Below are 72089 nucleotides of genomic sequence, written 5' to 3'. Positions count from 1 at the left end.
TGCTTTGCAGACACCAGCAATGTTTGAATTAGTCATAGTCTACACTGGGAGACAGTCTGGTCGCATGACATGTTTCTGCTGTGAATTCTCATACCTGTGTTCAAATCACTTTCTCTCCCCCTATCTCTGCAACTTCCTCCAGTCCTCCTAAAACTGGGTAGTCCTCCAAGCCTGACGTCTTAAGCAACCCCAATTCCTCCACTCCACCATTTTTTGGCCATACCTACATCTCAGGTCCAAAGTTTCAAGAATCCCTCACTAAAACTTTTCCACATCTCTCTTTCTCCCCCTTTAGTATGATACTTAAAGCTTTCCTTTCTCACCTGTCCTCATGACTCTTCTTTCACTTTCTGTGTTGTTTCTCTAATTATGCTTCTCCTCATGGGTGGCACAGTAGCACACTGGTTAACACTTTGCCTCACAGCGCCAGGGACCAGGTTCAACTCCCAGCTTGAGTGATGCCCGTGTCCAGTGAATAATAAAAATAACAGAGAGAGCAAGAGCTCACAAATAGCTTCAGGCTTTAAACCAACAGATTTCACATTAACTCGCATCTCAATAGCAGCTTTTAACTACTATGACATTGCAAATACTTCAGTTGTTATCAATTTATTTGTTAGTGTCACAAGCCGGCTTACATTAGCACTGCAATGAAGTTACTGTGGAAATCTGCTAGTCGCCACTCTGGTACCTGTTCGGGTACATTGAGGGAGAATTTAGCATGGCAATGCACCTAACCAGCAGCATGTCTGTCAGACTGTGGGAGGGAACCAAAGCACCCAGAGAAAACCCACACAGACACGGGGAGAACATGTGGACACCACACAGACAGTGACTCAAGCTGGGAATCGAACCTGGGTCCCTGGCACTGTGAGGAGGAAGTGCTGACCATTGTGCCACCATCTGCTATTGTGGGATTATATGAAGATTCATTGGCTCCTTACTCTAGAGGAGATCTTGCTGAAGGCAGTGGTCTTTTGTTCAAAAACATTTTGTTACATGCTAACAATTTCCAAAGGTTAAATACCTTCAAGACATAGCCAGAGCAACTCTCGCTCAGTAAGTAACATCATGGTGACATAGCTTCATATGCACATGTTCAAAAGTTATCATGAGAGTTAACCCGTTTGCTCGACCGTGCCAGCAGGATTGTAATGGATTGGAGAGGCCAGGGCACAACCTATTAGCGAGTCTGTTTGTTGGCAGCATGTTGGTTGCTTGCCCTGATGTGCATTCCTTTGTGAGGAGTGTGTTTGTGTTTTGGGAGGCCAGACTTTAAGAAGTTTCAGGCAGAGACTATTTTGGGGACTGTGTGGGATCTGGCATCCCTCCCAATTAACTCCCTGCAACTTCAGCTAGAGGGAGTCAAATTCAAGCACATATAACCAGGTTCACTCAATCTGAACAGCCTCCACCCAAAGGAAAAGAAATCATTCGAGATCATTGCCTTCTTCCTGATAGCCTAATTTTCAATGCGTTTTTAGCTAGATTATAATTTTCCCAGATCTTATAAGGGATTGAATGAAACCCCTCAGTAAACATACCCCCACCAAAAGGGAACAGGAATTGGGTTTACTAAATGTTTGATACAGAACAACTAACTGAGACGATTTAAATTTTAAAATGCACAATAGTTTTCTTTTATAATGAGAAAACATGCAATTCAGTGGTTGCGTCAATTGCAAAACAAATCCTAAAAAAGAAAATATTGTTGGTTCTTACTTTTGGAGTCTGACATTTACACTTTACACATTACAGATGTAATTAAAAAGAATACACTGAAAATTAAAATAAAATAACCTCAATCCCCAATTGTGTGTCAGACTTATTAGCTTCAAAACAAATATAACATAAACCGAATCTTATTTGATTACTTCAAATATATTTGGTAAATTTTTGGCATTGTATAATTAATGGTTACACAGAAACTGTTTATTCAGTTCATTGCAGACCACCCATTGTTAATTCCCCACATTCAGTGAAAGGTGCTAGTGTAGGAGAAAGAACTTTAGAATATTGCCTGTTTTCGGTGAGTGCATTTTCTTATCAGCGAATTTGTATTGTTGTGAAGGGAGTTAACCATTGTGTGTTTGAAAGCTAGTTTTAACTTTTATAAATTATGTCTTTCTGTGACATTACCCAGTGTAAGTTTGAACCAAATATTCCTGTATTAATTGCACATTATTTGATCTTTGTTCCTTCACAGCCAAACATCATTCATATCAAACAATGTCCCATAGATGTATAAATTGCATATATGTTATGCCAGATCTCATCAGGTGCAATGGTAAATAAATGATCGTGCACCCGGGCTGGAATTCTCTGACCTTGCCCGTGGTTGGGATTCTCCAGTCCCGCTGCAGTGAATGGAATATTGGTGAGTGCCAAATTGTTCGTTCTCGTTGGCAGTGGCAGCAGGGTGAGTGAGATCAGAGAATCCCGGTCCTAGTGTTGAGAGCTGTGCTAGGGTGCCCTCAAACATGCAGAATGACTAAATAAAGGCACTCAGGACTGCTAGGCCTTCAATTCATCAAAAGTCTCTTGTGCAAAGTGCAGCAGTGTATGATATGGCCAGACCATTTGTACAGATTGTGCAGAATTCGTGAAACACAAAAACATAGAAAGCAGGAGTAGGCCATTTGGTGCTTTGATTACACTCTGCCATTCATTTTGATCATGGCTGATCATCAAATTCAACATCCTGATCCTGCCTGCTCCCGCTATCCCTTGATCCCTTTAGTCCCAAGAGTTAAATCTAATTTATTCTTGAAATCATACATAGTTTTGGCCTCAACTACTTTCTTTGGCAACTTGTATACTCGTAACTCGGACAAAGATTGTAAGATTGCACTTGTACAGCACTTTTCAACAGCTCAGAACACCTCAAAATATTTTACAGTCAATAAGTACTGATTTGAAGTGTAGTCACTTTTGCCATACAGGAAATGCAACTGTCTATTTCACCTCAGCAACTCCCATAAACAACAATGTAATGCCATTTAGATCATCTGCTTTCAAAAGTTTATTTATTAGTGTTATAAGTAGGCTTACATGAACACTGCAATAAAATTGCTGGGAAGATCTCCGAGTTGCCACTGTTCGGGTACACTGAGGGAGAATTTAGCCTGGCCAATGCACCTAACCAGCACATCTTTCAGACTGTGGGAGGAAACCGGAGCACCCAAAGGAAACCCACACAGACATGGGGAGAATGCGCAGACTCCGCACTTGCCCAAGCCAAGAATTGAACCCAGGTCCCTGGTTCTGTGAGGCAGCAGTGCTAACCACTGTGCTGCCTACACGGTATTGCTGATTGGGGAATAGATGCTGACAAGGTCACCTAAGAGAACCTCCTGTTCTCTGGAGCAGGAATTGAGCCCACAATCCTCTGCCTCAGAGGCAAGGATACATAGAAACATAAAAAAATAAATGTAGCAATGGGCTATTTGGCCCTTCGAGCCTGCACAACAATTCAATACGATCATTATTGACCGTGCACCTTCAGCATCTCATACCCGCTTTTGTATTCCTTGACCCCTTTTGCTGCAAGGGCCACATCCAGCCCCCCTCTTGAACATATCTAACGAACTGGCCCCAACAGCTTTCTGATGTAGAGAATTCTACAGGTTCACAACTCTCTGAGTGAAGAAGTTCTTCCTCATCTCAGTGAAAACAGATGCAAGATATTCATTTAAACTTCACCTACATCTTTCAGCTCCACACAGAATTACCACTTTGCTCCCTAATGGGCCTACTGTTTCCCTGGTTACCCTTTTGCCCTTACTTATAAAACACCTTGGGATTTTCCATTATTTTGCCCACCAGTGTTGTTTCATGCCCTGCACTTCCTATACTCCTGGGGGGTCCACTGCTTTGAACCCCCAGAAACTGCCACAAGCCTTCTTTTTTTGCTTCATCCAATCTCTTGACATCCAGGAGTCTCTGAACTTGCTGGTCCCAATATGGGATTGTCTCTACATCCTTTTTTGAATGACTCCCACTGCTCTGATGTGTATTTTCTGACAAGTAGCCACTCCCAGTCCAATTTGTCCAGTTTTTGCCTTGTCAGGTGAAAATTGGCCCTTCCCAAGATCAGAAACATTATTTTCACACTATCTTCATTCATTTCCATTGCTACCTTAAATCTTACTGAGTTATGGTCACTATCACCAAACTGCTCCCCGTCTACCAAATGCCTGATTTCCTTCCCTAAAATGAGATCAAGTTGCCAAATTCTCCATTCTCGCTGGCAGCAGGAGGGTAACATATGAGTCCTCAAAATTCCAGCCGTCTTCTCACTGCAGTAATTGACTCCTTGATCAATATTACAACAACATTTCCTCTTTCACTTGTAGTAATATCATACTCCATGTGTTAACCAATTCTCTCAGTTCATCAGCCTTACCTGTAAGATGTGTGACATTAAATTAGTGCCATCCCGTCCTTTTCCCCTGTTATGAAAGAAAATTTATGGCATGAACTTAAAGGGCAGGATTTTATGGCCATGCTCATCCTGAAGCCATAAAATCCTGCCTGAGGCCAAAGGACCTTTCCATGGTCCGCCCCTCGCCCACTCTGATTCCCGTGGTGGGCAGAACTCTAAAATTCCAGCCTATATGTGGAAAGAAATTATGCCAATTGAAGGATACAGTAGAAAACTGGATTGAATAATATCAATACACTCCCATGACATAGGGTTTAAGGCAGTTCTACCAATGGAATCAACGCTTTTTCTGTATCTGTTAGCCTTAAGTTCTAATTGAACATTCAACATGGTTCCCAGTGGATCCAAATTCACAACACAAAACAACCAATAATTTAGCACTAATTGCATCTAAATTGAGTAGCACAAGGATGGTTGATGTAGAAATGGTTCTGTCACACTGTGTAGCCTGGGGAGTCTTGCTGAGATGGTAGTTAAAGTATTTTACTGGAACAGAACAGCCATAGTTTGCTTTTATCCTGTCTAAGTCTTGTGCTGTGGTGGTCTGGGACTAGGTCATTGATCTCAACAATGGGTAAAAAATATACAGGATACCATATAGCTGACTCCAGGGCCAGAATTCTGCTGTTGTTCACTCCCCATCGCCACTGCAAGTGAGGACAGAGAATCTGGTACTCAGCCAAATCTCTGTTCACTGCAGCGAGGCCGAAGAATCCCACTGGTGTTAACGGCTGGAAAGTTCCAGTCCATATGTCTGTTGGTGTCAGCCCAACACAAAGACTTGAGCGTGTCTTCCTTTTTATTCATTTGCGGGACATGGGCATCACTGGCTGGCCAGCATTTATTGTAGACCCTTAGTTGCTCGAGGGCACTTAAGGGTCAAGCACAATGCTGTGACTCTGGTGTCACATTTAGGCCAGATCAGGTAAGGAGGGCAGATTTCCTTCCCTAAATGACTTCAGAGAGCCAGATGGGTTTTTTCCTGACAATCAACAATCATTTCATGGTCAGCAGCAGATTCTCAAATTCCACCATCTATCAAGGTGGGATTTGAACCCAAGTCCCCAGACCTTCAGCTGAATTTCTGGATTAATAGCCTTGCGATAGTACCACGAGACCATTGCCTCCCCAGGTTCTCACTTGTACTGGTGGAAACATTAAATTGAAGTCTCACCTAAGAGGACTTTCAAAGCCCACGGGCCCTTCATAATGAAGACTGAGCAGTTTTCCTCACTGCACTCATCTTTGTTTCCTAACGTAAAGGGGGCCGGCTAAGAGTCAGCCTCTGTCTTGTTGCCTCCCCACCTCTGCTCCCCACCCTTTCCCTCCCCATCCCTCTCCTCCTCTCCCCTCCCCATCCCTTCCCACAATTTTCCCTTCCCCTCCCCACCCTCCAACCACACCTACTCCCACCCCCCTCTTCGCCCTTCCCCTCCCCACTCCCCGCTACACCAATCTTCCCTCCCCCTCCTCTTCCCCACCTCTCCTTACCACTCTCCCCTCCCCACACCCAGTGACCTGGGACAAGCTGATGATCTCGGCCTCCTGTAGGAGTTGTACCAGCAGCAGCCTCCCCAGTGGCATGTCTGTTCATGACAGCGGCCGGCTTCTGATCAGCATCTCTCAGCTGTTGGGACTAAACTTGACCCCAGGGAAAAGGCCTACTGCTGGCCCGTCATGTGCCTGAGTAGAATAGGATGTGACAGGCCTTTGCCAGAAGGAGGCGATGCAGGGCTCTTGCTGGCTCTTCAGTCAGCAGCCGAGACCGCCCCTCCTCCCCCCAACAAACCCCTCATCGCCTCCACAAAATTCCTTGATTCGATTCAATTCCTTTTGATTTATTGTCATATGTATTAGTATACAGTGAAAAGTATTGTTTCTTGGGAGGGGGGTTGATAGGGGCAGGGGTGTGTTGTTTTTGCAACAGATTTTTGGTTTGCATCAAAAATTCGGCACGACTAATTGTTATTAAACAATAAGAAACTTATTCCATGCAGTAAATACCAATCATAAGAGTACAAAATACAGATCAACCCCTTAAAACTGCCCTGCCGTTTCAATAAGATCATGGCTACAGTTCTGCTCAGTGCTACTTTGATTTAATTTGACTTGATTTATTATTGTCACATGTATTAGTATTCGGTGAAACGTACTCTTTTTTGCATGCTATACAGACAAAGCACATCATTCATAGAGAAGGAAAGGAGAGAGTGCAGAATGTAACATTACAGTCATAGCTTGGGTGTAGAGAAAGATCAACTCAGTGCGTGGGAGATCCATTCAAATGTCCAATGGCAGCAGGGGAGAAGCTGTTCTTGAGTTGGTTGCTTTGTAACCTCAGACTTTTCTATCTTTTTCCCAATGGAGGAAGGTGGAAGGGGGAATGTCCAGGGTACATGGAGTCCTTAATCATGCCAGTTGTTTCTCTGAGGCAGCAGAAAGTGTAGACAGAGTCAATGAATGGGAGGCTGGTTTGTGTGATGGGTTGGGCTCCATTCACAACCCTTTGTAGTTTCTTACAGTCTTGGGCAGAGCGGGAGCTACATCACTCATTGTGCGCAAGCTTCAAAATATTATTTCTGTTCAGAGGCCATGTAAACACAGTGACTTGTATTTTTACTCGTGCTCATGTTATTTGCATATTGTGTCTTTTTAACTGGGTTAACATTCTAATCATTGCCATCAAAATAATTTATCTCCGTCTGATTGATGTATCTCAGAACTACCTGGTATCAATTCAGAATAGAATATTGATCAATGCCTAAGGCATTACTGATGCCAATTTCACAAGCTGAAACTCAAAACACCTACTGCCAGTCTATTGCAGACTTTTTTTTATTTATTTGATTTTTATTAAAGTTTAAATATACGAGATGTGTACATATGAAATATTTCTGCAAAGATATGTAAAAGATGCAAGGGAATACTTCAAAGTAAATGCACGGTGATTAAAGTTTGAAGGATATGCTTTCACAATATTGATAAAGCAAAGTTTATAGTTCAAGGTTAAGCTCAGTCGAAGCATCAAGCGGCAGGCTTTTAATAAAAAAAACAGAAAATTTGAGATAAACTGAGCTGGTATCTGCAGTATCTGTGGAGAGAGTCCAAAGATGTGAAGGTTGAGGGATTGGCCATGATGAATGCACGGGGGTTATGTGGCTCGGGTGGGGGCGGAGGAGGAGTGGAGGTGTTGGAACCAAGAGCATGGGTTTGAGGCTGGGTAGGATGCTCTTTTGGAAATTTGCTGCAGATGTGATGGGGCTAATGGCCTCCTTTGGCACGATAATCTATGGATTATGTGGAGAAACAGAGTTCACATTTCAAGTCCGTATGACTCTTCAAAGCTGAAGAGGGGTAGGGATGTGATTGATTGGATAGTTGGTGATAGGGTTTGGAGAAGGTGGAGCAGAATAGAAGGTCAGGGATAGGTTGAAGCTGAGGCAAAATTGAAAAACATGTCATGGAAAGAAGGGAATGCTAATGGTAGCACTACGGACAGAAGAATGTGGTGATACTGGAATGAAGGTAAGATAGCAGGATGTGTTAAAAAGAAAACAAAGCATTATTTATCAATGATTCGAGTTTATTTCCATATTTGTTCCTTAAAAAAAAACAATTTTCCCAAACAAGAGTTACCATGTCCTGTCCAGTCTTGGAAAAGTATTTTTTTTTACTTATTTTTTACTCCATCCTTGAAGTTACAAAGCCATTGCTCAGAGTGAGCCAGACAAACCCAAATCCATTCCTTGCTTGCACCAAAAACCAAATTCAAAATCCAATTGAATTCAATTCATAGTCCCCCACAAGAGAGACAAACAAGACCCAAGTTGACAAGACGAGGCATTGTTCCCCATCCTGGGCTTCATCTGATTCTTGATTTTAGCCAAAAGGCTGAGAAGTCTCCTTGGGTGGGATTTTATAGCTTTGCTCATCCCGAAACCGTAAAACCCAACCTGAGGTCAATGGACTTTTCCATGTTCCGCTGCTCACCTGCTCCGATTCCTGTGGCAGGTGGGGCGGTAAAATTCTGGCATTTGTCCCCAAGTAAATTGTGACAGTCCCTCTTATAATTTATTTCTTTTTCAATATAGGTATTGAATAATTTAATGTTCATTGCACCTTGCTGTAGACAAAGCAGCCAGCTTTTGTCTGCGTGTTGACTGTGCTTCCTGAGAATGCAAGAGGTGCTACATAATGCAAGTTCTGTCACACTGAATACAGAGGACCAAAGAATATTAGAAAATGATTTACCATCTGTTGCCATCCAAGAAGATACAAGCTGTTTGTTGTGACACTTTACACCAATATTGTAAATCCCTATGCATGGGTCCTGCCAGATAGTATAAATCATAAAGACACTGTGATTATTGAACCGCCTACACGTAAGTGCATTGTGGAAAAAGATAAAGGACACATATCTTACAATAATACTTCAGCAATAACATTGCCATGATCCCAAAAAATAATGTTGAAAGAAATGTTCCCTTTACAGCTTTTAAATAGCCCAAAAAGTGTGGCAACTGTAAAACAATTGCAAAATAATCATGTCTTTTTCCAATGTTTGACATAACAACAGTTTTGGCATGTAATTTATATCGGAACAGAAAGGGGTGATTGGGTCCAGCTTTTTGTTTGCGCATCAATTGCGCATCTCTGCTTTCACATGTTCTTCAGTCCCTTCTCTCAAGAAATGACACAAGTTGCTGCTTGAACCCATTGATTCCGCCTTCTCTTATTCTTTCAGTCAGGAAAATGATACAAATGTCTGAGGTGGCATACCAGCTGACTCAAGGACAGCTTCCTTCCTGTCATTATCAGACTTTTGAATGGAACTACATTGTATTAAATTGATCTTTCTCTGCATCCTAGCTATGACTGTAACACTACATTCTGCACTGTCTCCTTTCCTGCTCAAGGAATGATATGCTTTGTCTGTATAGCGCACAAGAAACAATACTTTTCACTGTATACTAATACATGTGACAATAATAAATCAAATCAAATCAAATGGGGAGAAGACCTTGGGGTAGAGTTTTCACTTTGGGCACAATTGATCATTGTTTTGAAAACGTTGTCTTCTCTCAACATGGAATTACGGAGATAGGGCCTGGGTGGGATAGTTGTTGGTGCAGTCTTGATGGGCTGAATGGCCACCTTCTGCACTGTAGGGATTCTATGTTTCCATGATGCTATTATCTCCGATGTGGCTCAGCATCATATTATGTTTTATAATGCGCAAATTCCTTGGGTTGTTTAATTAATGTGACAACCAAATGTTCAGCTTCTTTTGAACTCCCTTATGGGTCTTCGACCATGTGAGGCATCTTCCTCATTGTTGCACACACCTACCTTGAAACTGTCTATTAGAAGATCCCCTTTTTAACCTTTACAGTCCTCTCATTGACATTTTTGCAATTCAATATTTTAGACCAAAGAATTAAAATTGTTTTTGAAGGAACACTTTACTTTCCCCACTCTACCTCTTCCCTTAGTCTATGGAATCAATCCTGAATAAACACCTCCCCCTGTCTGTTCAGCCTCAGTGGTTGGTCGCAAAACAAGTTTTAAAACTTATTTTCCCTGTAGATGTCTTTTGCAAATCCAAATGTGTTTTTAATATCTCTGCAGAGAACAATCAGGAGCCAATTAATGAGGTTTTCTTGAGTTAAGGATAGACCATGAGCCACTAAACCCAAGCAAGAATAAGTAAAGATGTACGACGGAATTCTATCACCCCCTCCCCACCACCACCACCACCCCCCCCCCCCCCCCCCCCACAAACCCCACCGCCGTAGGAATCGGTGTGGGCACGGTGTGGACAATGGAAAGGTCTGTTGACCTTGGGCTGCATTTTCCAGTCTTGGTTTGAGCGAGGCCTTAAAATCCCACCTGTAGAGTCACATACACAGATATCGTAAGTAAGGAAAGTTAAAGTCCAAATAAAAGCTTAAAGAAGATATGGTTAGAAATCCTTTGCTTCTCTTTAGTGGTCTAGACTGTTAAACACTGCATCCATTTGAAGTTAAGTGGCTTTTTTAAACTCCCAGAGTTGAATTGAGGTCCATGTAAGTGCACTTGCTGGAGACAGTTTCCTGTTTTTAATCTGCAAGTCGCCTTCTACAGAAGTCGAAGAGTTTCTCCTGAGGCTCTTTCTAATGGAAACACTTTGCCTCAGTGAATGTATTTTGGAGTGTGAAGAGATAGAGCTTTCCTCCATTAGCAACTTCTCCAGATACCCCTACTTCTACTGGGAAAACCCAGTTCTTGAATATTCTAAAGGAATTCCAAAGGATTACCATGCCCACTGAAGGCATCATGTTGAAGACGTAATCACATTTGATGCTTTGTGTCAGCACATTCCAAGCTAGTAAAAACCAATAGGAGATGGGTTCTTTTATCCTCTGCACGGGTTTGAGTGTCTGTTCGTTGTATATTCTGGCTGGCTTGCACTTATTCATTGTATCGATGGCCTCTTGGTCCTACTGGAGAGGTAAACTTGGAAAGATGTAAATAACGTGTTCATTCCTTTCAATTATCCTGTTTGAAAAAGACTGTGACACCCCAAGGTGTGACATTCTATCAGCATCGACAGATCAGCCATGATCTTATTGAATGGTGGGGCAGGCTCGAAGGGCTAGATGGTCTACTCCTGCTCCTATTTCTTATGTTCTTATGTTCTATGTTCAATCATGTCTGCAGAGCAATTTATTTCGTAACATCATGGTCAACTGACATTTCCAGATATCAGATGACTTGTAGCGGCTATCTTTAATCAGTGCTTTTACTTGTCTTTAAAAATAGTCCCTTTGAAATGGTTGTTTTTGGTTAGCTGGTGAAAGGGCAATCAACAAATATAAGACGTAATTTTTGTAATTTAATATAATCTGTAACAATGACATCATCTATTGTTACTTGATGAAATATTGCAAGTGTTTTAGAAACCATAGAAACCCTACAGTGCAGAAAAAGGCCATTTGGCCCATCGAGTCTGCACCAGCCATGATCCCACCCAGGCCCTACCCCCACATCTCGACATATTTACCCGCTAATCCTTCTAAACTACACACCTCAGGACACTAAGGGGCAATTTTAACATGGCCAATCAACCTTACCCGCACATCTTTGGACTGTGGGAGGAAACCGGAGCACCCGGAGGAAACTCACGCAGACACGAGGAGAATATGCAAACTCCACACAGACAGTGACCCAAGCCAGGAATCGAACCCAGGTCCCTGGAGCTGTGAAGCAGCAGTGCTAACCACTGTGCTACCGTGGCACCCATTTATTTATTTTCATTGAAAAGTTGTTCATACAATTTGTTGTGAACTTTGGTACCATAACACCTTTGTGCTGAGCCATTTAATATGTACTTCATGGTATAGCAGAGGGTGGGGGGTGGTGAGTGGAGAGGGGTAGGTGGAAACGACCAACTCATTTGTGGATGCCAACCATGAATTATGATGAGAGCCTCTAGCCTCCTAGCCACATGTTTCCCAATGGCGGGAGGTAGTTTGCTGTTTGCCAGCGGCGGGATTCTCTGGTCCCGCCACTGTCAATGGGAATTCCCATTGGGAAAGCCATGGATAGGAGTGCGCAGAGAATCCCACCGGTGTGAACGACCAGAGATATCCGGCCGGTATGTTCCATTTGTTTGCGAGGTGAATTGTTCTTCATTCGCGCCTTCACCCTCGCTTGCTTATCATTTTGATCCTTTCCACAGTAACTTCATTGTGATGTTCATGTCGACCAACTTGTGACATGGAGAAATAAACTTTAAACTGAAAACAAAAACCTCTTAGTCACAATTACAGTGACTACACCGAAAATATTTCCGCAGGAGCCCACATGCATCAGAGGGATGATTGTGGAAGGCATTAGGATCAAGATTCCAACTCTCACTTTCTGCTTCATTTAGGCTGCTTAGAATCAATGTCATTCTTTTAACTATTTCCAGTTGAAGAAACACTTGGAAGCACATCTAACAGTCAGGCTAAAATTTACAATAATAATGGGCTTCAATTAGTAGTTCCAACTCCCTGGTGGGTTCAACTCAATTGTCTCCAATTTGAAGAGTGCATGGAGATGGATGTGACACTACCTATGGGGAAGCCAAAGAATAGAGCCTTATTGTTTTTGGATTAAAGGTGGTGTTAACTCCTAGGGTGGCATTCTTTCTAATTAGTTAAGATGAATTATGCTCTTAACATAAATATTATTTGGGTCATTTGTTTCTGTTTATTTTTAAATGCTTTTGACGGACTGGTTCAGTGCCGATGACATCACTGAGGAACATGACTGGAAGCACTTACTGAAGCAATCAAGGTGAGGGAGATGAATTAACACCAGTGGAAAAATAGTCATTAACCTTGATGTGCATCACCTATCACACCATTCCAATTGTACGTTAAATATAACTCTCTCCACTTGACCCAGTAACTCCTTAGCATTTCAGATTTAAACAAAATAGATTCAAATGACAATAGCACAAATATAATCCTTATTTAACAGTGATCAGAAGAGCGGTTCTCCTTACAAAAGAAATGAAGACTTATATAACACTAAGACTTATAACACATGGAATGCTAAGACTCATAACACATGGAATGGCCACAGGATATCCCAGAGTAGCTTGGAAATTAAAGTTAAAATCTAGTCACTGTTATAATGCAGGTACCAAAGCAACCAACTTGCATACAACTTGATCCTACAATAACAATGTGATAATAATCAGTCAATCTATTTTTTAATGGTTGAGGGATTGTTTTTGGTTGGAATGATGGAGAGAACTCCCCTCCTCTTCTTTTTGATTTGATTTGATTTATTATTGTCACATGTATTAATATCCAGTGAAAAGTATTGTTTCCTGCGCACTATATGGACAAAGCATACCATTCGTAGAGAAGGAAACAAGAGTGCAGAATACAGTGTTACAGTCATGGCTAGGATGTAGAGAAATATCATCTTAATGCAAGGTAGGTCCATTCAAAAATCTGATGGCAGCAGGGAAGCAGCTGAGTCAGTTCGTACGTGACCTCAGACTTTTGTATCTTTTTCCCGATGTAAAAAGGTGGAAGAGAACACGTCCGGGGTGCGTGGGGTCCCTAATTATGTTGGCTGCTCTGCCGAGGCAGCGGGAGGTGTCAGTAGAGTCAATGGATGGGAGGCTGGTTTGTGCAATGGATTGGCCTAGATTCACGACCTTTTGAAAAGTGCTGTGGAATCCCTGACATCCCGAGGGGCAGACTCCACATCTGTCGTCTAGCAGTTTCTCAGTATTGCACTGGAAGATGAAGAGGAAGATGTACTCGATGGAATTTGGAAGGGTGAAGGTTGGGGGGGGTGGTGTGTGGAGGAGGGGGAGAATCTCATTGAAACATACAGAATCCTGAAAGGCTTGCAGAGTGGATGTGGAGAAGGTGTTTCCATTCATAGGAGAGACTAGGATAGAAGGGCACAGCCTCAGAGTAAAGAACCGAGATGTGGAGAAATTTCTTCATCCAGGGAGTGGTAATCTATGGAATTAATTGCCACAGAAGGCTGTGGAGACCAGGTCACTGAGTGCATTTAAGGCAGAGATAGGTAGGTTCTTGATTGCTAAATGGGGAAAAGGCGGGTGACTAGGGTTGAGAAATTTACACAGGCTGGGATTTTCCATCCACACAACCCACGCCCCCCCCCAACCCCAACACCATCACCACCAGCACCATCACCACCACCCCCACAACCGGTTTCTCAGCAGCAGAGACAGCTCACCCTTGGCTGCCATTCAGATCTTCACGTCCTGTCAAAGTCAATGGCCATTTGCCTTGCTTCACTGGCCACAGCAGGGTTACCTTCAGAGGGACTGGGAAATCCCGCCAGCAGGAAGGGCCAGAAAATCCCAGCCAAAGTATAACATCGTCGCTTGACCCTACTCTGTGCAAATTGGCTACCACCTTTCTTACATTCCAACAGTGCAAAAAATACTTCCTTCGCTGTAAAGTGTTTTGGGACAATGTGGTCATAAAAGAGGCTACATCAATGAAAATCTTTGTTTTATCGCATCACCCCAGTGCAGATACATCCACCCGAATTCTACCATTCCACCCGCCATGGGAATCGGAATGGGCGAGAGGCAGACAATGGGGAGGCCCGTTGACCTTGGGTGGAATTTTATGGTCTCGGGTTGAGCGATGCCATAAAATCCCACCCATCATGTCCTTTTCCTCCAATACCAATAAGCAGATCTCAAAACAATACCATATCAATTGACATCAGTGGCATGTCCGACTGATCTGCCATGTAAACTTTCCTTCTTTTGTCTTGTAATTCTTTCGTGTAGTGTAGAGAAATTGGTGATCCTCAGTGGTCTACTGGTTAGGATTTGGTGCTTCCAGTGCCGGTCAGAGAAATGCTTTTTGTGGGTGGCATGGTAGCAGAGTGGTGCCTCACAGCATGAGGGACCCGGATTCGATTCCCAGCTTGGATCACCGTCTGTGCGGAGTCTGCGCACTCTCCCTGTGTCTGTGTGAATTTCCTCTGCGTGCTCCGGTTTCCTCCCACGGTCTGTAAGTCGTGCTGGTTAGGTGCATTGGCCATGCTAAATTCTCCCTCAGTGTACCCGATCAGGTGCCTGAGTGTGGCGACTAGGGGATTTTCACAGTAACTTCATTGCAACGTTAATGTAAGCCAACTTGTGAGAATAATAAATATAAATAATTGGTGTTCATTAATTCTCCACAGCCCTCTGCCTCCCCCTTATCTCTCGTAATGATGGGCACAGTGAATATGCAAATATCTGTTTAGTTCCGAGCTACAGTCTCTTCGCTCAGTTGGAGATAGGAAATGAAATGCTGGGTGTGGATGCACATCAGCAATAGTTTGCACATGGACTCTCATCCTTGCTCCCAATTCACACCATAGAATCCTTCTGAATGCAGGTCTTGAGGCAAACTGCAAAATTAGCAGGATTGTTGTCTCTTGTATTTTGCTGCAACAGTTCTCAAAGGATTAATTAAACTAATTCAAGGTAAAGTCCATTACAATCACAAATTAATACAGCATGCACCTTGGGTTCATTACTGCTATTGTACGATGCCCCAAAGCATCTAATGTTAGCTTATTAAGTTGACATTTTACATATTAAGTACTAAGGGTTCCGACAATCGAAAATTAAGATTCTTCACGATAAATATCGTTTGGAATTCAGTTAGTCACCTGAATGTTAAAGAAAGGATTTACAGGCTGATGCATTGTACTCTTGGCAGGTATTGGCATTTCTGGCCATTACTAGACATGGTTTCCTGGCCATTTAAATTCTAAATCTGCAACTCAACACCTACATTTTCAGTTTATGCTTCCGATGGGCCAGGTTCTCTGAATGCAAAATCAAAAACCTCCCACTTTGGGATGTTATATATTCCATTTGTGCCACTGCTATGTTTAACACATCAAAATTTGTTATTTCAAATAGAATAGCAATTGTATTAAAGAGAAAAGCCATCTTACCCCTCCTCAACAATAGCTACATGGCCCATTCTTTGCATTGCATTTCTCTAATTTATCATTAACTTGAACCCTGAAGATGTGGAACTGTGATGCACTCTGAATGATTTGATTTGATTTATTATTGTCACATGTATTAATATACAATGAAAAAATATTGTTTCTGCGCAGTATACAGACAAAACATACTGTTCATACAGAAGGAAACGAGAGATTGCAGAATGTAGTGTTACGGTCATAGCTAGGGTACAGAGAAAGATCAACTTAATGCAAAGGACATCCATCCAAATGTCTGATGGCAGCAGGGAAGAAGCTGTTCTTGAAATCAGTTGGTACGTGACCTTCGACTTTTGTATCTTTTTTCCTGAAGGAAGAAAGTGGAAGAGAGAATGTCCTGTGTGTGTGGCACCCCCACAAGAGAACCATCTGGCCTCCCTTGTCCCACCAGCCCCACCAGAGAATGATCAGGTCTCTCTCCTTCCCCTGCAACCACGGATACATCTGGCCCTGCTCCTCCCCTCCAGCAGAGGACCATCTGACCTGCTTCCTCCTCCTCCCCCCCTCCCCCCCCACCCCCCCCACCCCCTGTCTCCAGAGAATGATCTGATCCATCTACCTCTCCGATCCCCCACCACTGATCTGAGTTGAAGAGCTCTTCAGAAGCGAGAGCGCCCGAAACAGACCTTTGCCGAGTATGTCTGCTTTGCACTGAATCTGGATGGACGAACACAATGATAAAAGTGGATATGCTAGTAAGATTGGCCGTCCATCTCATCCAGTCAATTTAAATGCATGCAAATGCATTTAAATGGACGTCGCACCCATTTCGAATGCGGTTCGGATTGCGGCCATTTTCAGGCCTTGGTAAAGTTGGCATCTGCGCAGACACGGATCGCACTAATCGCCTCACGCCCAACATCACCAAGTTTTTGCGCCCATTTGGGGGCGCGACACAATGGTAAAATTGGGCTCTTCATGTGTAACATTAAAACATTCCTGGCAGGTGCCTTAAGCAGGCTTTCGACCCACCGCATATCCTAACAAAGGGCCAATCTGTTTACGGACCTCTTCAGCATCTCCCTTGTTAATGCACAGAAAACTAACTTAAAATATAAGTTGGTAAAAACATCAAGAAGATGCAAATAGCAATGGGATGACACTTATGTATTGTTATGTACGCTGCTACTTGAAAGGCATTTTACAGTGACAACACTATAGCTTTGAAATAAATCAGTTACTGTACACACCATCTCATTCCAGACAGAACTATAGGATAACTTCAGTACAATCCACATTTCACAAGCCTGAAAATGAATATGTAACAAATACCTGCAACACAGAGATCAAATTCAAACAGAATTACAACAAGGACATGAATATTTGACAGAGGAGGAGCATTTCAAATAATGCTGCAGCTATGACTTAACTAGAGAGACAATGGGGTAATTTTAACACTTGGTGAAAAAGTGAACTATGCTGTACCATACAAAGAGCAGCCGATTCAATGTTGTCCATTTTACGCTCTAGTCGAATGTCAAAATTACCCAGAATGCATTCCCCAGTATTTTGGCAATTCTTTTGAATGATCCCAGTGTTAGTCTCTGTTAATACATGGCAAGTCTCCACTCTTAAGGAAATTTGGCTGTGCCTCTCAACAACTTGTACAAATGCACCACAGGAAGCACTCTTCCTTGTTGCATCGCAGCTTGGTATGGCTCCTGCATTGTCCAAGACCGCAAGAAACTACAAAGGGTTGTGAACGCAGCCCAGTCCATCGCGCAAACCAGCCTCCTGTTCATTGACTTGAGTACCGTTCCTGTTGCCTCGGAAAAGCAGCCAGCATAATCAAGGCCCCCATGCACCCCAGGCATATTGTCTTCCATCTTCTTCCGATGAGAAAAAAGATACAGAAGTCTGAGACCACCTACCAACTGATTCAAGAACAGCTTCTTCCCTGCTGCCCTTGGACTCTTAAATGGACCTACCTTGCATTAAGTTATTCTTTCTCTGCACCCTAGCTATGACTGTAACACTGCGCTCTCTCGTTTCCTTCTCTATGAACGGTCTGCTTCATCTCTATAGCTCGCAAGAAACAATACTTCTCATTGTATGCCAATACATGTGACAATAGTAAATCAAATCTAAATAAAACCTTGTTAAACAAACCTTGTCATCTCTCTGGTGGACCTTCAGTTACACATTGTCCCATAAAGGACACATAGCAGACAGCAATGGTTTGTGAAAAACATTCCATTGATGAAATCAGATCACAAATAACCAGCAGTTAATCTCACAGAAGTTGCAAAATTTCCAGCATCACCATCCTTTGTTTGGTGATGTACCCCATACTCTAGCGATGCTTTCTAAAATATATGTACATTTTCATCCATATTATTTTACAAGAAAAAAAGATTTAATTTAATATATTTCAAATATTGGCATTTTGTCACAAGCATTTAATTAATTGTATCAGATAAGCAAAATACTGCGGATGCTGAAATCTGAAACAAGGACAGAGGATGCTGGAATAACTCAGAACAATTAATCAATTAATTATTCTGTTTTTAGAGTTGAGACTTGCCATATATTAAAATAAGCTAACGGTAAGATCAATCAACAGGGTTGCATGTTGTTCCAAGAACTGTGGAGGAACACATTGTAGGTAATTTTAACATTGGGAGATAGTGTCAAGTGGACAACACTGGATTAGCTCATAACCACTGGAATGAAGCATTTGAATGAAAATGTACACAGCTGGTTTGGTCTTTGGAAACAGCCACAAGAATATTTCCAGTATTATCAAAACCTACTTATTTCACTGATCTCAGATGTACACTGTGTACGTCACTCAGTACAAGGGCAGCTAGGGATAGGCAATAAATGCTGGCCAGCTCGTGACGCACATGTCCCACGAATGAATGAAAAAAGAGGAGTGAATTTAACTCTTCAGATAGCAGGCGGAGGGCACAGTGCTACCTTTAGAGGTCAGGTAGCTGTAAGCCTGCAACTGCAGCACAAAGTGTGAGTTACATCCTCGCGATGATAAATGGTACCACAGGGGAACATGCATTGAGCCACGTGTCAAATTATTCTGTTACACGCGGCTCACTTCTCTGGAAATAAAATGATGGAAAGTGTATTCCACCTGGGGCTGGATTTTGCACTGGAGTCACGAAGAACTGTGTTTTATTTTTATTTTCACAGCCTGGTACAGCTCTAAACTAAGAGCAAATTAAAGGTGCAATGCCTTTTATTTATTAATTTGTGGGATGTAAGCATCACTAGCGGGCCAGCATTTATTGCCCATTCCCGTGGGGGGACTCACGTTGCCGTTTATCTCGAGCCACGTGTAGGCCAGAAGACCAGGATAAGGATGACAAACTTCTTTCCCGAAATGACCTTTGTGAGCCAGATGGGTTTTTATGAGAGTCAACAATGGTTTTGTAGTCATCATCAGACTTTTCATTCCAGATTTCTTTTTTGAATTCAAATTTCACCATGTGCCATGGTAAAATTCGAACCCAGGTCCCCAGAGCATTTACCACTATCTCTGGATTACTCGAATCATAGAATTCCTACAGTGCAGAAGGAGGCCATTCAGCCCGTCAAGTCTGCACCAACCACAATCCCACCCTGGCCCCATTCCTGCAGCCCCTCATAGTTACCCTACTAAACCTCCTGACACTAAGGGTCAATTTATCATTCTCACCAGCACACTTCTGGACCGTGGGAGGAAACTGGAGCACCTGGAGGAAACCCATGCAGACATGGGGAGAATGTGTGAATTCCGAGCAGCCAGTGATCCAAGGCCGGAATTGAACCCGGTTTACCTGGCGCTGTGAGGCAGCAGTGCTAACCACTGTGTCACCATGCCGCCCTCAAATTGTAACCTGTTGAATCAGTCTGCACCCTTTGGAGGGTTATTTAGCATCATGTTGCACTTTGCGAATGCTGACAAGAGGGCCAGTAAAGAGAAAATGGAGATAGAAATCTGTTGTAACTGTTCACATCCGTGTTACAGTGCTGAGGGATTTCTATGGTTTCCCCAGGCTTATCCAACTTGAATGATAAGCCCAGCAGAAGCAGGCAGTTAAGGTAGGAAGGCATGTTCCTGGCCATTTCATCTCACACTTCACTTTGTCTGGCATTAGATCATGCAGTAAGAAGTCTCACAACACCAGGTTAAAGTCCAACAGGTTTATTTGGTCGCACAAGCCAACCTGGCTTTTGCTCCCAGGTACACCTGTTAGACGTTAACTTGCTGTTGTGAGTCTTCTTAGCATGTTTACCCCAGTCCAACGCCAGCATCTCCACATCATTAGATTGTGCAAGCAGAGGGATGTCCCAAGTAACCTGACTGTGATTCTGACCAGAGAACTGGAATAGACAGTAAGGGCGCAGTTTTCCCAAAAAAAATGACTGTCAGTATGAGAAGTGTCATTTTGGGTGAGAAAACCAATATATGCCGATGCAAATCAGGTTGCAATTTTTCCACACTTTGTCATTTTTTGGGAGAGGGGCGAATTTTGCACTGGTTCTGAGCAGGGTGGGGTCTAAACACACAGAAAGCCCCCTTCACAGGGATTGGGTACAGTTTTAATGAGCACCCTGATCTCAAATTGAAAACACTCCCTCCCTACCCCCCTCACTGGATGCATGTTCCCCACACCGCAAACATAGATTGCTGACATCGGGGCAATGGGGCCCTCCCAATGGGACCCTATTCGTGTTCCCTTTCGTGCCTTCCCCCTTCATGCCCCTACTTCATGTCTCACTGCCCCCCGCCACCATCAGGCCATGCCTCCTTGGCACTGTCCCCAGCACCCGACACTTCCAGAGTGCCAGGTGGGAGTGTTAAGTGGGCACTGCCCAGCCATATCCCTGGGTACTGCAGAAACTTCAATGGCCTTCGTACGCCCTGGCATGGCCAGCACGCCTGGTCTCTCTTTGCGAAGACGAGTAGTGATTTGGGCCCGGTTCTCACTGTACCCGAGGGTCAGAGAATCCCGGGAGCAGGGACAATCTGGCCTTGAAACAGACTAGCATATTTAAATGAACATCAAAATGTGTTAATGTAGTTCTTGCCCTCACTGAGTGTGAACTAGATTACATACAGGCGCTGGGGCTGGGAGAATCGCGAAAGGGCCCACATGTGTGCTAAACATGCTAAACCAAGTTCAATCAGCGATGGTAAAAAGTTGTTTCCCTTCGTGCTCTACACATATCGCCCCAACCCTCCCTCTTAGTGCCAATCTGGCTCAGTGGGGAAAGCTCTTCATTCTTCAGGCATAAGGTCAAGGTTTTAAGACCCACTCCACAGGCTTGAGCAGCAAATCTACGCTAATGCTTATTTTATCCTTTCACCAATGTCACTAGTTAGATCAGCATTTTATATTGCCCATCCCCAATTGTCCTTAAGAAGGTCTTAAGTCAGGATGATGTGTGGTTGGGAGGGGAATTTGCAGGTGATGGTGTTCCCAGGAATCCGCTGCCATAGTCCTTTTAGGTGATAGAGGTCACAAGTGTAAATGTTATTGCCTATTGGTGAGTTGCTGCTGTGCAACTTGTAGATGGGTGACGCTGCTGCCACTGTGTGTCAGTGGTGCATGGTTTGGATGGTTAAGGTGGTGGATGGTGTGCCAGACAAGGAGACCACTTCTGTCCTGGATGATGTTAAGCTTTTCTCATGTCCACCTGGTGAATGCCAAGCAAGTGGAGAGTTTTCCATCACACTCCTGACTTGTGCCTTGCAGAAGGTGGACAGGCTTTGGGGAAGTCAGGGAGTGAGTTACCCTCTGCAGAATTTGTTCAGTATTGAGGGAGTGCTGCAACGTGGGAGGTGGCAGCTTTCTGGTGGGACATTAAATTGCTGCTCCATCTATCATTTTCCATCTACAAAAAAGATTCCTTTCAAGTGCAGCCAAGGTGTCCCTGGTGTGCTGGCCAATATTTATTCCTCACCACTGAAGCAAATTATCTGATTATTATCACGTTGCAGCGTGTGGCATGTTGCTGTGCATCAACTATCTACCTTGTGACCTACCTTACGACAGTGACTGGGACTTCATAAGAAACCAATTAGCGTTAAAGTGATGTCCTGAGATTACGAGAGGTGCTATATAAATGCAAGCTCTTTGTATCTTCCAACCCCAGTCCCAGGCTTCTTCAGACTTTGACACCATCTGGTTGCTCCTCCTGACTCTGCCTACACCTCCCCACGTCATTATGGGACACTCCAAGAATAGGAGTGGATGAAAAGTGCCCATAGGTCTAAGGAAATTGTGGGCACTATATCCTCATTGTGGCAGCACACCTCTTTGGTTGAAGGATAAACGTTGAGCAAGGCACAAATGAGAACTCCCTTGCTTTTCTTTGTGATAGTACAATTGGATCTTTTATATCCACCCAAAAGGGCAGTCAGGGCATTCTGAGGCAAACTAAGGAAAACACCCCCAACTCTCATCAAATCTTGTCTTGCCACCTGAAACTGAAGGCTGTGATGAGGTGCAGAACCAACTAGAAGGTTCCTGACAGAATTGAAACCGAGCAGGCCTGGAATTTCTTCATAGCTGGCCTCGCTCTTCCTCTGCGATATCCTTCTCGAGGGAGTTATGATGGTGAGTCCAGCCAGCAACAATAATATGAAGGGCAAGTGCAAAGCATACTGATATGGATCAAGTGTCCAGTAGAAGCCTCCTCCAAATGAACGTACAGTAGTATGAGAATTTGTAATGTACCTGGCGTTAAGGCATTCAGTACCATAAAGGTTTTTCAAACTTGCAATTGTGCAGGCCCAATCAGAGGGCTAGAAGCTTTGGAACTTCAGTATTCTCAAAGGGAGAGGTGGGCACTGCCAAGGCAGGTCAGGGCTCACGAGTGTATCTTAATATCAAGGCACCCTTGCTAGCCCAAAAGCCAAACAAAATCTAGAGCAGCAAAGTGATGGAGGGAAGTCCCTCCATTGCATTCAGCGTGGCCACAAATGTGATGCATAGAGCCTCTGGTTCCAATGACTCCCAACCTGCTGCAGGAAGGCCACCGCCATTGGGCTAACAACCTTGGCAGACAGAATGGGGCCACCCCATCTGTGGCAAGATGCTGGCAAGCCCACAAAATTGCCCTTAATTCCCTTCGAGGAGTGAGCAGCTAATCCAAATTGCAATCCGCCCTCGGGAACATTTCCCATTTGGCAGGGAAGCGTTAGAGAGCTGTCTTGAAGCTGTTCTTTCGAAGAAAGTACTTGTGTGAGGATCACAAGAAGAATTTACGTCCCTCTTATCGTCTCAGCCTCCTGGCTCCATCATGGGGCCAGAAAAACTCATGCCTCAGTGGTGATGATCAGATAGGCATTACTGCTGTGTGAACCATGCAATTTTAATTGTTCCATGGGTAATGCTTGTGAATTGCTGTTGCAGAGCATTGGAATGTTTGATGACAAGCTGCTCTTGAGATGAACTTGGCTAAGTTGCCATACTAATCTTTACTGCTGTCTCTCTGACTAACGACACTCATAAATCACCAAGTTTGCAACAATTGAAGTAAGCTTGAGAGGTAAGATCTTAGGGAGACAGTGACAGAGGTGATATATTACAGTGGAATCAAAACGATGGAATATAATAGAGACTGTGTTCAGTCGAAGATAAGTGCTCTGTGGAGTTTGACTATTTTAGGCAGTTTAGCTGAAAAGCCATGTTCCATGAATCAAGTCATTTAGTAACTGGATTGTGCGTTAAATTTCAGATTAAAAGGATTATTATTCACTGCAGGAATCTGTACTTCTTTGCAGTGAAGTTGCTGTCCCCACAGTGGGGATTATGTTGAATTTATACTTGCAGAATATTCATATGCAACAACAATAACTTGCATTTTTATAGTAGGTAAAATATTGTAAAACATGCTGAGGAAGTATTAGTTTAGTTTAGTTTTTAGTTTAGTTTATTTATTAGTGTCACAAGTAGGCTTATGTTAACACTGCAATGAAGTTACTGTGAAAATCCCCTAGTTGCCGCACTCCGGCACCTGTTCAGGTACACCGAGGGAGAACTTAGCATGGTCAATTAACTTAACCAGCACTGTGGGAGAAAACCGGAGCACCGAGAGGAAATCCATGCAGACATGGGAAGAATGTGCAGACTCCACACAGACTGTGACCCAAGCCGGGAATCAAATGGGTCCCTGGATTTGTGAGGCAGTGGTGCTAACCACTGTGTCACCATGATAAAATTTGACACTGAGCCACAATGAAGGACAGGTGGACAAATGTTTGGTCAGAGATCATTTATAGAGCATCTTAAAAAAGGAATGAGAGGTACACTGGAGAGGGAATTGCACAGTTTATGAATGCCTGCCCGCAAATAGTGATGCAAAGAAAATCAGAATCATAGAATTCTTACAGAACAGAAGGAGGCCATTCAGCCCATTAAGTCTGCATGGACTCTCTGACCGAGCATCTTACTGATGCCCTATCCCTGTAACCTCATATTTTTACCCCATTATTTCCCCTAACTTATACATCTTTGGACACTAAGGGGCGATTTTGCGCCGTCAGTCCACCCAAACTGCACATGTTTGGACGGTGGGAGGAAACCCACACAGAGACGGGGAGGGGGAGGTGGTGGGGGGGGAAACATGCAAACTCCACACAAGCAGTGACCCAAGGTTGGAATTGAACCTGGGTCCTTGGTGTTGTGAGGCAGCAGTGCTAACCACTGTGCCACATGTCACCAAGCCTAAAGGAGAATGTGAAGCACTTGTATATATATCTCAGCAAATATTTCAGAACTTAATTTTCTATTCAATCCTTGTTAAAGTGACTGAATTTATTGAAAAAAAAAGTTTTATAATGTAGGAATAAAAGGTGGGAATAAAAAGATCAGGAAATTGAAGGACAGAGAAAAATCCAATTAAATTTACTGGTGAGTAAAACAGATGACCTACTCAGTTGTCGCCGTTGGTTGGTTAATAGGCTTCTTCTGTAGCCAGATTTCAAACAGTTAGATGTTCTTGAAACCAATCTAAATTGATCATTGTTGCATGAGTATGATTGATAGGTTTAAAGTTGTGTTGTCTATCTCTAATGCCCACTGCAACCCCTACAAATTTGCCCCCAGACTGGAACTGTGTGAGAAACTGCAGAGCAACGCAAACTGGACATTCTTAATTCGCTTTCCTAATTTTATTTGTTTATTTATTTATTAGTCACAATTAAGGCTGACATTAACACTGCAATGAAGTTACTGTGAAATTCCCCGAGTCGCCACACTCCGGCGCCTTTTTCAGATCAACACACCTAACCAGCATGTCTTTTAGATTGTGGGAGGAAACTGGGACACCAGCATAAAACCCATGCAGCCACAGGGAGAATGTGCAAACTCCGCACAGACAGTGATCCAAGCCAGGAATCAAACCCAGGTTCCTGGTGCTGTGAGGCAGCAGTGCTAACCACTGTGCCCTCGTGCCACCCATCAATTACTTTTCAATTAGTTCCCTTTTGTGATTCATGCACTTGGGCAATGAGATGCCTCTGCATTTCAGAGCTCTGCAATCTCTCACCACTGAACTCAAGCAAATGCGCACAGTAGACCCAAAGATTATAATAATAATTATAACCAAATAAACAGCAGCTATTATCTCCCAGACTTATCTCTTTGCCACCTTTGCAAGCTTTTTTTTGGTGCATTTACTTTATCGCACAATTTTACAAAGGGCTTCATTCCTGTAGACACACAAGGTGTATTGATGTCACATCTCAAGTATCTGTGCATGTCCCCGCATTTGCAAATAGCAGTGAATGTCAGACAACAATACTGCTTTAATGTTTTCGCTCAGTTGTGCAAAAATGTCACTGCATTTCTGTTTTATTTTGATTGAGGATATCAAGGAGAAAGAGCTCTTATAGTGGGGTTTTGTTGTCAGCCGTCGCAAACTCCTATTAATGGTGTCCATGGTAACATTCAGGGTCTAGATCTACCTTTCAAACTGAAGGATGGAGGTTAATGAAGGAAACCCACAGTGGGATCTAAAGAACAAATATTGATAGGTCTTAATTCTTATCTTCACAAGGCACCAAAGCGGAAGTGTTTTATTTCCTTGATCCAGTTGAGGTACCCAAGCACAAAATATTTCACCCTGTAATTTTTTCATCATCTGGCGTTGAAGTGTCCCAAAGTAACTGACTGCTGTAAATAATTATAGCTTTTATTCGGTAATGCCGTCGAGCGTTTTCATTGCATTCATGTAAAGTGCTTTGAAATTTCCAACGAGAAAGAAAAACTTACCTTGCACACTCTCTGGAAATTCTGAGGTGCCTTGAAGTGCAGTTGCTGTACAGGTGCATGAAACACACCATGCTGAGGACCCGGACAGGACCACCAGCTCAGCATGGTCAGAGAGCACTGGCATCCAAGATAATAGAATTCCTACAGTGCAGGAAGAAGCCATCTGGCCCATTGAGTCTGCACAGACCACAATCCCACCCAGGCCCTTTCCCTGTAACCCCACACATTTACCCTGCTTGTTTCCCTGACACTAATGGGCAATTTAGCATGACCACTCCACCCAACCTGCACATCTTTGGACTGTAGGAGGAAACCGGGGCACCTGAAGGAAACCCACACAGACACGGGAAGAATGTGCAAACTCCACACAAACAGTCACCCAAAGCCAGAATTGAACCCAGGTCCCTGGCACTGTGAAGCAGCAGTGCTAACCACTCTGCCACCATGTGCTGATTACTCTGCATATGCTGTTAATAGAGACAAACATATCTAGCTTATATCATAATTCTCCAATAGCAAACTGCAAGGCAGGTTTGTGTAACTTCTTCAAAAATCTCTCCGCAGTTAAGAAAGTTTTTCATTCTCAGCCAATTAAGTTTTCACTTCACTGAAACACAGAATGGCTAGAGTGCAGGAAGAGGCCATTTGGCCCATCATGTCTGCACTGTCTGGGGGAAGAAGTAATTTACCTAATGCTACTTCTACCTTTTGCCCGAAGATGGAAGAGAGCATGTCCAGGGTGCGGGGTCCTTAATTAAGCTGGCTGCTTTTCTGAAGCAGTGGAAAGTGGAGACAGAGTCAATGGATGAGAAGCTAGTTTGGACTGGACGACGTTCACAACTCTTTGTAGCTGTGGACAGTTCCTTTCTGTCTACTCTGTCCAGACATCACATGATACTGTATCATTCCATCAAATCTCCTCTCAACCTTTACGTCTCCAAGAAAAAAGCTGTCCCACCTCTCCAATCTATCGAGGTATCTTCCCAGATTATGGAAGTTAAATCTTGATTTGGAACGTTTTGTGTGTGGAACAGGACATCACCATTCCTTGAGACCCACTTTAACAAAATCACTGCGCGTACTGCGGAGCCCAGAACGTCCATGGCAAACATCACTGCACTTCAGATGAGTTTCTTTTTGTTCCCATTGCGAAGACAGAAAGTTGGAGCCTGGGCTGCACTTGTTTAAAATTCCAATTCTTTCACGTAAATGGAGTAAACTTCACTAATTATCCACTGCACTGGCAGAGATACTTAGTGCCTCATTTGTGTGCGTTTTGAAAGTTCATAAAAATGAGGCCTGAGCTTCCCAGCGCAAGCAGGAACTGAGGATACTGGGGAGAGAAATTTAATTCCACATGTTCAGAGAGATTTTTTAGTGTGACGTGCACTGCGGGAGGTCTTTGAATGTTTGGCAATGCATCAGCACTTTGAGCTTTGAAAGTCTTTCCCTGCAGCAGAAATTGTATCAAAAGCCAAGGATTATATTCCCTGCAAGGTAAAAGTATCCTATTGAAGATTTGTAGCACTGTTTATTTATTCATCACAGTTTTTTTTCTTTCAGAACCTATCATCGGCCCTGATGATAATGTGTAAAAGAGATAAAAATTATTGAAAGCCTACTTTTATGTCCTCACTCTTTCTGTTGCTGTGCTCTTGCTTTATTGTGACGTCCCTTTCCTCTAATTGTTTACTCTGCTAAACTCAACTTGTCAATTTAGTGCAGCAAAGTCTAAGATCTGAGGAAAGGTTGGGAGGAAAAAGGCATGACTGTCGAAATCACTTGTGCCTCGTCTTACAAGGAGGCAACGCGAGGGCTCTGTGAGCTGGAAAGTCATGGGTCCAAGACTTGAGTGCACCGTCCAGGCTGATACACGCGCACAGACGGATGTTAGGTGGGATTTTCCGTCTGCTCTTGCTCCAAAATCGGAAGATTCTGCCCAAGGTCAACGGATCTTTGCATGATCTGCGCCCCCACCCCCCCATTTGCTACAATTCCTGTGGCAGGCAGGAGGGGAAACCATCCCCCAATGTACATTTGGAGATGCTTGGGGAGGGTCATTTTTATTGCGTTAGTCAGTATACCATCTCTACAACTTTAGCCTTGCCTATTCAGTGCAAACTTTGAAGGTAGGCAGCTTAAAAACACCTGGAATACAAACAAAACACGTTGGATAAACTCAGTGGATCTGGCAACGTTTGTGGAAGAGAACTGAGTTCACATCGCCCCCAAGAAACTCTGGGCTAAATCTTACTAAAAAAATGGCGGAGTGTTGTTTCCGGAGGGCGTGTCGGTTTTCTCTCCAGATCTTACCACACTCTGCCAAACAAAAATCAAGGTGGTGTGTTTTATGGTGGCGCAGCCTGGCTGTACAAAGATCCAGGTCCCCTTTAAAGGTTATAACTCCATAAACCACCTCCCCCCCTCCCCACCAAGCCTATCATGGAGGCCTGAAGGGCTCTTCTCCTCACCACCAATCGGACGTCTCTATCCTCCACCCTCCAATCATTGGCCCCTTCCCCACCCCACCCCCTGATCATTGGCTCCTTCTCCTCCACTCTCCCAATTATTGGCCTCTTCTCCCACTTCCACCCTCCTCCCCAAATCAGTTCGACCTGCTCCACCTACCCACACCCCAACAGCCATCATTGGAATCCCAAGTGCCTCCGTCCGTTCCCTGCCATCACCACATCTAAAGGAATCTCCCCTTACCCCCACCCATGAGGCTCTCATCGGAGCCCGCCGCTCGGCGCAGGTTGGCACACCCTGGTTGCCAGCTGTGTTTGCAGCTTGCCTTGCGACCCACCTGTGAAAAAATGCTCTTAGAGATACAATCGGGGGGTTGGGTGGGTGAGAGGCGGCGGGGTGGGGAGCGAGGTATGTTGGGGGTGGGTTGCCTCGTGCCTAGTCTGATAAAAATTAGAGAGCCGGGATGGAGTGGCACTAAACAACAGGAATTTGCCAGCCAATACCTCCAGCGATACCATCATTAACAGGGTTTAATCTCATCAATGTAGAAAAAGAAAATATTTTTTAAAATCAGCATGCCAGGCAGCCTCTGTGGAGAAAGAAAGAGCAAATGTTCCTGGTCATGTCCTTTCGATAGAACTGGAACAACAGCTTGGATGCAAATGCAAAGGCAGATAAAGCGAGGAGGAGAAAAGAACAAAAGAGAAGTTCTGTGATAGGGTGACAGCGAGGGACAATGTTGTACAGGAAAAGGAGGCTGTAATGGGACAAGTCAACGAAACCAAAGGTGGATCCAATGGATGGGGTAATTGGGCATTGCAGAGTTATCGGCAACAGTTCTGTCAAAGTGGGAGCAGAGGTAATGATCTGAAAATGTTGAACTCAGTTCTAAGTCCAGAGACCTCTAATCAAAAATTGAGGTGCTGTTCTTCACATTTTGATGTGAAGATGCCAGCATTGGACTGGGGTAAACACAGTAAGAAGTTTCACAATACCAGGTTAAAGTCCAACAGGTTTATTTGGTAGCAAATGCCACTAGCTTTTCGAGCGCTGCTCCTTCGTCCGGTGAGTCACTGGAAGGTGCAGGTGAGCGCTGCCCTTTCATCACTCATCTGACGAAGGGGCAGCACTCCGAAAGCTAGTGGCATTTGTTACCAAAAAAACCTGTTGGACTTTAACCCCTGGTGTTGTGAGACTTCTTACTGTCTTCACATTTTGAACAGTGTCGGAGGACGGAGAGGTCAGCATGAGAGCAAGGGGGAGAATAAAAAGGAAAGGCAGCCCAAAGCTGAGAATCATGCTTGCGGACTGAGGAAAGGTGTTCTGTAAAGCAGTCATCCAGTCTGCTTTTTGTATCCCCAGATTCAAGACAATTGCATTGCAAACAGCATATACAGTATTTAAAATTGTTCACTCACAGAGCTGGCGCAGATACGATGGGATGAAAGACCCCCTTCTGCACTGCAACAATTCTGTGAAGTTGAAGGAACTATAATTAGATCGCTGTTTGATCTGTAAAGAGCATTCAAAGTTCTGGACAGGCATGCAGAAGATTATGAGAGGCATGGACAGGATGGATAAGGAGCAACTGTTCCCCTGAATTGAAGAGTTGGTTACCAAGGGACAGAAGTTCAAGGTGAGGGGTAGGAGGTTTAGGGGGATGTGAGGAAAAGCTTTTTTACCCAGAGGGTGGTGATGGTCTGGAATGCGCTACCTGGGAGGGTGGTAGAGACAGGTTGCCCATATCCCTTACAAAGTACCTAGATGAGCACTTGGCACATCATAACATTCAAGGCTATGGGTCAGGTGTTAGATGGGATTAGGTGGGAGGTCACGTGTTTCTTGTGTGTTGGTGCAGGCTCGATGGGCCAAGAGCCTGTTTTGCACTTTATGATTCTATGAAGGGAGGAGGGAAAAGGGCAGATGTTGTATTTCCTCCATTCACCGCATCAGTATTCGGGCCACAGTGTTCACAATACACATGAACTGGAACGTAAGAACCATATTTGCAAATTTAATACCAAACCAGGTTGGGAAGCAAGTTATGAGGAGGATGCAAGGAGGCTTCAAGCGCGTTGACCGGGCTCAGTGAGAGGGCAAGAACATGGCAGATGGAATATCATGTAATTCAGTGGAAACTTATCCGCTTTGCTCAAAAACAAACAGAATGGTAGAGTTTTCCTTAAGTGGTGAGAGGATGGGAAGTGTTGATGGACAGCAAGTAATTCAGAAAACTAATGGAATGTTATCATTTATTGTGAGGAGAATTGATTCCAGAAGTAGGGAGGTTACTGTACAGGGCACTTGTGAAACCACATCTGGAGTACTGTGAACAGTACTGGTCTTATTTAAGGAAATATTGAAAGCAGTTCAAAGAAGATTTGCTAAACTAATACTCGGAATGGATCTCTTGAGGAAAGGTTGGAGAGGTTAGGTTTCCATCCACTACAGGTTAGAAGAATGAAAGACAACCTTTAAGATCCTGAGGGGTGTTGACAGGGTGGATATGGAGATTCCCATGGTTGGAGAATCTTGAGCAAGGGATCACTTTTTAAAAGTAAGGGGTTACCCATTTAAAACAGCAATGAGGAGAAATGTTTTCCTCTCAAGAGGTTCATGAGTCTCTGGAATTCTCTTCCTCAAAGGGCAGTGGGAACATTTTTAATGGAGAGATGGATTATTGGTAAAAAAGGTTATTGGGGGTAGGTAGGAATGTGGAGTTAAAGTTACAATCAGATCAGCTGTGATCCTATTGAATGGCAGAGCAGGCTGGAGGAACTGAGTGAGCTAATTTGTATGTTCATATGGTCAATGGGACCTGGGTGTTCTTGTTCATGAGTCACTAAAAGTTAGCATGCAGGTGCAGCTAGCAATTAGGAAGACAACTGGTATGTTGACCATCATTGCAAGAGGATTTGAGTTCAGGAGTAAAAATGCCTTGCTACAATTTTATAGTCACTTGGTGAGACGACACCTGGATGATTGTGTACATTTGCTAAAGAAGAATATACTTGCCATAGAGAGAGAGCAATGGAGGTTCACCAGCCTGCTCACTGGGATGGCAGGGTTGTCTTATGAGGAGAGATTGAGGAAATTGTGCCTGTATATTCCAGAGTTACAAAGAATGAGAGGTGACCTATTGAAACGTGGAAAGTTTTTATAGGGCTTGAGAGGGTAGACATAGATAGGATATTTCCTCTGGCTGGTGAGTTCAGAACAAGAGGACACAGATTCAGAATAGCAGCTGGGCCATTCAAGACTGAGATGAGGACAAATGTTTTCATTGCAAGTGCAGTGAATCTATTGCCCTATTGAAGAGGGCTGAGCACTTTCAAGGCAGAAATCGCTGCATTTCTGGATACGAATGGGGTATGAGGAAATTGGGGAAAATGAAATAGATGTATGTGATAGGCCATGGTTGGTTTGAAAGGCGGAGCAGACTCGATGGGCTGAGTGGGCTACACTTCCTCCCATGTTTCTTAGCACTGATTAATGTGTGGGAAGGAAGAAGTTGCTGTGGGGTAACTGAAGAGTGGTCAGGGTGGTTGCAGAGGGAACACTTCCTTTGGAATGCTGAAAGGGGAAGGAAATAGAATGTGTGGAGGTGGCGTCATGCTAAAGATAACAGAAGTAGTGGAGAATCACCTGTTGAATATGGCAACATGGAGGACGAGCAAATCATATCGTAGTTCTCTGAGGAAGGAGAGGGATGAGAGAAGATTTGCAGGATATGGATCAAAGACTGTTGGGGCCTTGTCAAACAGGTGGGGGCGAGGGTTGGGGCAGGAGAAAATATATTGAAAGTTTCACTGTGGAAGGTTACATCTTCAGAGCAGATCAAACTGCAAAGAGAAATTGGAAAACGATGTAAAGTCTTCATAGGAATCAAACGGAAGGTGAGGAAAAAGAAGGAAGAATAATCAAGGTAGCTGTGAAAGTTCATGGTCTTAAAGTGAAATTGGTCCACAGATTATCGCCAGTGTAGGGAAGTGAAAAGTCAGAAATGGACCCGACAAAGCTGAGGGAATGCTGGGAATTGAAAGCAAGGTTGATGGCATTCTACAGTTCAAAGTGAGAGCAGGAATCAGCAGCAATGTCACGGATTAAAGATAATGAGGAGGTGCCAGCGTTGGACTGGGACTGGGCACAGTTAAAAGTCTCCCAACACCAGGTTAAAATCCAGCAGGTTTATTTGAAATCACGAGCTTTTGAAGCAGTGACTGAAGGAGCAGCGCTCTGAAAGCTCGTGATTCCAAATAAATCTTTTAACCTGGTGTGATGAGACTTCTAACTGGATTAAAGAGGTGAACAAGCATCGCTGAGCAGGACTGGAACAAAGAATAGTGCACACGTTCCACTAGAAAGGCAAACATCGTGAGGATCAGTGCTGGTTCCCATAGCAACATCTTTAATTTAGAGGAAGTTAATGGAGGCAGGAAGAAGTTCAACTTGAGAATGAGTTTAGCTGGGTGGAGGAACGTGATGATGACTGGTTAACTCTCTCTTAAAGAGAAGAAGCAGAAAGGCTTTTTGCAGTCCTGGTGAGGGGACCATGTGTGGAGTGTTGGGTGTCCATGATGGAAAGAAGACATTTAGGGCTAGGAACTGTTGAAGTAGCAGAAGGCATAAGAAGATTCATGGATGGTCATGGGAGACTAAATGAGAGGTGAAGAAATAAAGCCAAAATAGGGCAAATTGGGAGTGTGGGACAACTGCAGGCTGAACCTATATGCCAATAAGAGCAGTTTTATTTGGGATTGAAGGAAAAGCAAGCTGCATGGTGTTGTGGATCAATGAGGTTGGAGACCATAGAGGCAAGATCTTCAGGGGAGATACAGTCTTGGAAATGATATCTTGATGTGCAGTGCTTGCGCTGTGGTCCAGGGGGTCGGAGGAGACACCGAGCACTGGCATCCAACCTCCACTCAGTTCAAATTACTGCTTGCATCATAAACGTTACATCGCTAATTTGTTCCAGTCCTAACCCAAAGCCATTGACATGAAATATTAACTTTCACCTCCCTCTCCTCAGAAGCTGCCAGAGAGGGTGAGCATTTCCAGAACTTTCTGTTTTTGTTTCAATTGCCAGCCTCTCTGGAGCTGGTCATGTCCCTCACCTAGTTACTGCAGTACAGGTACAACACTGGACTCTACCCGTCCATGAATGTGAAGATTTGCTTGGATATGGGCAGTATGGTGGTTAGCACTGCTGCCTCACAGTGCCAGGGACCCGGATTCAATTCCTGGCTTGGGTCACTATGCGGAGTTTACATGTTTTCCCCACGTCAGCGTGGATTTCCTTTAGGTGCTCTGGTTTCCTCCCACAGTCCAAAAGACGTGCTAGTTAAGTGGATTGGCCGTGCTAAATTACCCCGTAGTGTTAGAGGGGTTTTGATTCGATTTGATTTATTATTGTATTAACATACAGTGAAAAGTACATTCATAGAGAAAGAATTGAGAAAGTGCGAAATGTAGTGTTACAGTCATAGCTAGGGTGTAGAGAAAGACCAACTTAATGCGAGGTTAAGTCCATTCAAAACTCTAACAGCAGCAGGAAACAAGCTGTTCTTGAGTCAGTTGGTATGTGACCTCAGGCTTTTGTATTTTTTCCCGAAGGAAGAATGTGGAAGAGAGAATGTCCGGGGTGCGTGGGGACTAGCTAGGATAAATGCATGGGATAGGGCTGGATGGGATTGTGGTTGGTGCAGACTCAATCGGCTGAATGGCCTCCTTCTGCACTGGAACCTTCTATGTCCTGTACACAGAAAGCAGAACAAATCCAATTAATGTCCCATCGGCCTACTCCCAAACCTCAGCAAAGTGATGGAAGGAATTATTAGCAGTGCTATTAAGTGATTCATCATTAGCAATAATATGGTCACCAGTGAACACTTTAATTTCCACCAGAACCATTCAATTCCAGATCTCATTACAGCCTCAATACAATTGTGGGCATGACCTGAATTTCAAAGGAGAGGTGAGAGCAGGCTCCCTTCATATCAAGGCAGCATTTGAACAAATGTGTTGTAAAAGAGCCACAGTTAAACTGGAGTGAGAGCAGAACTCTCCACTGGCTGGAGCCATACCTGGCACAAAGTGGAAGATAGTTGTGGTTGTTGAAAGCCAATCATCTCAGCCCCAGGAAATCACTGCAGGAGTTCCTCAGAACAGAAGCCTAGACCCAATTATCTTCAGTTGCTTCATCAATGACTTTCCCTCTGTCATAAGATCAAAAAGGAGACTGTTTGCTGATGATTGTACAGTGTTCAGCTCTGTTCTCAATTCTCCAGATCATAAAATAGCCCATGCCCGCATTCAAGAAGACGGGGCTGAGAGTAGCAAGCAACATTTACGCTACACAAGTCCCAGACAATTACCAAAAACAAGAGAGAAACTAATCCACCACCCCCCCACCCCGCCTTGACATTCAATTGCATTACCACCATCAATGCCCTGTGTCTCACTATTAACCGGAATCTCAACTGAACCAGCCATAACTTCTACAGTTACTATCGCAGGGTGAAAGTCTGGGTATTCTGCAGGAAGTGATTGATTCCCTTCAGCTTCTGTGTCATATAAAGACCAACAAAGAACAAAAAAAATTACAGCGCAGGAACAGGCCCTTCGGCACTCCAAACCTTCACCAACCATGCTGCCTGACTTAACTAAAACCCCCTACCCTTCCGGGGACCATATCCCCCTATTCTCATCCTGTTCATGTATTTGTCAAGATGCACCTTAAAAGTCACTACCTTATTCGTTTCCACGATCTCCCCTGGCAACAAGTTCCAGGCACCCACTACTCTCTGATAGAAAATCTGCCTCGTTCATCTCCTTTAAACCTTGCCCCTCACACCTTAAACCTGTGCCCCCTAGTAATTGACTCTTCCATCCTGGGAAAAAGCTTCTGACTATCCATGCCTGTCATAATCTTGTAGACCTCTATCAGGTCACCCCTCAACCTCCGTCGCTCCAGTGAGAACAAATCAAGTTTTTCCAAACTCTCCACATAGCTAATGCCCTCCATACCAGGCAACATCCTGGCAAATCTTTTCTGTAGCCTCTCCAAAGCCTTCACATCCTTCTGGTAGTGTGGTGACCAGAATTGAACACTATATTCCAAGTGCAGCCTAACTAAGGTCCGATAAAACTGCAACATGACTTGCCAATTTTTAAACTCAATGCCGGAGCCGATCAAGGCAAGCATGCTGTATGCCTTCTTGACTACCTTCTCCACCTGCATTGCCACTTTCAGTGACCTGTGTACTTGTACACCCAAATCCCTTTGCCTATCAATATTCTTAAGGGTTCTGCCATTTACTGTATACGAGACATAAACCAAGAGCGTCATAGTAGACTCTCTACTTGCCTAGTTGGGTGCACTTGCAACAATAATCTGAAAGTTCAACACATCTAGAGCAAAGTGGTCAACTTAACTGGCAGCTGATCCACCAGTCTAAACTTTCACACCCCCAACCTGTGTATCATGATTGATACACATCTACAGGATGTGTATCTAGCTACAGGATGTAATGCAGCCAAGTGTGCAGTTTTGGGCGCCGTACTTACGCAAGGATATTTTGGCCTTGGAGGGAGTGCAGAGGAGGTTTACTAGGCTGATGCTGGAGTTGAGGGGGTTGAGCTATGAGGAGAGGCTGAATAAATTAGGCTTGTACTCGTTAGAATTTAGAAGAATGAGGGGAGATCTCATTGAGATGTATAAGATGATGAATGGGATGGATAGGATAGAGGTGGAGAGACTCTTCCCGCTCAGAAAGGATAGCAGGACTAGGGGGCACAGCCTTAAGATAAAGGGGGGGCGGTTTAGAACGGAGTTGAGGAGGAACTTCTTCACTCAAAGGGTGGTGAATCTCTGGAATTCTCTGCCCGTTGAAGTGGTGGAGGCTACCTTGCTAAATATTTTTAAGACGCGGGTTGATGGGTTTTTGATAAGAGAGGGGATTAAGGGTTATGGGGAGAGGGCAGGAATGTGGAACTGAGCCACGACAGATCAGCCATGATCTTATTGAATGGCGGGGCAGGCTCGAAGGGCTAGTTGGCCTACTCCTGCTCCTATTTCTTATGTTCTTATGTTCTTTTTCGATAGCAGTCATTGAAGTATCATAGAAATCCTACAATGCAGAAGGGGGCCATTCATCCCATTGAGTCTGCATCAAAAGCAATCCCACCAAGGCCCTATCCCTATGATCCCACAAATTTTCATACTATTCCCTCTAACCTAAGCATCCCAGCACACTGAAGGGGAAATTTAGAATGGCAATCAACCCAACCACACATGTTTGGACTGCAGGAGGAAACCAGAGCACTTGGAAGAAACCCAAGCAGACATGGGGAAAACATGCAAACTCCACACAGCCAGTGACCTGAGTCAGGAATCAAACCCAGGTCCTTGGAGCTGTGAGGCAGCAGTGCTAACCAGTGTGCCACCGTGCCGCCCACTGAATGCGTGACCTCTATAAGGACAACAGCTGCATGGGGAACACCATCCCTGCAGTTTCCCTGCAAGCCACTCACCATGTGGAACTACATCATCATTCTTTTACTGTTGCTGGGTCACAATGCTGGTACTAATAGCATTGCGGGCGTACCTGCACCATATAGAATGCAGCAGTTCAAGAAGGCATTGCGGCACCAATTTCACAACGGTGATTTGGGAAGGGCAGAAAATGCAGCCACATTCACATCCCATGTATAAATTTAAATAAAATTACAATTCCTAATCTGTTGCTGGATAAAGAAGTATTTCCTTCCATTGCCTTTGGTTCTTTTGCCAATCACCTTAAACCTGTGTCCTCTTATTCTCAAACCTTATTCTCAAATCTTCCTATTTCATGGAATCATAGAATCATACAGTGCAAAACAGTCCATCGAGTCCGCACCAAAACATTAGAAACACCTGAACTCCCACCTAATCCCATCTGCCAGCACTTGGCCCATGGCCCTGAATGTTATGATGTGCCAAGTGCTCATCCAGATACTTTTTAAAAGATGTGAGACAACCCGCCTCCACCACCCTCCCAGGCAGTGCATTCCAGACTATCACCACCCTCAGGGTAAAAAAGCCTTTCCTCATATCCCCACTAAACCTTCTGCCCCTCGCCCTCAACCTATGTCCCCTCTTGACTGACCCTTCAACTAAGGGGAACAGCTGCTCCTTCTCCACTTTGTCCATGTCCCTCATAATCTTGTACGCCTCGATCAGTCTTCACTGGTCCCATGAAAGCAACCCAAGCCAATTCAAACTCTCTTCATAACTTAAATGTTCCATTCCAGGCAGCACCCTGGTAAACCTCCTCTGCACCCCGCCCAGTGCAATCACATCCTTACGATAATGTGGCGACCAGAACAGCACGCATTACTCCAGCTGTGGCCTCACCAAAGTTCTATACACCTCCAACATGACTTCCCTGCTATTGTAATCTATGCCTGAGTGATAAAGGCAAGTGTCCCTTATGCCTTTTACACCACCCTACTAACATGCCCTGCCACTTTCAAAGATCTGTGGACAAATGGGCCAAGATCCCTTTGTTTCACAGAACTTCCGTGTATCCCACCATTCAGTGAGCACTTTCTTGTCAAATTACTCCATCCAAAGTGTATGACTTCACACTTTTCAGGGTTAAATTCCACCTGCCACTTATCTGCGCATTTGACCATTCTGTCTATATCTTCTTATAGCCCAACACATTCCCACCTCACTGTTAACCACCCAGTCAATTTTTGTCTCATCTAGTGGGAACAGTTTCTCCACTCTGTCCATACCATCTTGATTTTGAACACCTCTGTCAAATCTCCTTTCAACCTTGGAACCATAGGTAAGATACAGCACAGAAGGGGGTATTTGGCAATCTGGTCCATACTGACCCAAAGACACCCAGGTGCTCTTTCTAATTCCATCTTCCTGCACATCACCCATAGCCCTGCAACTTCTAGCACTTAAGGTGCAGATCCAGGTACTTTTTAAATGTGTTCCGGGTCTCTGCCTCCAACACCAACTCAGGCAGTGAATTTCAAGCACCCACCACCCTCTGAGTAAAAGAAATTTTCCTCATTTCTTCTCTAATGTTTCTGCCACTTAACTTGAAACTGTGACCTTTGGTTTCTTAATTCTCTGCCAAGGGGAACAGGCTCCTCCAGTCCACTCTTTCCCTATCACTTACAATTTTGTATACCCCAATTGTATCACCCCTCAGTCTTCTCTGTTCCACGGGAAAGAACTCCAACCTCTCCAATCTCTCCTCGTAGCTACAATTCTCCAGTCCTGTCATCATTCTAGTAAATCAGAGGTGGCAGAGCTGAGCAGACTGGACTTGAAACGTCAGGTCTTTTCTCTCCTTACAGATGCTGCCAGACCTGCTGAGATTTTCTGGCGTTTTCTCTTTTGATTATCATAAATCTTCTCTGCACTCCTTCCAGACAAATCACGTCCTTTCCGTAAGCCTTCGCTTCTCCAGAGAGAACAGCCCCCAACTTTTCCAATCAATTCACATGATTGAAGTCCCACGTTCCTGGAACCGTACTCGTAAATCTCTTCCGCACCCTCGTTTAATACCTTCACATCCTTCACTGGATCAAAAATCCTTGAGCTTCCTACCTGAGTGTCTACTCAGGGCAACGACGACGGCCATTAAATACCAGCCTTGCTAATGATGCCACATCCTGAGAATGAATTTTTAACAACCACTTCAAAGTAATTCCCTGCATGCGAAATGCTCTGAGACATCCTTGCGAGACATGATAAGGTGCTATATAATGCAAGACTTTCTTTCCATTAGTTTCTTTTCACTTCAAGAAAATTGCCTGGAATTTACATTCTGCAAATTCTAGCTGTGAATACATTTCCTGTAAGAAGAGAATGATTAGTGTTCTTACTGTGCAGGGAAAGTATGCACAACTCTTCGATGAAGTGAAAAACTTTTATTTTTTTTCATGCATCTCGGTTGTCGCCATTTCACCTCACCGTGATACACCGAGTGGCAACTTTCTTACCTGTGGGGCTAAATGGGCGACATAGTGCTTAGCATTGCTGCCTCACAGCGCCAGGGATCCGGGTTCAATTCCAACCTCGGGTGCCTGATTTTGCGGCGTCTGAACGTTCTCCCCATGTCTGCCTGGTTTCTTCTGGATGCCCAAATTTCCTCCCACAGTCCGAAAGACACGCATTGTCCATGCCGAATCCTCCCTCAGTGTACCCGAACAGGCGCTGGAGTGTGGGGACGAGGGGATTTTCATACAAGTTTCATTGCAGTATGAATGTAAGTCTACTCATGACACTAATAAATAAAGTAAAATGCATATCACTGTTCTTTCACTGTCACTGGGTCAAAATCCTGGAAATCCTTGTCTGTGGATATACTTACACCACATGGACAACAGCAGTTCAAGAGGCAGAATGTGAGCCGACTTGTGACACTAATAAAAACAAAAGAATGAATGGAAATGCATCTGATATGTCCACATATTGTACATGTGGCGAGATTAATATAGAGTGTCTCTTCAGGACTACAGAGAGCAGATGGAGCATGTTACTTTAAATCAAATCAGTTCAGGTCAGATTTGTTTTTGCATCCGCAGCTCACAGTTCTTCTTTACTGCAACTGCCTGCTTTTGATTCCTCTGATGTTATCTGCAAGATGCTGAAGTGGGCTGATCGCCTTTGCTTGGAGTAGCAGCGCTAACAGTCAGTGGTCTGTGACCAAAGGTTTGATTGACAGCCACCATCTGCTGACTTATTGATGTTTTGCATCGCTTGGCTTTAAACGTTGACTGCGGCACCCAAATCGGAGCTGGGGAGCTGCCTTCTCTCTCTAATAATGAAGAAAATAATTTTCTATTGGGAGATGAGCATTTGAATTGTCTTTGATGTCTTCCAGTCTACTTCCTCTCACCTCAAACAATGCCACGACTGGATTGGAACAGTCCGTAACTGTTCTTTCTTTCTATTCATTTGTGGGACGCACGTGTCGCTGGCTGGCCAGCATTTATTGCCCATCCCTAGTTGCCCTTGAGAAGGAGTGTCTCGTTCAGCCGTTTTAGAGGGCAGTTGAGAATCAACCACAATTGCCACGGCTCCGGAGTTATATGTAGGCCAGATCAGGTAAGGCTGGCAGATTTCCTTCGCTAAGGACGTTAGTGAACCAGATGGGTTTTTTTCTGACAATCGACGGTAATTTCTTGGTCGTTAGTAGATTCTTAATTCCAGTTTTTATTTTAAATTCCACCATCTTCCATGGCAGGAATCGAACCCGGGTCCCCAGAACATTAGCTGAGTTTCTGGATGAATAGCCTTGCGATCATACTGCTAGGCCATGCCTCCCCATTATTGTACCAGAAATCTCGCTATTTTTACCACTTTGAACATGGGAAAAGGATGTTCCTTGGTTTCATACTGAAAGAAGATTAGTAATTTGAATTATTTTGTGCCTTGAGTGTCGTAAAATGTCCCAGGGACATTCACTGGAGTGTGATCAAGAAAATTTGATACTGAGTCACAGTTCATCAGGGTGGGTCAGGTGACCAGCATTGACGAAAGAGATGGGCTTTAAGGAATTTGTTCAGGGAGAAAGGAGCAGTGAAGTTCTTGATGGAGGGAATTAAGCAGGACCTGATACAGCCACTGATGATGGACCTATTAAAATTGGGGGAGATCCACTGGGGGAGAGCAAGTGACCTTAATCAGGGGAGCACAGATAATCTTGGAGGGCTGTGGGTCCTGAAGAGATTATAAAGACAGGGATGAGCCAGGCCGTGAAAGGATTTGATGTCAAGAATGAAAACAAATCAACAAATTAGAGTGTATTCACCAAAATATTTGATTTCTTTTCTGCATTATTTGATTTGATTTGATTTATTATTGTCACATGCATTGGTATACAGTGAAAAGTATTACTTCTTGCACGCTATATAAAGCATAATGTTCATAGAGAAGGAAAGGAGAGAGTGCTGAATGAAGTGTTACAGTCATAGCTAAGGTGTAGAGAAAGGTGGGTCCATTCAAGAGTCTGACAGCGGCAGGGAAGAAGCTGTTCTTGAGTCGGTTGGTATGTGACCTCAGACTTTTGTATATTTTTCACGACAGAAGAAGGTGGAAGAGAGAATGTCCTGGGTGTGTGGGATCCTTAACTATGCTAGTTGAAATGCCGAAGCAATGGGAAGTGTAGACGTTGTCAATGGATGTAAGGCTGGTTTACGTGATGGATTAGCCTGTGTTCACAACCTTTTGTAGTTCCTTGCAGTCTTGGGCAGAGCAGGAGCCATACCAAGCTGTGACACAACCGAAAAGAATGCTTACTATGGTGCACCTGTAAAAGTTGATGAGAGTCGTAGCTGACATACCAAATTTCCTTGGTCTTCTGCGAAAGTAGAAGCGTTGGGGAGCTTTCTTAATTAAAGTGTCAGCATGGGGGGACCAGAGCAGGTTGTTGGCGAAATGCGTCACACATGGTGTCCTGAGTAAGTACATGGTAAACTCTAGGGACTAGCTATTTGCTTGTGATGACTCAGTATTCTAGTCTGCATGAATCTCTGACAATCCACCTCCTTTTGAACTATAGTAGCTAGGTATGAGTAATTATCTCCACAAGCTATCTCAGCAAGTACCCATTTTAGCAACAATATTGAAAATGACGAACACAAGTGATTCGCCTATAAGGTTTGTTGCAAGATCATGGCAGGGATTTTCTGGCTGTTCACGACCCGCCACTGCTGCAAGCGAGGGTGGAGAATTTGGCACTCAGCCAAATCTCTGGTCACTGCAGTGGGAGTAGTGGGAGCAGGGAACTCTGCGAATGACCGGGAAATTGCCTCCATATCTATAACTGAACACCAGTAAGCCTGTGTGATTTGTTTAGAATAATATCAATTGATTTTCTTCGAGACACAGGAACAGCCATGCAAATTGCCAACTTTATTCTTTATTTACATTGCTGCTAATATAATTATTTCTATGCAGCCTTGCGGTGTATTGGCCACTTGACTGTTTATATGCGTCATGACGCAATATTTTAAAATAGCTTTATTTAACCCAGAGGGATCATAGAATCACGCAGCACTGGAGGAGGCCATTCAGTCTGTCATGCCTGTGCCAGCCCTTTGAAATATTTTCTAATTTGTCCCACGGCGTTCGCTTCCCCCATATAGCCCTGCAACTGCTTTTCCTTTTGGAGTATTTATGCCTTTCGTAGAATCCCAACAGTGCAGAAGGAGGCCATTCGACCTATCGAGCTTGCACCGACCATAATCCCACCCAGTCCCTATTCGGGTAACCCCACACATTTACCCTGCTAATCCCCTGACACTAGGGTTAATGTAGCACGGACAATCAACCTAACCAGCACATCTTTAGACTGTGGAAGGAAACCCACGCAGACGTGGGGAGAATGTGCAAACTCCACACAGACAGTGACCCAAGGCCCGAATTGAACTCGGGTCCCTGACGCTGCGGGGCAGCAGTAGTAACCACTGTGCCACCATCCCGTCCTTCTATTGTGAACTTATTATTGAACTTGAATAAGCCATCCTTTATACAGTGGATTCGTGATCGTAACCATTTGCTGCATAAAGAATAAAAATTGTCATGTTGCATCTGGTTCTTTTGCTGATGATTTGGACTTCTGTCTGGATTTTGTTCACAATGCCACTGTAATACAATCTATTCCCACCCCACCTATTTTTATTTTATTTTGTTTACTTTGCTTCTATTGGTTTTCCAATATCTCTTTATTGTTCATTCATGCATGGTTTGTGCATGTCACTGCCTGGACCAGCATTTATTGCCTCTTACTTGTCTCCCCTGAGAAGGCATTGGTGAGCTGCTTTATTGAACAGCTGTACGAAAACATACGAGAGGAAGTTGAAGGATTTGACCCAGAGACTGTGAAGGTGCAGCGATATATTTGCAAGTCAAGGTGGTGTGATTTAGTGGGAAGCTTGGAAGTGGCGATGTTCTCATCCACCTGCAGCCCCTGTCCTCCTAGGTTGTAGGCGTCACACTTTGTGAAGGAGTCTTGGTGCATTGCTGCAATGCATCTGGAAAATGATACACTGTGCATGCGTGTGCTGGAGGAAGTGGGAACATTTCAGGCGTCAGATGGGGTGGGTGAGTGCTGATCAGTCCGACTGCGTTTCCCTGAATGAAGTCAACTTCTCATGTGTTGATGGAACTGCATTGAGTCAGGGAATATGCCATCATATTCCTGACTTTGAGCCTTGTAAATGGTGGACAGGCTGCGTGGAGTTTGCACATTCTCTCCTCATGCCTACGTGGGTTTCCTCTGGGTGCTCCAGCTTCCTCCCACCATCCAAAGGTGTGTGGATCCGGTGGATTGGCCATGCTAAATTGCCTCTGAGTGTCAGGGGACTACCTTGGGTCAATGTGTGGGGATAGGGCCTGGGTGGGATTGTGGTTGGTGCAGATTCAATGGGCTGAATGGTTTCGAGTAAGATTCTATGATTTGAAGGCAATGGGAGTAGATTGGAAGCAGAGGCCCGATTTTTCAACCTTCTGGCTGTTAAGTGGCTCAGGTTGTTTGAGGCACATTACTAATGCCGTGAAACCTAATCTCATTTCATTTCTTGAAAGCAATTGATCCGTTTCTGGGAGCCTTGTAGGTTGTGACTGTAAATATGCCACGAATCATTCAAACTCCTGCTGTTAATTCATCCGCACCGTGTGCCTTTAGCTCTGTCTCATCCCACGCAGTAATCTGATTGTTTGGATTGACAAATATTTGATCAATTTTGAATGCAGTCAATTGGCATGTAATTTGTCATTTTCAAACCATGCTGCATTTTGATTTTCATTGTCTCCTTGAATTGAGTGTAAGAGTCAAACGGACAAAAAAGGTAGAGCTGGAAATGGGACAAGGCAATGTACTTTCCATCTTGAGACACGTTTGACAATTGACCACACAATAGGACATAATAAAGCAGTCTGAACCATTTACAATTGTATAAGTCCCAAACTGAAGACTCTGCTCAGCGATATTGGAGTAGGCAGTGCTGATTACTGAAACGGACAAAGCACAAAGGCAAGTTTCACATGAGATATATTGCCATTTGTCTTTGTTTTTCCCTGAAAGTGAGCAGAATTTCACCAATTTGAACGGCCCAAGGAAAATTAACTAGAGAGAACTTCAGGTTCTGACCATCTCAAGAGCCTTGTGACAGGCACAGAAAGGCAGGAGGGAACCTATCCACAAGAAACTCTGACAACTCACCTTTGTGGAGCTTTCAAAAAGTTCCACTGTGGCACAAAAATCCAAACACTGCGATTGCTGGAAATTTGAAATAAAAATAAGAAGTGATGAGAAAACTCAGGTCTGATATTTTCTGTGGCGAGAAGAAACGGAATTAATGCTTCAGGGCGATGGCCTGTCATCAGAGTGCAACAATTCTGTTGTGTGTAATTTAATTTGGGCAGTACTGTCATTAATTCTTTGCAACCACCCACCTTTGCGTGCAGAAACGTGCAGGATGACACTCATAGCCATGCCTATTCAAAGTATCAGCATTCTTCAAAAGCTTTGAAGGCAACTTTGACAAAATTTGAACTATTAAATCAGGGCAGGCTTCCTTGGACACCTTGTTAATTAGGTCTTTTGCCTCAATTTTCAGTTTGGAAAATGAATGACTTTTCAGTTGCTGGAAGGGTGACGTGATTATGGGTATGTGGAGCCTTGGTGAACCAACAATCTGGACTGGGTGGCACGGTGACACAGTGGTTAGGCTCACATCATCTGAGCCAACATTTTGAGTTTACATGACGCTTCATCAGAGCAGCTCCAACGATATCCACATTCCATAAAGTAATTGAAAAAAACCTCCTGGCAACTCTATGCCAACTCATCCGCCTGGTCTTTTAGTACCTCCAAACTAACTGCATAGCTGCACACCCAGTATGCATCATTTGAAAATTTCAGGGCCACATGGAGATGAATAAATAAATTTCTAACAATCTAACACAGCTCTCACTCATACACACTTGAGAGTGAAATAAATTGTCATTCATAAATCAAAGCATTTAAATTTCCTCTGAAGGCTAATCTCTTATAAAAAAAAACTTCAGTTCCGACCCCACATCAAAGTTAGATATTGTTTAAATCATTTAGACTGTTTAAACTGTCAATGAAACTGTCAAGTCAAAACCCTTGCTGAGATCCTTGTAGCATCTGAAGCTCAGCCAAGCATTCATATTACTCTGGGGGAAATGTGTTGAAATTTCTCAAACAGGATTTGCTTCTATTTTAACCTATGCTTGTCAATCAAGGAAGGCAAGCAAAAGGTTTTTGTTAAACTTGCGGTGAATACTGCAGCCTGTTTTTTCTTCTAATTTGAAGAGCAGTGAATTTTAAAAACTTCAGAGTATTGCCAAAACAGAAAATACTGGAAAATCTCAGCAGGTCTGGCAGCATCTGTAAGGAGAGAAAAGAGCTGACCTTTCGAGTCCAGATGACCCTTTGTGGCCATTGTATTGACCTTATCAGCTCTCTAAGACTGTTTACATTTACTCCACTGTTTCATGACTTTCTCACTGCAGGTTAAGGCCCTTCCAGCATCAAAATACTGTCTGTTTGATTGCAGCACTGAGTTTAAATGGCCCTGTTGAGTTTGACTTTCCCTCCTGTGTGAATCACACTCTACGACCACTTACTGGCAAAAATGGAATCTGTCAGAAATAAGGAATGGGACATCCAAACGCGTCCCACCTGAGTTTTTAAAAGCTGTTCAGAGGGTATCTCAATCTGCAAAAATCAGTTTCTGAGTGAAATATGGAGTGAAATAGAGCTGTCCTCACTCCCACCTTGTTTGGCAGCTTCCCTACAGATATAGCAGGAATCTACTTGCACTTTAGGTCAGATGGCAAGCTCTACAGTCTATCAGATCGAAAGTAAAGACCAAAACACATTGCGTTCATACTGATAATACTATGCTAGACACCCATATGGCAAATCATGCACCGTCTCCCCCATGCCGATTGCTTGTTTGTCTCGATGATGAGCATCAAGAAAACCATGGATCATCACCCCCGGTCACATTAAGTAGCACGCCACTGGAAGTGGGTAGCAAACTTCTGCTGCCTTGGGTCCCTCGATGAAGAACTTCACACACGTATAGGAAAAGCGGATACCATCTTTGGCTGACTTGCAAAACATGGGTGGGATAACACCATGCTGAACCTGTGGACCAAGCCGATGGTTTATAAGGCCGGTGTTCAAAACATGTCTGGCTGCAAAACAGGGATGACTTACACCTGCCAGAAAAACAAAGGAAAAGAAAGAGCAAAGCAAATTACAGCACAAAAACAGGCCCTTTGGCTCTCCAAGCCTGCGCCGACCATACTGCCTGACTGAACTAAAACACTCTACCCTTCTGGGTGAGAAGGTTTTCTCTCAGCATTCTGGGATATATCCCATCAGGCCCTGGGAACTTGTCTACCTTAATGTTTTTCAAGATCCACAAAGAAACTCAGCGATTTCTATCTTTGCTGTTTGTGAGGTATCATGTTTATAAAGAATAAAGTACAGCACAGGAACAGGCCCTTCAGCCCTCGAAGCGCATGCCAATAATGATACCCCAACTAAGCTAAAAAAAAACCTTCTGCCCATATTCGGATTGTTTCCCTCCCTATTCATGCACCCATCCAGGAGCCTCTTAAATGCTGTTAATGTGCCTGCTTCCACCACCTCATGTGGCAGCACATTCCAGGCACCCACCACTCTCTGCGTGAAAAACCTCCCCCGCTCATCTCCCTTCAACTTTCCCCCTCTCATCTTAAACCTGTGCTCTCCTATAATTGACACTTCCACCCTGGGATAAAGCCTCTGACTATCCACCCTCTCTATGCCTCTCATAATTTTATAGATCCCTGTCAGGTCTCCCCTCATCTTCCTGTGAAAACAATCCTAGTTGATTGAACCTGTCCTCAAAACCAACAATCCAAAGACCGGGCAATGTCTTGGTGTATGTTCTATCAGCACAAGATCACAAATGCAGTTGTTTTTCCAAAGACAGAGCTCCCACGTATGTTGGCATGTATCAAACAGAAGCAGCTCTGGTGCATCGGGCATGTCCGCAGGGTGGAGGATGATTGCTCACCCAAGGACCTTCTCTGCACGGTGAGATACCTGGAACCTGGCGACCAGCAGAGCACATGAGCTTCTAATTTCGAGGATGTTTGCAAGTTCGACACAGGAGCCCTGAACATCAACTTACACACCTGAAAGTCGGGGATGGTGAAAGAAGGGAAAATGGTGACACATCCTGCGAGCTGGTGTCCATCACCATGACAACCAGTGGCTATAGCATCTTGGGAACAGGCGCCAACACTGACAACAACAACTGACAACAGGATAACGTATGGACTCTATGCTCAGGCGTGAGGACGGGTTTTTGAAACACTGATACTTTAAACATATACTGACATCAATATTATCGTTTTCACTTTCATTGACTCATGGAGCCTTACAATCTTTGAAGCTGATCACTAAATAATATTGTTGTTTCCCTGCCCTTCACTCAATCGCACACACACACACACGAGACAAAACTGAAGCTTGCTGTCTCCCCTTTCTTGGCATAATTCTGAGATTTTATTCACAAAGCTAAATGTGTTGGTTATCCACAACAATACAACATATGGTGCTAATAGTGGCAAACATATGCTCTGACTTTTCACACTTTGCTGCATCCCTTCAAGACTCCAGCTAAGAATATATTTGACGAAGGATGCTGTCTTATATTAAACTTACTAATCCCCTTGTAATAAAGTACCTTAATCCTTTGAATGCTAAGCTTCAGTCATTAGGTTGTGTTCAGTTGTTATCACATCATGCAAGGTAATTTCAGAAATGTTTAATGTTCAGTACTATAATGGAAGAAACAAAAACTGCTCATCAAATATTACTTCGCTAAATAAGTAAGGAAAATGATATCATAAATAACCATAGGATCAATAAATTATTACTCCAGCTCTGCTGTCTGTGAGATAGCATGAGATTTTATTTATGACTGCGACACACACACTCACAAGGATGATAGAATCCCGACAGTGCAAAACGAGCCCATTCAGCCCATCGAGTCTGCACTGACCACAATCCCACCCAGCTCCTATCCACATAACCCCATGCATTTACCTTGCTAGTCCACCTGGCACTAAGAGGCAATTTAGCATGGCCAATCCTCCTAACCTGCACATCTTTGGACTGTGGGAGGAAATTGGAGCACCCAGAGGAAATCCGCACAGACACGGGGAGAATGTGCAAACTCCACACAGACAGTGACCCAAGCCGGGAATCAAACCTGGGGTCCCTGGCACAGTGAGGCAGCAGTGCTAACCACTGTGCCACCGTGCTGCCCAGAAGAACACAATGAGTGGAATTTAACATATCCCTGGGGGGTTGGCTTTAAGGAAGGATGGTTTGGGGTGGGTGTGGGGGACAGGCGTTGATATTCCATTTAGTTGGGTGGGAGAGTGCAGTGCGGGGACCATGTCGCCTTTTCCCCTCCTCAGTCCTGGAGGGCGGCCTTCCTCTCTGGCTTCGAGGCCTTTCGGGGCAGCATGGTGGCATGAGTGGTTAGATTCCGGTCTTGGGTAACTGTCTGTGTGGAGTTTGCACGTTCTCCCCGTGTCATAGAATTATAGAATCCTGCAGTGCAGAAGGAGGTCATTTGGCCCATTGAGTCTGCACAGACCGCAATCCCACCCTGGCTCGATCTCCATAACTACATGAATTTACCCTGCTAATCCCCCTGACACTAAAGGGCAATTTATCATAGCCAATTCACCTAACGCACACATCTTTGGACTGTGGAAAGGAACTGGAGCACTGAAACCAAAACCGGAAGAAATCCACGCACACACGGGGAGAGCGTGCAGACTCTGCACAGGCAGTGACACAAGGTGGGAATTGAACCCAGGTCCCTGGCGCTGTGAGGCAGCAGCGCTAACCACTGTGCCCCCGTGTCTGTTTGGATTTCCTCCAGGTGCTCCGGTCTCCTCCCACAGTCCAAAAGTGTTCAGTTTAGGTGGATTGGCCATGCCCCTCAGCATCAAAGCATGTGTAGGTGGATTAGCCATGCTAAATGTGCAAAGTTACAGGGATAGAAAAGGAGGGTGGGCCTGGACAAGGTGCTGTTTCAGAGAGTCAGTACAGACTCAAAGGGCCAAATGGCCTCCTTCTGCACTGTAAGCATCCTATGGGCAATTAATACCCACTCAAGGGCCACAACCTGCCACCATTGTTCGAGCCCTGTCAAAATTGCTTGTGGTCCTCTGGGAGGGTCCCTCATTCAAAGGAACTCAGTGCCTGACCGAGGGACCTGGTATCAGGAAGCAGTGGGAGGAGGGGTACCCATGAGGAACCAACCACCCATTAGCTTCCCTTGTTATCGAACCCTTTGCCAACCACCCTCAATTACTTAGCTTCAGGAATCAAACAGCGATCCTTGGTGAAAGTTAGCCAGCCGCTCTTGGGATTTGGTCCCTGCCTGACTGGGAAAGTGCAGCAATTAAATGTTCCCCTTGGAGCTGAGAGCCCCAGTGGTAGGCTTTCCACTGCCAGTTAGGGGCTCAATTCTCCCAGGGCTGCTGGAGATGGAATCAGCGATAATGTTGTCAGTTTTGATGGTGGACATCAGATCCTCTCATGTCTGCATTAAATTCCAAACACTGGGTTTATTATCAGACCACAATGCATTGCACCTGGTCTGACTGACTCTCGAAAACATGGGTTCATTTTGGTGAAAATCCTTGAAAAAGACATTTAGAGAAACAAAATGATTACTAGAATATTGGCAACATGCACTTTTACTCTGACCCTCAGTATGCAGGAAGATATCTCAAAGCACTTGATGTTGAAGAGAAGAAGGCATATTGGCAATTTGTCAAGGCATATTGTCAATGGACTAGTAAGCCAGAAATCCTGGGATTGAATCCCACCGTGGCAGACAATGATATTTGAATTCAATAAAAAATCTGGAATTAAAAGTCTAATGATGACCATGAAACCATTGTTGATTGTCGTAAAAACCCAGTTGGTTCACTAATGTCCTTCAGGAAGGAAATCGGTCAAACCTTACCTGGTTTGGTCTGGTCTACATGTGACTCCAGATCCACAGTAAGATGGTTGACTCTTAAATACCCTCAGGGATGGGTCATAAATGCTGGTCCTGCCAGCAATGCCCACATCCCATTAATGACTAAAAAAAAAGTGGATATCAAGCAGGTTATGGTAGGGAAAGTATAGGGAAATTGGATTTTGAATGGTTTTTGAAGTGGAAGTTTGGATAAAATTTTCTGGGCCTGTATAGTCCCAGAGGATAAGAGTCTGAGAAGAGAACATAGATAAGTACAGGACGAACAATCATGGAACAAAGGATCCAGGAAATCAAGATTTGCAAATGGTGCATGCGTGGACAGAATGCTGGAAGAGGTCTAAAACATACAATGCTGTGAGGATGTTGCGTAACTCAAGAATGAAGATTTAAATGTTGATCCTTTGCGCTACCTAGTGAAAGTTGGTGGAGACAAGGTGATGGGGTATAGAATTTAATGTGGATAAGCGTATATCATTTTGCTTGAGTTAGGGGTGAGAAATCTTCTCAGTGGAGCATTAGAGAAGTTAGGCCTGATCATATCGAGGCTCAAATTTAGGTTTTTCTAGAGATGAGGAGAAGTAGGCAATGTGATATTGGTTGAAGAATGTAGTGTTGGTCAACGAGCTGATGTGTGGGATAAAACTGAGCTGGATACAAAGCATGATTCTATATTTTTGCATTTCTTGACTCAGTCTGAGATGGAATCCTGGTATCAAGGCTGCACACTTTCTGACAGAAACTAAAATGGTGGTTTTGAATGTGTTGGTATTCAGATGAAGATTATGGTACGTCCACTTGGATAGCACTTGGAAAGGTTGGCAAACAGCAGATAGAACTGAAAGTTGTCAATACGTTTTACGCTTCCAGATATTGCCAAAAGGATAGTATTTAGATGATGAAGGGGCTAGTGATCCTTGATAAACCAACACGATGCACAAAGAGGAAGATAAGTCACTGTGGATGATGTAATTTCTGGATATAGCAGGGATGAATGGTATCTTAAAAGAGCATTGACATTGTAGAGAAAGGCTGTTAGAAGAGGAACTCAAATTCCTCAATTTATGCAAACACAATAAGCTTGTCCCTTGCAGTCAGTTTGGTCACTCTTCCCAAGTGTGAGCTTGTCAAACAGGTACTTTCCAATGTCATTCTCAAGCATTTGCAGCCATGAGTGGAAGTCAGATGGGGAGGTAGACAAGATGGTTTAACTATCTTCAACTTTTATTTCCTTATTGACAGCCAGCACTCCCCCTCCTCTATTTACTTTACTCCATGATAATTACCATGCTGCCTAATTTTAGTTTGGACATTATACATGAGCCAGTACTTTTTCTAGCTTAGCTTTTGCAAGGTTAAGTTTTAAATTAAGTTTAAGTTTATTTATTAGTGTCACAAGTAGGCTTACATTAATGCTGCAATGAAGTTACTGTGAAAATCCCCTAGTCAACACACTTTGGTGCCTGTTTGGGAACATCCCAAGCGAGAACTTAGCACCGAACCACCACATCTTTCAGACTGTGGGAGGAAACTGGAGTACCCTGAGGACACCCCTGATGTGGAGGTGCCGGTGTTGGACTGGGGTAGACACACTAAGAAGTCTCACAACACCAGGTTAAAGTCCAACAGGTTTACATGCTACCAGATAAACCTGTTGGACAATAACCTGGAACTGTGAGACTTCTTACTGGGGAAACCCACGTAGACATGGGGAGAACACACGGACTCTAACAGACAGTGACCCAAGCCTGGAATCGAACTGGGTCCCCAGCATTGTGAGGCAGTGGTGCTAACCACTGTGCCACCCTGTTCAGCCATCTTGTTCAGCCTCTGCCAATAGCTTCTTGCCTCTTCTCCCAGTGCCTCAGTCCTCAGCTCACTCAGGCTAAAAGCAGGAGTTCACAACTTTCATGCCCTCTCTAACGCTTGATTGATCTTTAGATCCAACACCAGAAGCATTGATTTCAAAGTCAGCGGCATTACTTGCTCCGCTGTCCAATGTCATTGTCCGTGCCTTCCTCAGCTCCAGGCTAGCCTTCTCCAGCACTCCACAAGAGCCAAGTTCCACCCGAATGCAAGCTTCAACTCATCATCAACTCCGCTACACACAACGACCAGGATACTCCCAAAAAATTCTAAGTGCTGAATTCACATCAAAATTGCAGTAGCACCAGCTGATTTTTTTTCGTGGGATTTTCAAAATGAATCTCCCACGCTCTGCACACTGCAGAGTGTCTCAGGGAAATTCAACTGAAAATCCAGGGTTGGGGCCTATTCCCGCTGGAGAGACCGGCAGCATAGCGGGCCATTACACACTTCCATTGTGGAGGTCAGTGCATGTGCAGTAGCCCTGCACTGCCGGCATCTTGATCGCTGGCCAGCACGGCAATCTCCCATCGCTGGCCGTGCGACCCACATGCCTCCTCCCCACCCCCACCCCCAAGCCCCTGATCGCTAGCCTCCCAGACAACTCCCGTCCCCACTGCTAGACTCGTCCCCTGGTCCCCTCCCACCCCAATGGCCAGCCCTGATCAGCCTCTTCCCTCTTTCTGCCATCGGCCACTATGCAGAGTGGCAACGGGACCCACCTCAATAGGCCACGTTCCCTTGGCACTGCCCGATGCTAGGTGAGCATTGCCACTTTGTCCCTTGCGGGGGGGGCTAGGCTGGCATTGCCAGGCTGGCAATGCCCGGGTGCAATCCCCCATCACCTTGTACCTGCTGAGGGGGGCTCCCATGGCCTGCCTTCACTCCAGCGGGCTCAGGCCATCAGATTCCTTTTCGTGCGGAGCTGTTGTAAACCCCGCTGGAGTGAAACACGCATGGCTGGGGCTGGAGGAGAGGCTAACGGATCTGGAGACTTCAGTCCTGGCCCGATAATGAAATGGTAATGGTAATTTTGATATTTAGAATCCCTACAATGCAGAAAGAAACTATTGAGCCCATCAAGTCTGTACCAATAACAGTCCCACCTTGGCCCTATCCCCGTACTCCTACATATTTACCTTGCTAATCCTTCTAACCTACGCATTCAGGGATACGAAGGCGCAATTTAGCGTGGCCAATGCACCTAAACAGCACATCTTTGGATTGTAGGAGAAAACTGGAGCACCTAGAGGAAACCCATGCAGACATGGGAAGAACGTGTCTGGTTTTCACCCTGCCGATTTCCAGCATACAGCTGACGATGCTGGAAATCCTGGCCCCGGAGATGCGTGGAGGATGTGGCGCCCAGCTGGGAGCTCACCAAACAGACTCCACTGATGTCTCCGACCCATTGCGCTACTTTAGCTGGGAAGATCACCTCCAACTCAACAAACTCACCCAGCACTCTGTCCTTGCCTATGTTTATTGGGTCCCTGTGCTCCAGAATTCACGATTCCTTCATTTCAATCCCACTGTGGTCATGCCCGTTTCTGGTTCTTCATCGCACTTTGATTTGCACTTTTTGTTTTCTGAACTCAAAGACGCTGTGCATTGCTCCACCAGAGGTATCACACTCAGCTTCCCTCTGGCTGCTACCCACTTTCCTAAAGCTCCCTTAAAATACTGTGGCCACACCTCCAGTAAGTTGCTGAAAATCCTTTCTTCTTGCGACTGAGCATCTGTTTCTTTTCTGTGAAGTGATGAGACAAATTCACACATTAAAGGTACTGCACAAATACAAGCTGTTGTTTAACATTTTAGGGCACTATTTCATGAAGTTTCAATGAAGCCACCATCAGCTTGCTGACAACAGTGCATTGAGAAAATTAAATCCAAAAGATTATTTTTAACATTTACATTTATTTTAGAAGTGCCTTTAATATAGTTATGAGCAGGTAAACTCAGGACAGGAGCTGCTTGGAAGAAGTGAAGGCCAGTGGTACCAGGAGATTAATACCATGGGCTGTACTATGACCTTAAGTGGCAAAACCATGTCAGACATACCAGGATATAACTACAATGTTTAAAAATTAACTACATGATCGCTTGCATCTTCCGGGCCTACTGCACATTACCGTAGCAAGATAAAACAAACATTATTGCTTTTTCCTCTCCTCTAAATTATTTTATGGATCTGCATATGGCGATGCTTGACTTTATTGGTTGGGGCATTGAGTACAAGTATCAGGATGTCATGTCATAGCTTTATACAGTTTTGGTTATGTACTTAGAATATCGTGTTCAGTTCTGGTTGCCACGTTACGGAAAGGATGTGGAGGCATTGGAAAGGGTGTGGAAGACGTTTACCAGGATGCTGCCTGGATTAGAGGGTATAAGTTATAGGGAAAGACTGGACAAAGTAGGGCTGTTTTCTCTGGAGTGTTGGAGGCTGAGGGGAGACCTGATAGAAGCCTATAAAATTATGAAAGACATAGATAGGGTTGACAATCAGAATCCTTTTCCCAGAGTTTAAGTTTCTAATACTTGGGGGCATGCATTTAAGGAGGGGGTGAATGTCCAAAGGAGATGTGAGGGCAAAGCTTTTTACACAGAGAGTGGTAGATGTCTGAAATGTGCTCATGATGTGGGTATGCCGGCGTTGGACTGGCGTAAACACAGTGTGCTGCCAGGGATGGTGGTGGAGGCATATCTGATAGGGGCATTTCAGGGGCTTTTAGATACACAGGAGTATGCAAGGAATAGAGGGATATGAACCAAGGGCAGACAGAGCAGATTAGTTTAATTTGGTGTCACGTTGGGCCCAACATCATGGGCCAAAGGGCTGATTCCTACGCTGTATAGGTTTTATGTTCTATTTTAACACATAGCTGGGCGTGAGTTTATAGCATGGCTTCAAAGCTTAAGTTGTGTTGAGATTTATTAGGTATTTCAGCTTCCCCGTTTCAACTTCTGACAGCCTCAGAATGGTGTGATTGAATTATCATTTTGTATTTTGCTGTCAGCCATATATTGCTACATATTTGCTTCAATCTGATATCATCACTTAGCATCTTTCATGTATTGTGTATCAAACATCAGAGAGCCCATGTTTCCTTAGGCCATTCTCGTCAAAGGACATCGAGGATGTGTTGTTAGTGATGCAAGATTGTGCCGAATTTAACTGGAGCAGGGAAACTTTCATCAGTCAGCGTGAGCTTCTAAAGCGCTATAACTTACTGGAAGTGCAAGCTGAAAGCAGGACTTGCACTGTACGTCCTTGAGAATTTGCTTAAGGAGTGAGAAATAAACAGGAGGGGTGTGACAGAGCAGAAGCAGGAAATAGACTCAAGTGGAGTACCGAAAAAGGAATAGAGGGAAAGAATAAATAGACCAAAAAATAAAAGAGAAAGATCAAGTTAAAAGAGAATGGCCGGGATTCTCCCACAAATAAATTCTAAGTCCCCAATTCGCGTGAAAGCAGGAGTAACTCCCACTGTTTTTTTTAGAGTGATTTTCCGATTGAACCTCCAACACTCTGAGCATCATAGCGACATTCCCTCTGAAATTCTGGGGGCAGGGCCTGTTCCCACTTGAGATGCCGGCAGTATAGCATGGAGCAGGCCAGTGAGCCAATCTATCAGTTCGGAGATTGCCACATGCGGATTGCCAGCACCCAAATCGCTGGCGAACCTGATCGCTAGAGCAGCACAGTGGGCTGGGAGAATCACCTCCCCCACCCCCCACCAATAACTTATAATTGAAAATATGTCATATTGAATCTCCGACGGTTCCTTCCCCGAATGAATGAGACTCCAACTGGAATGTTATCACAGTTCACACCAGTGAGATTCTCCTATCCCGCTGCAGTGAAAGGAGATTTGGCTGGGTGCCAAATTACCTGACTTGCTACTGCAGGAGTGTGGTATGAACAGCCAGGAAGATTGCACCCTCCATTGTTCATTTCCTGGGGAATTGTGACTGATTGGCATTAATTAGTAACGATCACATCATTAAAATGGTACTTGCACTGTTAATTGTTGGACTGAACTTTCTGTGCTGAGTTCTATGTGCAAATGCAGCAAATTCATAAACATGAACGGGAGCTTAAGAGATGTGTGTCATTGTCATGAAGCTTTTAAAGTTTAAAATCTATTGCTTAGCGTCACAAGTAGGCTTACAGTAACACAGCAATGAAGTTACTATGAAAACTCCCTTGTCGACACACTCTGGCGTCTGTTCGGGTACACTAAGGGAGAAGTTAGCATGGCCAATGCACCTAATCAGACTGTGGGAGGAATCCAGAGGACCCAGAGGAAACCCACACAGACAAGGGGATAACATGCAGACTCCGTACAGACAGTAACCCAAGCCAAGAATCGAACCCAGATCCTTGGCACTGTGAGGCAGAGATGCTAACCACTGTGCCAGTGTGCCACCCTACGCTAAAGGTGGATCAGCACAACAACTCGCAATTCACAAGTTATGAGATATCTCATCTTCAGCGCAAGTTGTTAGCTGATTTGCACATAAATACCTGGATACCTTGTTCACAAAACTCTGGGCTGTTTTGTGTAATCTACCTTCACATTTCCGGTGTTTTGTTCATTGTCGTTTTGTGGCTCAGAGAGTCAGAGTTCAAATTAAAAACACTCTCACAATGAAACGTGGTTTCACTTCCGTTGGCCGCGCAGGTGTTAAAGTGTTTGCACCAAATGAGTTAATGTTCAAATAATACAATAAGGGATTTCATTCAAACCAGTACATAACCAGAGGAAATGAACGCCTCTGGGCATGGTGTTTCTCTAGTATAATATCATTTTCCATGTCTCTGCAATGAATTATCATTTCTTGGGAGGTGAAATTAATACCCCATGAATACAGACATGCATCATTGTATGGGAGCTATTGACCATTTCACAGTCACTCGTGGTGATGTAACGTACCAGTGAATTGACATAGAAATGGATGATCAAATGATGGTTCTGGATTCTGTAACAACTTTTAACTCGTCATTGAACATGATTCTTGGAGTAAATGGAATTGAACTGCAAAGAATGGCTGACTATTTACAACTGTTTGAAGCATATTGATGGTGCAGTGGTTAGCACTGCTGCCTCACAGCTCCCGGGACCAGGGTTCAATTCCGGCCTTGGGTCACTGTGTGTGTGCACGTTTGTACGTTTTCCCCGTGTCTGAGTGGTTTCCTTCCACTGTCCCAAAGACGGCTTATGAGGTGCGTTGGCCATGTTAAATTCTTCCTCAGTGTACGTGAGCAGGCACCGGAATGTGGCAACTAGAAGAATTTCATAGTAACCTTATTTACTTATTTATTTTGTTTATTAATGCAAGCCTACTTGTGACACTAACATTGCAACGAGGTTACTGTGAAAATCCCCTAGTTGCCACACTCCGGCGCCTGTTTGGGTACATTGAGGGAGAATTTAGCAGGATCAATGCACCTAACCAGCACGTCTTTCGGACTGTGGGAAGAAACCAGAGTATTCGGAGGAAATCTATGCAGACACGGGGAGAATATGCCATCAGTCAGTGAACCAAGTTGGGAGTCGAACCCGGGTCCCTGGTGCTGTGAGGTAGCATTGCTAACCACTATGCCCCTGTGCTGCCCATGTTAACACAAGCCTATTTGCGATATAATAAATAAACTTTAAACATATTGTATCTATTTCCTCTGACAAAAAAGATGAAATCGGCAATGATCAGGAAAGAATTCCACGTTTGTCTTGGGACGATGTGCTCTGTTCATACATCACCTCTGTTTCAATGGGATTTGGGGGTTTGTTTTGAATATCTCAAGACCCAGGAGTTCTGTGAAAGGAAGTGAGGTTAGCTGGCCCCAGGCAACTTACTTATGGGGAAATTCTCCACCCTGGCAACCGACTAATTATCTGGCATTAATTTACTCTAAATTAGCGCTCGCGTGGGGAGCGCTGCTGTGGGAAGTAAGATTCGTACTGTTGCAGTGAGCACGTTCTCCTGAGGTAACAGACATCACTGAGACACAGTGTTGGGAGCCTCTAAGTCACCTTCAAGAATGCGCGCAGGAGTGCTCAATGCTGATACTACATATAGTCAAAGTAGAAACTCTCTTTCTTCCCTGGGTTATACGAATGCAAAAAGAACAAAGAAAATTAGCCCAAAGGTTAAATGGAAAATATTAATATAAGTGGGAAAAAATAGGAATTGTTCGTTTGTCTGAAAGCAACCAATTACTCTATAAGACTCGGAGCAGAGAGGCAAACCAATCATGTTTCATTAAGCTGTTTAATCAACTTTGTGGCACGTAATGAAATGAAGGGTGGGTTTTTAATAGCACTTTTTTTACTGTAGAAAAATATATTCATTACAGTGAAATAAACATCTCCTTAGTGGCTGTCAGGTATATGATTTCAAACTGGTCTGTTAAGGGGGTCAGTTGTGATTTAAGCAGCAACTTTTCAAACCTGACCTTTAATTTGTGGAAATAAATCACTTTGGAGACCCATTATTTCTCAATTAAGAAACCAGCCTTCATTTATCACGGAAAAAAAAAGTCACCAAATTAATCACTGTTCGGCTCCTTGGTCTAATTTGCAATGTTTTTAAAAGTTATTTAACATGCTCGACAAAAAGATGCACAGAGCACGCTGTGGGAAGCCTTTAATATTTACTTGAAGGAATTCTGCCCCATTCAAAATTGATTATACCATATCATGGCACGCCTTGAGGTTTCTAGGTGATCAAAAGGGATCACTGGGTCATTGGCAGGTTATCAAAGCACACAACTTAACTCTCGGTGAGCTGTTGGATAACCCTTGACTAATGAAGCTGTTTTGATGATTAAGTTAACAGCCGCGATGTCTGGGAAATGTCTCTCACACGGGATGATGTCACCGTGCCCCTGATATATTGAAACTCATATCTAAAGCAAACACCAGGATGATTTAAAAAGAAAGCTTTGTATCGTTATGCCATACGTCCACTGTTACTCCATCAGCGCTTTTTTTTTAACCGCCTTTGTCAACCTTATTGGCGAAGCAGCAAATTTGTCTCGCTGGTGAGACAACGTGTGGTTCATTTAAGTTACGTCTTGACAGGAAAGCAAGGCCATCATTTACGTGCTATTGGAGGATGGGTGGATGCCAAATGGAGTAATGTTTCACGGCAAAGAATTTTTCATCTCGCTGAAGCAGACTTAAACATGGAACAATCTAGAAGAAAATGGGGAGGGATTTGCTGGGTCCTGGGAAAAGCGTGAACCTAATTACCATCAATTTCAACAGATTTTAATATTCTTAAGCAGTTTAACATCATTTTTTTCCTGGGGCATCAGATACTCCACTCCCTTCTCCTTCCTCATCCCTTCTAACTGCCATTTTGTCATGCTGGCCAGAAATACTACTGCCCTCCAGCAGTCAGGATCACTACAACAAGGGCTCGGAGGCCAGTGTAGCCCTTGGGTGGTCAGGGACATGACAGTCCCCTGACACCCTGGCAGTGCCATCTTGGCATTTGTAACCTGGCCAAATGATGGGCCCGGTGGCTAGGCTTTGAGCAAACACTTTGGGGGGTGGGGGGCGGTCTCCCACTATTTGGTGAGGGTGCAGGGGGGAAGGTTGTGCCTGCATAACAGAGGCAGAAGTAGGGGAGGGTATGCCTGCATTGTTGGCGATGATACAGGGGGTTTGGGTCAAGTTGCCCTGATGTCTGTGATGATGGGGGGAGTTGGCGGTAATCCGATCTGTTCAGTTTCGTGGGTCGGAGGGAAGGTTGTTCCTGTGTGGTTGAGGGTGTTCTTATCTGCTGGGGGTCCCAAAATCAGTGGAGGGGTGGGGGCGGGGAGGGAGGGTCTTTAACTTTAATTTGAAATGGTGCCCCGATCTCTGCGGAGCCGACCTTGCCGGTGTCTTTTGAATGACACCGCAAAGCAGCACTGTGGGTCAACCCACAGAACATGGGCTACAGCGATTCAAGAAGGCAGCTCACCACCACCTTCTCAAGGGCAACTTGAGGGATAGACAATAAATGCTGGCCAGCCAATGATGCCCATGTGCCAGGAATGAATATAAAATAACACACCCCTCCATCTTTTTGTTGATGTAGTGTCAGTGGGTCTGGAGAGAAAAACCTGCCTGTCTCTCTGTGTCGCAATACTCCGGTTTTCAGTCAATACCTGACACTTTGCCTGGAATTCTCTGGCCTCCCATCAGCTGGGTTCTTGGCAGCTCCGTTCACTCACAGCGGGATCTTCCGGTTCCATTGAAGCCACCCCACGCTGATGGGAAACGAGCAGCGAGGGTGCACAACTGGCAGGACCAGAGAACCCACCACCAGCAAAAAAGCCAGAGAATTACGGCCGTCGCCTTTGTTTTTTTGGAAAATTTCACCCAATTTTACATGTGGAATTCAAAAAATGGATATTAAGTATAATAAATTGAAATGTCACTCCCTCCTTTGATGACAAGACAAAGCTGGTGAAGCCTGGAACTGGAAAAAGTCAGATTCTCATAAATTGTTTGCGAGTTCTTGAAAGGAATGGATGGATGGTTTAAATCTGATAGAGAAGAATTATAGCGCTTGTCATGTTCTCAGCTTAGTTCCAAATAGATTGATTTGGAGCCTTTCGTACAGAAAGGCTGAAATAAATGTTGAATTAAACTCCAAATTAAGCCAATATAGATTTTGTGTTCGTCCACATGCATCCTGAGATGGCACAAGGGAAAAGGGAACTTCCTCCTTGTCATCAAAAAAAAAGTCACTTTCGTTACAATTCCAAAACAAAATGCTCTTGGAAAAATGATTCAGATGAGCTCATTGGGTTAACCATACTAAATGTGAACTCCCAGTACGGAACCATGCTCCACGTCAATTGTCTTTACTTATGGATTGAATGTGTAAACCTCATTCTGAGATTTTGTTTCATTCCTCTGTATTTGCTCTGAAGCGAAGATGTTTCTGCTGTTGTGCTCTGACCAAAATTGTACGATTGACAGGCAGTGACGATTGCGGGTACTGCAAGAACCTCAGCTGTGCACATGATACATGAATGATTTGGAAGGGAGAACTAAATGCATTATTGCCCATGTTTGCCGATGATAGAGAGTTGGGTAAGAGGGTGAGCTGTGAGGAGGATGCACAGATGCTTCAGGATGATTTGGATAGGTTGAGTGAGTGGGCAGATGCAGTATAATGTGAATAAGTGTGAGGTTTTCCACTTCGATAGCAAGAATAGGAAGTCAGGTTTTTCTTTTTGAATGGGTGTAAATCTAGAGAACTGGATACTTAGCGAGATCTTGGTGTCCTCGTGCATCAATCACTGAGAGTGAGCGCACAGGTACAGCAGGCAGTAAAGAAGGCAAATGGTATGTTGGTCTTCACAGCGAGAAGATTTGAGTATAGGGATAGGGCTGTTATTGCAATTAGTGAAGCCATGCCTGGTGTATTGTGTGCAGCTTTGGTGCCCTTATCTGAGGAAAGATGTCCTTACTATAGAGGGATTACAGTGAAGGTTCACCAGGCTGATTCCTGGGTCTGTCATATGAGATTAGACTAAGTCAGTTAGAGGTGTATTCACTGGAGGTTAGAAGAGTGAGAAGGAATCTCATAGAAACTTATAAAATGCTAACAAGGTTAGACAGGATAGATTCAGAAAGAATGTTGCCAATGGTGAGGGAATCCAGAACTACGGGATCATATTTGAGGATAAGGGGGAAATCTTAAGGGAGAAGGCAAGATCAGGAAATTGAAATTGTTGATCAGCCATGATAAAAATGAATGGTGGGACGGGCTCGAAGGGCTGAATGGCCTACTCCTTCTTTTAGTTTCTATGTTTCATAAGCAAGTTCCCCCAATCTTTCAATACTAAATTGTATTTATGGTTCCCCAAGTCCAGTCTCTGATACTCATTTTGATATCTTGAGCTTTTTCTTTGAACTTTCTTCTTTCTAATTTTATCTGCAATCTTGGCATTTCATCCTGTATGTGTCATTGAGCTCGTTTATAAATATACTTAACACTGAGGTCCCAGAAGTGATCCCAGGAGTACACAGTTATAGCTGCTACTATTTATCACTCTCCCTTTATTTACAATTATTTAACTTTTTTTTCCCAATTTACTGCGACTTTATTTTTCTCAAGAGTATCTATTTTAGTCAGGGGTCCTTTGTGAAGAACTTTATCAAGTGTTTTTTGAAGGTCAAATGATATAATATCCATCATTAAAACTACTTTGTTGCATTCTCAAAGACCTCCCATACGTTTGTTTGGCATGAGCCTATTTTGGCTTAAACTTATTGTCATTCTTCTTCCTGCATCTGTCTGAATTGATTTTTTTATAAGAAGTTTTCAATCTTTTTTTTCCATTAACCTCCAAACCAGTTAACTGGACTAAATTTCCCAGCTTTATACCTCCGAACATTCTCAAAAAATGCAGACAGTGATCTAATTTTCTGCATTTTACGAGCTGCAAGAAATTCTCTCACACTTCCCCTCATTTCTTAACTTCATTTTGTTTGGTATTCTTTGTGTGCATTCTGTCTGACTTTGTTGCTTGACGAATACTGAAAGCACTCCAGTCTGAATTATCATTGTTTCATTCATTCATAGGTTCTGGACGTAGGTGGCAAGGCCAATATTTATTATCCATTCCTAGCTTCCTTTGGAAAGGTGTTGCTGAAACCACTTGAGGTGATGAAAAGTGCTGTATATAAAAATGAAAAACATGAAGTGCTTTTCATGTCCAACGGATGTCTTGACACACTTCACAGCATATGAACCTTAGAAAAGGTACAGCACAGAAAGAGGCCATTCAGCCCATCTTGTCCATGCTGCTGCGAGGCCACCCAGGTGCCCTTTCTATCCCCAATTTCCTTATGGTTGGCACAGTGGTTAGCAGTGCTACCAGACAGCGCGAGGGACCAGAGTTCAAATCCAGCCTTGGGTGTGGAGTTTGCATATTCTCCCGTGTCTGCGTGGGTTTCCTCCTGGTGCTCTAGTTTCCTTGCACAGTCCAAAGACAGAATCCCTACAGTACAGAAGGAGGCTGTTTGGCCCATCAAGTCTGCACTGACCACAATCCCGCTCAGGCTCTATTCCCATAACCCTCATTTCCCCTGCTAATCCCCGTGTCACTACAGTCAATTGAGCTTGGCCAATCAACCTAATCCACGCATCGTTGGATTGTGGTAGAAAACTGGAGCACTCGGAGGAAGCCCACACAGACACGGGGAGAATATAAGAACATAAGAAATAGGAGCAGGAGTAGGCCATCTAGCCCCTCGAGCCTGCCCCGCCATTCAATAAGATCATGGCTGATCTGTCGTGGCTCAGTTCCACATTCCCGCCCTCTCCCCATAACCCTTAATCCCCTCTCTTATCAAAAACCCATCAACCTGTGTCTTAAAAATATTTAGCGAGGCAGCCTCCACCACTTCAACGGGCAGAGAATTCCAGAGACTCACCACCCTTTGAGTGAAGAAGTTCTTCCTCAACTCCATTCTAAACCGCCCCCCCTTTATCTTGAGGCTGTGCCCCCTAGTCCTACTGTCTTTTTTGAGCGGGAAGAGTCTCTCCACCTCTATCCTATCCATCCCATTCATCATCTTATACGTCTCAATGAGATCTCCCCTCATTCTTCTAAACTCTAACGAGTACAAGCCTAGTTTATTCAGCCTCTCCTCATAGCTCAACCCCCTCAACTCCGGCATCAGCCTAGTAAACCTCCTCTGCACTCCCTCCAAGGCCAAAATATCTTTGCGTAAGTACGGCGCCCAAAACTGCACACAGTACTCCAGCTGCGGCCTCACCAATGCCCTATACAGCTGCAGCAAGACCTCCCTACTTTTATATTCAATCCCCCTCGCTATGAAGGCCAGCATCCCATTCACCTTCCTGACCACCTGCTGCACCTGCAGGCTGGGTTTTTGCGACTCATGCACAAGGACCCCGAGGTCCCTCTGCACCGTTGACTGCTGCAGTTTTTCGCCACGTAAGTAATAATCCTTCCTACCATTATTCCTACCAAAGTGGACCACCTCGCACTTGCCAACATTAAATTCCATTTGCCAGTTCCTGGCCCATTCGCCCAGCCTATCTAGATCCTTCTGTAGACTCTCCACACCCTCCGCGCAATTTGCCGTTCCACCAATCTTGGTGTCATCAGCAAATTTCGACACCATACACTTGGTTCCCTCCTTCAGATCATCTATACAAATGGTGAATAGCTGAGGCCCCAGCACCGACCCCTGGGGCACTCCACTAGTCACCAACTGCCAATCCGAATAGCACCCATTAACCCCCACTCTCTGCCTCCTATTTGACAACCAATCCTCTATCCACCTAACACCCTACCCCCAGCTCCATGCCCCCTTACCTTCTGCAATAACCTCTTGTGAGGTACCTTGTCAAACGCCTTCTGAAAATCAAGAAAGATCACATCCACCGGCTCTCCTCTATCCACCGCCCTAGACACATCCTCATAGAACTCCAGTAAATTTGTCAGACACGACTTCCCTTTAACGAAACCGTGCCGCGTCTGCTCTATCAAGCAATTCCCCTCAAGATACCTTGCTATTTCCTCCTTGATGACGGATTCTATCATTTTACCTACAACAGACGTTAAACTAACAGGCCTATAATTCCCTGCCTTTTGCCTGGCACCCTTCTTAAACAACGGCGTAACATTAGCCGTTTTCCAATCTTCCGGCACTTCCCTGGAATCCAGCGACATCTGGAAAATAACCACCAAGGCATCCACTATCACCTCCGCCATTTCTTTCAGAACCCTCGAATGCATTCCATCCGGTCCTGGGGACTTGTCCACAATCAGCCCCTCCAGTCTGTCGAGCACCACCTCTCTAGTAACAGTAATGTCAATGAGAACCTCCAGTCCTACCACCTTTCCATCTCTAACACCCGACAAATTATTCACGTCCTCCTCCGTGAAGACCGAAACAAAAAAGTTATTCAAGACCTCAGCCATATCCCCATCCCCTACCACTAAGTCCCCCTTCTCATCCTCTAAGGGTCCAACGTTCAAGATGCAAACTCCACACAGGCAGTGACCCAAGCCAGGATGCGCTGGTCAGGTTGATTGGCCATGCTAAATTGACCCTTAGTGTCAGAGGATTAATAGTGTAAATGTGTGCAGTTGCAGGAGTAGGGCCTGGGTGGGATTGTGGTCCAAATGGTCTCCTTCTGCACTGTAGGAATTCTATGATTCCTGCCCTGGAGTTTACAACACTTACGACACATGTTGATGAAGGAGTAAATATTAGCCAGGACATCCCAGATAATTCGCCTGTTCTTCTTCGAAAGAGTGCCATGGGATATTTCACTTATTCATCCAAACAAACAGCTGGAGTCTCAGTTTATTTGAAAGTCTCATTTGAATGCTGTCACCTTTGACCTTGCGACGCTCAATCCATATTAGACAATTGTGACAGCCTCGATGTTCTTGCCTAAACCCTAGATTGGGAATTGAAGTTACAACCTTGTGATTCAGAAGATGCAACTGTGCTTCCAACTCTTCCTTCTTAGGCAGTCCCTTGGGATTGAGGAAGATTTGTGTTCAATGAGCTCTGAGGAGTCCAATGCACAATCTGCCAAATCACAGGATTGTTACAGTTCAGAAGGCAGCCTTTTGGTCCATCATGTCTGCATTACTAGTCATCGAGTGCTATTCCCCTGTAATCCTGCACGTTCCTCTTTTCCAAATAGCTGCTTAATTCCCTTTTGAATTCCTCTATCGAACCTGCCTCCACCACACCCTCAATCCAGAACCCAGACGCTCGCTGCATGTAAGTAATTTTCCTCATGTTGCTTTTGCCTCTTTTGCTAATCACTTTCAGTCGATGCCCATTTGATCCTTTCCTGAGTGGGAGCAGCTTCTCATCCAGGCCCCTCATGGTTTTGAATACCTGCATCAAATCCCCTCTCAGCCTTCTCTTCCCCAAAGAAAGCAGTCCCAACATTGCCAACCTATCTTCATGGCTGATGGTCATCACCTCCTGAAACATTCTCATGAATCTTTACTGCACTCTTTCCAATGACTTCTTTCCTAAATGCATCACCAAGAACTGGATGCAGTGCTCCAGTGCAGCCGAACTAGTGTCATGTACAAGTTCAACATACCTCCTTGCTCTTGTATTCCATGGTCCAGTTATTTATTTTCATTTTTTCATGGGGTGTGGGCCTCTCTGGCAAGGCCAGCATGCATTGCCTACCCTTTATTGCCCTTTGAATGTGAGCAACCTTCTTGAACTGTGACAGTCTATCTTGTGTAGGTACATCCACTGTGCTGTTAGGAAGGGAGTCCCAGGACAATAAAGCCAAGGAAATTGTATGCCTTGTTCAGCACTCTGTCAAAAAGCCCTGCCACCTTGGCTGACTGGCAGAAGGCTGAGAATGGGGATAAAGGGATCCTTTTCAGGATGGCAGCCAGTGACCAGTGGAGTTCCGCAGGGGTCAGTGTTGGGACTGCAACTTTTCATCTTACACATTAATGATTTAGATGAAGGAACTGAGGCATTGTGGCTAAGTTTGCAGATGATAGACAGATAGGTAAGGTACAGGTAGTATTGATTTGATTTGATTTGACTTATTATTGTCACATGTATTGGCATGCAGTGAAAAGTGTTGTTTCTTGTGCACTGTACAGACAAAACATACAATTCATAGAGAATGAAAAGAGACAGTGCAGAATGTAGTGTTACAGTCATAGCCAGGATTAGAGAAGAATCAACTTAAAGTGAGGGAAGCCCATTTAAAGGTCTGATGTCAGCAGGGAAGAAGCTGTTCTTGAGTTGGTTGGTACATCTGCTCAGACTTTTCTATCTTTTCTCCGATGGAAGAAAGTGCAAGAGGAGATGGAAAGGCTGCAGAAGGACTTGGATAGGCTAGGAGAGTGGGCAAAGAAGTGGCAGATGGAATACAGTATGAGAAAGTGTGAGGCTATGCACTTTGGTAGGAAGAACAGAGGCATAGACTATTTTCTAAATGGGGAGAGAATTCAGAAAGCACAAAGGGACTTGGGAGTCTGAGTTCAGGATCCTCTTAAGGTTAATGCACAGGCTGAGTTGGTAGTTAAGAAGGCAAATGCAATGATAGCATTCATTTTGAGAGGACAAGAGTACAAAAGCAGGGATGTGCTGCTGAGGCTTTACAAAGATCTGGTCAGACCATATTTGGAATAGTGTGAACAATTATGGGCCCCATATCGAAAGAAAGATACGCTGGCATTGGAGAGGATCCAGAAGAGGTTCATGAGAATGATCCCAGGAATGAAAGGCTTGACATATGAGGTGTGTTTGAGGACTCTCAGTTTGTACTCGACGGAGTTGAGAAGGATGGGGAGGAATCTCATTGAAATTTGCAGAATATTGAAGGACCTGGATAGAGTGGATGTGGAGAAGATGTTTCCATTAGTAGGAGAGACTAGAGTCCAAGGGCACAACCTCAGAAGAAGGGAATAACCCTTTAGAACTGAGATAGAGAGAAATATTTTCAGGCAGAGGGTGGTGAATATGTGGAATTGCCACAGAAAGCCGTGGAAGTCAGGTCCTTTAAGACAGAGATAGATCGGTTCTTGATTGGTCAGGGGATTAAAGGTTATGGAGAAAAGGCAGGAAAATGGGATTGAGAAACATATCAGCCGTGGTTGAATGGCGGAAGCGACTCAATGGGCCGAGTGGCCTAAATCTGCTCCTATGTTTTATGGTCTTCAATTTTGTATGCACGTATATACATATATCTGAGTCCCTCTGATCCTGCACCCACTTTAGAGCCTTTATTTTGTATTGTCTCTTCTTATTTTCTCTGCATTGAATTTCATCTGCCACTTGTCTGTCCATTCCACCAACTTGTTTTCTTTTAAAGTCCCATCCTCCTCCCAGTTTACAATATTTCCAAGCAAACTTGTTGCTGCTTGTTGGATCAGATAGATGAGGCGGTTAGAAGTTGACACACACGCCATCCTGCTCGCTGCGGGAATTGAAGCCAGTGAGAGGCACACCATGGAAAGATCCGTTGACCTCAGGCAGGATTTTATATTTTCAGGACGAGTGAGGGCTTAAAACCTCATCCCCTCTCACCAATGCCTCAACTTCACCGACCAACTGAGTTACAGCTGACACAGTTAAATACTTTCCAAAGCAACTATTCAGCATAGCTGCAGAATGTATAGTGTGCAATTAATGAAAAGCAGTACTTTAATTAATTGGTTAATTAACAGCCATAACTTTGAATCATGTGAGAGTTTTAGTGTGATTACATGGAACGGCAAAGGGGCTAAAATAGAGTTATTACAATGGGTCTATTCTGAATGATTGCATAGCCTGCAGCAAACAACATGCCTTCACCACATGTAGAAGGTTTCATTTCATATTTACTTCATTGGACAGTGGAGACTGCACTTTGGAAATGTAGCCATTGCTAGTTATTAATATTTTCCCCCTGTGTTATTGCTATCTAGAATCTTCAGAGACTCCATAAAGCACTGACTACAAATACCCCAAGTGCAAGATTGGACCTATGCCAGTTTCCGCTAAAGTGAAGACTTGGAAATGTTGTCGCAGTCACAGGTACGATTATAGTCTCTTCCGCAAGGATCAATTTTGCAAACCAACGATTGATCTGGAGGTAAAACCTGTACCAAATTAATTGGTTATATGTCCAAAATCACTTTCTGTGTCAATATACCTGCATTTGCAATGAAAAATCTGAATGCATTCACAATATCCCTCCATGTATGTTCCCTTTTACAATGAAAAATGTAACATTGTAAAGAGATACTATTCCAAAACGCCTTGGGCAACTGCAAACATCAAAGCGCAACACTGGAAGAGCTTTTATCTGCATCTGCTGTTTACTGGTCAATTTTTCTCAACTTTGTTAGCTGGCAACAACAATTCCGAGGGGAGTGCTTAAGGAAAATATAATCGTAGAACTGCTTTGTCTTTCATTTCAGGCATGAATGTGCATTTTTTACTTGCTGGTTCAGAGTCAGAAACACAACACAGTGTTTGTAATTACTTTTGTTTTGTTAATAACAGCTCCTTGCACCTTTAACAGCGTTTCTTCAGAGGTAAGGCTGAACACGGGTTGTTGTGTTAATCAACTCGCAGACAATGAAGGATACCCCATGGTGCTTGCATGGTATTTCCCTTGTGAATGTGGCTAGGGAATAGTGGGAAGGAGTTGCCGAGTTATTATTGATTCTGACTTTAAGCAGTTTCATGAACACATCCGGCCTCCAACCTTGAACCATTAGGTTCAAATTATGTTTTGGGCCTGGATAATTTTCTTATATTGCAAAACTTTTACTCTGACAGTTTGTTGAGTTTCATCCATGACTATCCAAGTGCTAAAGACCAGCAAGGTCCTGAATCAGTGTTGAGTTTGCTAACTGTGGCAGCGCTTGTGGTTTTAATCTTGTTCCTCTGGGGAAAATACGAGTACATCTTTTCCTGAAGTCTATCCAACACCCTTTGCTAGAATTTCATCTGTTTTCACATCAGGATGATGGGAGTTATACAGAGAACCAATACTGCACATTGTACTCTACCTCTGGAGAACGGAGTGCAGTATCAATGTTCCATTTTATTCCCACATCTGGCACACTGGGCGCAATTTGCCCATTGGCACTCCAAGTGCTCCCACCAGTGGGAAAGTCGGGGTGTGTCTTGCTGACGTTAGCAGTGCCTGTCAGGAGAGATTCATACACTTCAATCAGAATTAAACCTCATACAATATCCAACGTGTCAATCACAGGCTGAATGTTTATAAAATTGCAATTAGCTTAGATTTTTTATGTAGTTCAACTTCCTCTTCTCGAACTGTAACGTTTACAAAGCGCTCGTGATACGTTCAACCGTGAAGAGAAAGGAAAGCAAACAAGGCTCTTTGCTAGCGGGGAAATAATCCATACCTGTCAATCAAACCGCTCCAAAGGATGCAGACACCAGATTCTAACCTTTCAATATTAAAGAGGACTCCCCAGTGAAACTGACCGTTGAAGCACTTCAAAGAGGTTTCACAGCACCTGTGGGTTATGAGAGAAGACAAGGGAATCAACCAGATAATCCTAACAGGTAATTTCTGTAAGAAAAGTTTGGAAAAGGATTTTTAACATCTGGGCCAATTCATATTGCGGAATGGGCAACTGCAGTGATTTTGAAGGTTTCCAGTTATCAAGGGACATAGATATCAAAATAACCAGGATATTCCTAAGGTTTTAGAGGACGGAGGTAATAATAAATATCTTACCCCAGAATGGTGCCTGAATTCATCATTCTGAAACTAACAATGCCTTTCCCAGAGCAACAAGAACAAATACAACCACTAGACCCTCATCCCTAGGGAGAGTGTCAACATCAAGCCCTTCCTCTCCAGCCCAAGCCCACCCAACCCCTAGGTCACTCTGGGGGGGTCTCCCTCTACAGCCTGGCAGAAACAGAGGGTCACAGCACAGCACTTACCTCCTTGTCTCTCCCCACCCCCTTGGAGTACAATGTGCAAGGTCCAACAGTGGACTTCCTGCTTTTTGGTGTGGTTTGGGAGTGGAACTGCATCATAGGAAGGTGTTGAATTAAGCTTCCAGCTGCTAATTAAATGTCTGTTAATATGTTTGCATATTCATTGAGTTCCTGACCACTGTGGATGGGAGCCTGATCGGGGTTGGCAGGTCAGGGCAGGAGCATCAGGATGGGCTTGCCACTTGGCAGGAATCCTGTTTCAGGCCTGCTGCCCAATTCAATAGGCCATTGGGAATCCTGCCAGAGGTTAGCAGGCCCAGTGAATTCCGGCCACTGTGTGCAATATTGATCTCCTTATTTAAGGAAGGATGTAAATGCATGGAAAGCAATACAGAGAAGGTTTACCAGACTAATACCGAAAGTGGATGAGTTGTCTTTTGCGTAAGGATTGGACAGCGATGATGATACTGTGCCTTTAAGAAATGTATTCCTATCATGTTTCTGGTAAAGGAACTCTGTTTTACAAGGTGCTGATTTGGCTGAGAAAACATGCAGCTCTATGCTGTGAATCCAGGATGTAATTAACTGCACTGTTATGGTTCGGGTCAGAAACTCCAAAGTGTTATATGGAGCCCATTTAGATCATACATTTTTCACTTTGAATTTGGCTGGGATAAGCATGAGATGTTTCACTTCAGGTATAATTCAAATGACCCACTAGGGAGCATTTATCAAACAAAGTTTATTTAAGAATATAGTTAACATGTGTGGTAAGAATATTAGCAATAACTTTTATCAATTGCAAATAATGTAAAACAACCTCAACAATGCATAACCCTCAACAAATATATCTGAAATGTTCCAATCAAACAAAACCCTTGCCATGGACAAAATCCTTTGAACAGGTTCAACACAGCAAAACCTAACACACACATGATACTGGAATTGAGTCTTTTTGTTGAAGAATTG

Source organism: Carcharhinus amblyrhynchos, chromosome 5 (genome assembly GCF_965287045.1).
Source record: "Carcharhinus amblyrhynchos chromosome 5, sCarAmb.v2.hapA, whole genome shotgun sequence".
Classification (NCBI taxonomy): Eukaryota; Metazoa; Chordata; class Chondrichthyes; order Carcharhiniformes; family Carcharhinidae; genus Carcharhinus; species Carcharhinus amblyrhynchos.
This window is presented reverse-complemented; position numbering follows the sequence as displayed.